The 71,732-nt window shown below is 46.6% G+C and overlaps 1 protein-coding gene across 1 annotated transcript; it reads left to right on the top strand.

The window, feature by feature from the left end:
- The first annotated feature begins 24,170 nt into the window (after positions 1-24,170).
- Positions 24,171-49,731, top strand: NDUFAF4 (NADH:ubiquinone oxidoreductase complex assembly factor 4). Its single transcript, XM_033935725.1, has 3 exons — positions 24,171-24,363; positions 31,026-31,123; positions 48,294-49,731. Exons 1-3 carry the CDS (start codon positions 24,246-24,248, stop codon positions 48,591-48,593), a joined length of 516 nt encoding a protein of 171 aa, XP_033791616.1. The 5' UTR covers positions 24,171-24,245; the 3' UTR covers positions 48,594-49,731.
- The last annotated feature ends 22,001 nt before the right edge of the window (positions 49,732-71,732 follow it).

Below are 71,732 nucleotides of genomic sequence, written 5' to 3'. Positions count from 1 at the left end.
CCAGTGCCATGGACAAAACCAAGTGGGCACATGCACTGAAGTTCAGCGAGGAAGAGCTAGAACTTCTGGTGCAGCATGTCTTTGAAGATTTTGAACAACTTTTTAAAACATTGCACCTTTTTACAGGACAGAGAAACCATCTGTGGTCAAAAATTGCTGCGAATATCAGTGCCCTGGGGTGAAAAGTGTACTGTGCAGCAGTGGAAGAACTGATGTTTGTGGCATGGTGAAGGAGAAGGCCTGCAAGGTGTGGAAACACAGGAATGGTAGGGGGGGGTGCTCGGCACAATAGAAACATAGAAAGATGACGGCAGAAAAGGGCTACAGCCCATCAAGTCTGACCACTCCATTTACCCACCCTATTAAGTCTGAGTGCTAATGACCTAGTTCCTTAACTCGACCGTCGTAGGGATCCCACTGGATGTCCCATTTATTCTTAAAGTCGAGCACACTGGTGGCCTTGATCACCTGCACCGGAAGTTTGTTCCAGTGATCTACCACCCTTTCTGTGAAGAAATACTTCCTGATGTCACCACTAAATTTCCCTCCTCTGAGTTTGAGCTGGTGCCCCCTTGTGACCGAGGGTCCCTTGGGAAAGAATATATCGTTTTCCACCTCTACACGACCTGTGACGTACTTGAATGTCTCAATCATGTCACCCCTTTCCCTGCGCTCCTCTAGGGTATAGAGCTGCAGTTTGCCCAGTCTTTCTTTGTATGAGAGACCCTTGAGTCCGGCAACCATCCTAGTGGCCATCCGCTGGACCGACTCAGCTCGAAGCACATCTTTCCGGTAATGTGGCCTCCAGAATTGCACACAGTATTCCAGATGAGGTCTCACCATAGTTCTGTAGAGTGGCATTATGTCTTCAGGTTTGCGGCTGACGAAGCTTCTATTGATACATCCCATCATTTGCCTTGCCTTGGATGAGGCCTTCTCTACTTGTTTGGCAGCCTTCATGTCTGCGCTGATGATCACTCCCAAGTCTCGTTCTTCTGAAGTCCTAGCTAGTGTTTCTCCATTCAAGGTGTATGTTCTGCATGGATTTCTGCTACCGAGATGCATGACCTTACACTTCTTAGCATTGAAGCCCAGCTGCCACGTCGAGGACCAGTTTTCCAATGTGATCAAATCCTGCGTCATACTATCCTTGAGATTGCTTTCACCTACTATATTACACAGTTTGGCGTCGTCGGCAAACAGTGCTACTTTACCCTGAAGCCCTCGGGTCAAGTCCCTTATGAATATGTTGAAAAGGGATGGTCCCAGCACTGAGCCCTGCGGCACTCCGCTAGTCACTTCCGATGTCTCAGTGAGGGTGCCATTAACCACCACCCTCTGAAGTCTTCCACTCAGCCACTCCTTGACCCATGCGGTTAGTTTCTCACCTAACCCCATTGATTTCATCTTGTTTAATAGTCTACGGTGTGGGACACTGTCAAAAGCTTTACTGAAATCCAAGTACACTATGTCCAGAGACTCTCCCAAGTCCAGCTTTCCTGTCACCCAGTCAAAGAAGCTGATAAGATTGGACTGGCATGACCTGCCCCTAGTGAATCCATGTTGGCAGGGATCCCTCAGGTTCCCCTCATCCATTGTGTCTAGTTTGCCTTTAAGTAGAGTTTCCATGAGTTTACACACTATTGATGTGAGACTCACTGGTCTGTAATTCGCAGCCTCCGCTCTGCAACCCTTCTTGTGCAGAGGAACAACGTTGGCAGTTTTCCAGTCCAGGGTGACTCTCCCCGTTCTCAGGGAGAGATTGAAGAGCACGGTTAACGGTTCCGCCAAAATATCGCATAGCTCTCTGAGCACTCTTGGGTGCAAATTGTCCGGTCCCATGGCTTTGTTCACCTTGAGTCTTGACAGTTCTCTGTAAACATCAGCTGGTGTGAACTCAAAATTCTGAAATGGGTCTTCCATGCTTTGCTTTGCTTCCAGCCGTGGCCCGTGCCCTGGTGCCTCGCAGGTAAAGACTGAACAGAAGTAATCATTCAGTATTTTGGCTTTATCGGAATCTGTTTCCACATAATTCCCGTCTGGGGTTCTAAGGTGTACTATCCCGTTTGCGTTCTTTTTCCTGTTGCTAATGTATCTGAAGAAGGATTTGTCCCCTTTCTTAATGTTCTTCGCTAGAGTTTCTTCCGTTCGAAGTTTGGCCTCCTTGACTGCTGTTTTGACCGCTGCAGACTTTGTCCTGTATTCAATGTTAGCTTCTTTTTCCCTGGTGCGTTTGTATGAGAGAAATGCTTTTTTCTTCTCCTTGACTAGGTACGAGACCTCATCTGTGAACCATTGGGGTTTCTTTTTTCTTTGTTGTTTGGTTACCGATTTTATGTAGCGGATAGTTGCCTCATGAAGGGTCGATTTCAAGGTTGACCACATAGCTTCCACATTATCAGTTACTTCTTGAACCTGCAGCGTCTGATAGACGAAATCTCCCATGCGTGTGAAGTCAGTGCCCCGGAAATTGAGTACCCTTGTTTTTGTTTGTGATCTAGGGAAGCCTTTCTTAAGGTTAAACCATACCATGTTATGGTCACTGGTGGCTAGCATTTCTCCCACCGAGACCTCCAAGACGCTTTCCCCGTTCGTAAGTACCAGGTCCAGGATGGCCTGGGCCCTAGTGGGCTCTAGTACCAGTTGTTTGAGCCATACTCCCTTCATGGACGTTAATATCCTCCTGCTAGCACAAGTTGTCGTTGAGAGTGTGTTCCAGTCTACATCAGGCATGTTGAAGTCTCCTAACAGAACTACGTCTCCCCGTAAGGTGATATTCTCCATGTCTTCAATTAATTCTGTGTCCTTGTCCTCCGATTGTCTTGGAGGTCTGTATACCACACCAAGGTATAGGCATTTTTCTCCGCCTCTGGCCAGGTTTACCCAGATGGATTCCCCAGTATACTTGACATCCGTGATCCTGGTTGTCTTGATGTTCTCTTTGATGTAAAGTGCTACCCCACCTCCTAACTTACCCTCTCTGTCTTGTCGAAGCAGGTTGTATCCTGGTATAGTTATATCCCACCCATGAGAGTCTGTGAACCATGTTTCGGATATTGCTACTACGTCTAGATCTGCATTAACTATTTCTGTTTCTAGTTCTAAAAATGTATTCCCTAGGCTGCGTGCGTTAACATACATAGCTCTCCACTCTTTCTGTGTTTTAAGCTCCTGTAGTGAGCCACCCATTGGAGTTAAAGTGTCTCCTAGCGATTCTTTTGCATTAAGGGTACTTACCTCAGACTTGGAAGCGGAGTTTTGGTTTGCCACATCAGGATTGTTACTTACTGCTCCAGTGTAAAAATGGGTACCCTCCCCCGACTTACCTAGTTTAAAGCCCTTCGAAGTGTCGATCCATCGTGCCCGGAGATGGAGATGTGTGCTGATCTTGGTCCATCTCTAGTCTGTGTCCGAAGACATTCTTACCTCTGTTGGTCAGGTGGAGTCCGTCTGGTCCCTGTAGTCCCTGTAGTCCCTCTCCATGATTCAGGAATCCGAAGTTCATTTCCTGGCACCATCGTTGCAGCCACTCATTCATCTTCCGGATGCGTTCGTCCCTGCCCCTTCCTCTGCCCCTAACAGGAAGAATGGAAGAGAATACTACCTGTGCTCCTGTCTGCTTCAGTCTCATTCCCAGTGCTCCGAAGTCTCTAGTTATGTCCTCCAGGGTGTTCTTGGCAGTGTCATTCGTTCCTACGTGGATGAGCAGCATGGGGAAGTGATCCTGGGGCCTGAGAAGTCTATCGAGACAGGTGGTCACATCTCTTATTCTGGCTCCGGGCAGACAGCAGACCTCCCTCGACTGCATATCCGGTCTGCATATTGGTCCCTCGGTGCCCCTCAACATGGAGTCCCCAATGGCTATCACTCTACGCTTCTTTTGGGGGTGTCGATCCATCATGCCCGGAAATGGAGATGTGTGCTGATCTTGGTCCATCTCTACGTCGGTAGTCTCTTCCTGCAAGACCTGGAATCTGTTCTTCAGGCTCAGATGTGGAGTCAATATGGAGCTGCCCTGGTGAGAGAAAGAGTGAGAAGGTGAAGAGATTGTGAATGGGGGGAGGGGGTCTCCTACGTTTACCTGTGGAGGAGGTCACTAATTGCCAGGAGTCAGTGCCTCCATCCATCTCCTGAACTGCAACAGTTGGTTTCTTTGACGACGGCCCTGGAGTCATCATGGGAGATCCGTCACGGGCTCGTTCTGAGATTTGGGATAGTTCCTGCACTATCCCATCTATATAGGCCTCATCCTCTCTGATGCCTCTCAGATGTTTCACCTCCTCCCTGAGGCTTCTTAGTTCCTGCATGATGTCGTCATCCTGCTGGCCGACCTCCTCTGTCTGTGTAGAGGCCGTAATGTACTGCTGTGGGATGGCCTCAGTCTGCACGGAGACGTCCTTTCCCAGTGCTGTGTTCTCCTCCGTCTGTGCGTAGGCTGAGGTCATCTCCCGGATTACCTCCGTGCAGGGGATGCCGACCTTGCTTGTAGGTTTCATACTCCTTGTCCGCCCTGCCATAACAAAAAGGGAGAGAGTGAATGAGAGAGAGTAAATGAGAGAGAGTAAATGTGAGAGTATGAGAGATAGTATGAGAGTAAGAGAGAGAGTAAATGTGAGAGGTAGTATGAGAGATAGTATGAGAGGTAGTAGGAGTATGAGAGAGAGTAAATGTGAGAGTATGAGAGATAGTATGAGAGGTAGTATAAGAGTATGTGAGGTTAGGGCCTCTGAGGGGTAAAGTTGAAGAGTTAGGTTATTAGAGAGATCTGAGCAGTAGAGTGTCTGGAATAAAGGATTTGCCCTACAGTGTCCTGTTGCCCTGGATTGGGCTCTTCTTAAGGCTCTTCGCAAAGGCGCTCTCGCTAAGGCGCCGTTGGCTCGCCTCCTTTTATGGAGGAGCCCGGTCGCAAGCAAGCTGCTGACGCGATGGGGGTGGGCGGAGCTACTCTCGCCGCTACCCCGATGCCTCCTTCAGCTGTGCTGGCGCTTCTCCGCTCCCCTAGCGCCTCGCACAGCTCTCCCTTGCCTCCTTTTCTGCTCTCCCCTCTCTCCGATGCCTGCCTCTGCCTCGTGAGGCTCAAGCCCCTGGAACATCATGTGTTGGACACCATCCAGTATGAGCAGATCATGGACTTACCCGATGGTATGAACACATCTGCGGTGGTCACCAATGGAGAAAATGGTGAGTTGGGTGTGATTTGAGGGGGGGGGGATTAGATTTCTGTTACAGCTTAAAAAGTTTGATTTCAACTGCTTTGTGTTTTTTCTTGTAGAGGATCCACTTGAGAACTTCTAGCTGGGTATTTCCTCAGATTACTCCTGAGCCTATCACCTCTTAACTTCATCCTATGCCCTCTCATTCCAGAGCTTCCTTTCAAATGAAAGAGGCTCAACTCATGCGCATTTACGCCATGCAGGTATTTAAACGTCTCTATCATATCTTCCCTCCTGCCTTTCCTCCAAAGTATACAGATTGAGATCTTTAAGTCTGTCCCCCATACGCCTTATGACGAAGACCACGCACCATTTTAGTAGCCTTCCTCTGGTCCGACTCCATCCTTTTTATATGTTTTTGAAGGTGCGGCCTCCAGAATTGTACACAATATTCTAAATGAGGTCTCACCAAAGTCTAATACGGGGCATCAGTATAACATCGATGAAATGGTTCATGAGGTGTCAAAGATTTCCAGCAGTGGCGAAGAAGAGGCTGTGCTGAGGGAAGACAGCTAGACTCAGATTATGGAACATTGCAAGATTGTTGCCCCCCCCCTCACCCCACGTATCTCCAAGCTCTACTCAGCATGGTAAGTATCTTCCATGTGTAATATGTTTTGTTGTCCACCCTATAATCCAGTGTATCTCAAACTGCGTGCCAAGGCACACTAGTGAGCCTCCTGAGATTTCAGGTGGGCCACGGTACACTGGGGAGGAGGAGAAGCGCCAGCTGACTGCCTACAGGCAAGAGGCACATCCTGTAGGCAATCAGTGGGTGCCAGCATTTATCCTTCTCTCTGGCCCTTTTCCCTTCTGGCACTCCCCACTGGCATCTCAGGGCCCACCTGGAGGGCCTTCACACACGCGGACAGCGACATGATGATGTCATCACGGCGATATCCACACACTTACAGGTGCCTCGAGCCACGACCACTACCTTTAGTGTGCCACAGCTCGAAAGTTTGCTGGACACTGCTCTAATCCAAGAATTGTATGCAACCACACCTGATCATCTTCCTTGTACTTTTTAAGGTCTACAACATAGTTTATAGCAGGTTGTCAGTTGCCACTCCTTTTTCTCCTATGCTTCATCATCAAATACAGGTATGCAGTTTGACACAGACACCTTCGCAAGTTGACTATCACATACACATAAGGCTTTGGGTGTTCTTAACCTAACCATCTCAAATGTTTGTTTCTTTACTTGTAGTTGTGGCGGAGACTTCAAAGCCAATTCACCCTCCCAGGCTACCCACTGATACAGAAGCTGTACAATGAGGTATGTACCTCTCCCTCTTTTCCCTCAACCTGCACCTTCTATTGCCACCATCACTCAATTATTTTTTTTTCTTTTCCTTGTAACCCTATCCATGGCATAGACAGGAAGATCGACACTGTTAATCATGTTAACTGGTGAACAGAGAGTCGATCAATGCCCTGTTATATTGTTATAAATAGTTGCCTGTTAATTTATTTGTAACAGTTTAAAAGTGAACTAATTTATTTTCCCCCTGTGTTTTGCATTGTATATATATTGTTTATTGATTTTTAAATACAGCTAAACAAACTAATGGGTTTCACTCTTATTTATTTCCCAAAAAAATCATGTGTGTGCTGTGGGTGGCTGGGAGAAATGTTCTGGTGCCCTCAGGTTACAACCAGAAAGCAGGAACCCTGCAAGAGAGGGCCCATGCAATATAGAATTAAATACATCAGAATGCTGCTGCTGCCCTCTGGTCAGATAGGCCCCAGGACTTATGCGCGGCCAGACACTGCTAGTTACAAACCGGGAAGCAAGACACCAGCAGTTTCTTGGAAGTTTGGTGTCCTGTGCTGCAGAGAGTCTGATAGCAGCCATGAGACAGTGTAATCCTCAAAAGAGGGTTGCTCCTGCCCTCTGGTCAAAGTTAGGCTCACAGGCCTCAGGCCTTATGTGTACAAAGATGCAGGGGGTGGGGGAAAAGAGGGGGTGGCACAGTGGGGAGGGAGTCTGGATGGGGCGGCACAGTGGGGAAGGAGTTTGGAGGAAAGATGTGGGGGTGTGGCACAGCAGGAGAGAGTCAGGGGTGGCACAGCTGCTTTAAGCTGTAAGGCGATATGCTTGAGCGCCTGTAACAGCTTTTGGAGGGTCTGGTCCCCCAGTCGTGACAGGTGCTCGAGCATATTGACTCCCATGTGCGCCTCCCTGAGCTCTCTCTCTGTTGCCGGGGCCTCAGACGGGGGGAGAGAGGGAGGTGGAGGTAGAGCAGTGAACAAGAGTGATAACAGGTGAGGGGGTGGTGAAGCAGTGAATATGGGTGGGGGAGGAGGGAAATACCAGATCAACAACGTTTTCTGGAGAGAAAAAGAGCACATGTTATGAACACTATCCAATGAAAGAGAGAGACAGCGACAGAAAGGCACTTACCCAACTGGATGACTAGCCGCTCAAACCTCTGGAGGATGGGGGTCACCCAGGGCGGAAGGACAGGTCAGGAATGGTTGTGAAGGGAGACAAGGTCAGGAGAGAAATTCAGGAGGGAGGGGGGGTTGCGGCAGGGCCCAGGACCAGCCTGGCTGAAAGGAGGGGAAGCTGGGGCCTGGGGCAGTGCACAGGGCAATGCGTGGGTCAGGCATGGGAAAGAAGGGAGCTGGGGTGTGCAAAAGGATTCAGGAAAGAAGGGGGCTGTTTCTGGTGCCAGGACTAGCCTGGGGGGAAAGGAGGGGGTTGGAACTGGGGGTGCTGAGGAGGGGGGGCTGTGGCAGGGAAGAGGACCAGCCTGGTGGCAGGAGGGGGTGAGACAGGATGGGGAGTTGGATAAGGGGATGGGAGACAGGAGCAGCCACCGCCTCCTCCTCCTCTTCCTCTTTAGGATTTACATCTGAAGATAGAAAAGAGAGAAATAGTTACGGAAGAGTAGAAAATACAGGATTGTCCCCCCTCCTCCCCATCATCACATGCCATCATGGAACTGTACCTGGGGTATTGTTCAAGTTGTACCTCACTTGCTCAACCCTGTCCTGGTGCTGGAGCTGCCTCACCTTCTTTTTGAGCTCTTCCACCTGACGATCAAAATTCCAATAGAAAAAGATGCCATTATCACAAACTGACAGTTATAGACTGTTTGCTATAGAAGGATTATCAAAAAGGAGAGAGGCAGACAGGAGGGCTTGCAAAGGAACTTCCAGAAAAGAGAAGTTACAAATGTCCATTTCTCCCTCACAACCCCCAAAAAGAAGGAATATAAAAAAGGAGAGAGGCAGACAGGAGAGCTTGTAAAGAAATAAAAGCGGACCCTGAGCTAAAGAAAAGATAGACATCCAAAGCCCATAGCAAACTTCCCAACCCCAGAGAAGCAGACAGGAGAGTCTGCAAGGACACTTCCAGAATCAAAGGGAGGGGGTATTCCCCGAGTTTCACTGGTAGCTCTAGAAAAATAGAAAAGGCATCACATGCATTTAACACGTGCTTGAAATGCGCATTTAACACGCATATAGCGTTCAGCTACCAAGCCCCTCCAGACCTACCAACCCCAGATAGAGGAAAGGTAGAGAGAAGAGCTAATTGCGGAATCCACCGTACTAGGATTTAAGGGTAAGTTAGATGTGCATCTCCTTATGAGTGGCATAAAGTGACATGGGTAAGGGTAAGCTAGACATACATCTCCTTACGAGAAGCTTAGAGTGATATGAGGACTAAAACTATGCCAGGGTACACCTGGGCGCGGGGCCTCCACGTGTGCGGATCGCCGGACTTGATGGACCTAAGGTCTGTTCCGGAGATGGCCTTTCTTATGTTCTTAAGAGTGACACTCCCTCTCTCTAAAGAAACTTCCAGGATTAAAATGGAAGGGGGGGGCAGAGAACCTGGGCTAGAGAGAGAACAAGTACCATATTTTCTTCAAACCGCTTAGAACCTAACGGATGTAGCGGTATATAAGAAATAAATTACATTACATTACATTACATAGCCCCCACCCCAACACCAGAAATAAGTAGACAGGAGAGACTGCAAAGAAACTTCCAGAAAAGAAACACCCCCTCAGCCTAGGAAAGTTAAATGTTATATATATATGTATCATTCCATAGGGTAAAAAAATATATATTTAGAACTGCCAAATACGGGCATCCCCAAACCTACCACCAAACATTTAACAGAGTCTCATAAGATCAGCATCAAACACATGTTCACAAGGTGCATATTTAACACACACGTATATATTTTTTTAAATGCTGACTTACTGTCCAGGGAAATGAGGCACACTTGTTAAAGTGCCTCTGGAGGGTCCTCCAAGCATTATCCATGTGGAACATGTTATTTATCTTCCTCTCACATGGAAAGAGTAATTTCTAATTAATGTAGAATTGCTCAGTGATTCATAGTATTTCCCACTCATTAAAGTTCAACTTGCACCCTTGGAGACCGCATACCTCCATCTTCTCAGAGAGGATGAGATACACGGGGATGGGCGTGGTTTATATACCCCCCACATGAATGTGGGCGGAACTAGACAGAGCTGAAAAGGGCATGAGCCAGTCCCTTTCAGAGGGAAGGTTATGGCACACTAATATACAGAGGAGGTTTTCCTGATTGATGATGGGATACTAAAATTTCCATGGAGAGTTACATAGATAATACATGTGGGTACCTACTAAAATCTTTTCCTCCTTGAATTTGAATGTTTATATTGTTGTGGGACTTTACATATATTGGATTACACCTAACACCTCCCTAAACACCTGGTCCAGAGCATCTTGCCGTGTGAGCCGGCTCGACTGCTCTGCTCAATTGATCATTGTGATCTGTCTGTACCATCTGTGTGGGAGTTAAGGCTTTCCTCTTCCAGAAACAGTGTCTTTCACTGCACCGGCCCCTGGGAGTGGAACAATCTTAATGGACTAGCCACACTGGCATAAAGGGTGCCAAGTATACATCTCACCATAATCCCCTTTTAATATATAGTGAGCCCTCCAAAATTCCCTCAAAACCTACTAGACCCACCTGTCCACTACTAGCACTTATGGCTGTAGGTGTCACCTATATGACAGTATAGTTTGATTTTGGTGGAATCACATTTTCCACCATAAATGTAGTGGGTAGAGTGGGATATGGGCCTGGTTCCCCCTCTCTATGGTTCACTACACCACCCACCAGGCTACTCCATACACCTGCTTGCTGCTCTGCTAGGATTTCCCATACCATGTGCTGCTGTTATGGAGACAGGTATGCACTGTTTCATTCAGACCTTTTTTTTTAGGGAGAGGATGCTTGTACTCTTTGGGTGGCCCCAGAACAGGATATAGGGTGTTTAGGAACTCGCAAATATACACCAAAAATAAATGTTCTGGTTAGAAAACGCAACACTCACTCCCCTAATCTTCAATTAAACTGATAATAATGCAATAAAAACCTTGTACCCCATTTATAGGTAATGCAGCAACATTTTGGTGCTCTCTTTGAATTCTGCTTCTTCAGCCGGAATGGCCCACTGCCATAGATTCCCCCAATGAACATGGACATGAACATGGGAGACAGGAGCAGCCACCGCAGAGGTGAGGTGAGTCAGGAGGCGTGGGAGAAGTGCTCTGCCCCTCGATGCACCGGCAACGTGGCACCATTTTGGCCTTAGTGGCCCACTGCCATCCAGACCGCACCAGCCATCGATCCCCCGCTGAACGTCAGGGAGTGGAGGAGTCGGAAGGCATGGGAAAGTCACTCTGCCCCCTGATACACCGGCAACGCGGTGCTATTTTGGCGCTCTCTTTGAATTCTGCTTCTTAAGCCGGGCCGCCCCAGCCATCGATCCCTCACTGAATTTCAGGAAGCGAAGGCGAGTTGGGAGATGTGAGAGAGTTGCTCCGCCCCGACACACCAGAAATGTGGTGCCATTTGCCATGACACACCTAGCGGTATGGTGCTGCTCGGCTCGATGCCTAAGGCACACTTCTTAGTGAGCTTCTTTGTGCAGTCTTTGCAGCCCAGGAAATTTCCTCCACACCACCAGGAAAACTATCTACAGACTCCACCAGCAAAGAACCACCAAGAAAGCCATCTACAAACGCCACCAGCAAAGAACTGACCTTCTACATCAGGTAAAGCAGCCCCACTGAAAAGCTACAGCCAGCTACACCCAAAAACTACCCTTACCCTCTACACAGTAGACAACTGCCCCTCTTAAATTCTTGCTATCACACCAGAAGCTATCATCACATGGATCACAAAATTCCTAAATAACATCCTAGATCTGGGTCAAATCCCAGCAGAAATGGAAAAAATAGCACTCACACCAATACTAAAACTACAGAATGCTGACCTCTCCACTCGCTCAAACTACAGACCTATAGCTGGCTTCCCCCATACTCACCAAGCTCCTGGAAAACCATGTAAACAAACAACTTGCAACCTATATTGAACAATACTCCAGCCTATGTCCTTCACAATTTGGATTCCAACTGCAGCATAGCACCGAATAGCAGAATGAGCATTAACATTAGAAAAAAATAGCAGAATGGGCATTAACTTTAGAACAAAAATGTTCAGTGACATGGAGGAATGTATTTTTTTTTTTACTTTATTAAAGTATTTCAAAATACAAAAAACTTTAAAATCTTATTTCAAAACATTCCAATATATTATTATAATAACAATAATTAACACTTTCCTTTCTTCCAAGCTTTTATAATAACCATTAAGAATATCCAAAAAGAAAAACCCAAAAAAATATAACTAATCAAAATCATATTCATTATTAACATGATTATCCAAAGCCCCCCTCCCCCCTCTAAACCCCAAACCCCCCCTCCCTCTGTACCTCCAAAGCGAGGTCTGTAGGACTCTCCGAAATGCTATCCCACCACAGGGGGTCCGGCATATTGAGAGGTTCTCCGTAAGGGATGAAAATTTGCCCGTCCTGTCCCCCTTGTCGGACAAGGCCTAGAGCCAGGAAGCGCCTTAGGTTTATGGTCCTGCACACTTGCCATCAGGTCATCCAAACTCTGGCCAACCAGGATTAAACTTTTAAAAGGGAACCTGCTCAACATAGCCTTTAGCTGAAGCATCCGACCACTGGAGAATCCAAGTCATTCGTCGAGCAGACATTGAAGAAGCTCCCAGCTTAGCTCAAGATGCCATAGCGTACATTAGTCAAAAAAATGCAGACCTGCCCAGGTCACAAGGAAGTGGCCATCGCAGCTCACCCTCCCGCCATAGTGGAAAGAGAAAGACACTTGAGCATAGAATGTACTCCTCTGTCCTGAACATCCTGCAGGACAACTCCTCCATCGGAGGATAAAGAAGTACGCTGTTCTACCTGAGCCACAGTTGAATGCACCATCAATGGGACCATGTGTTGGTGGAAGTCTGATAGCATGGGATACAAGTTTACCATGTCCAAGGATAAGGGAACCCTCCAGGGACATCCAGACCTCTAACAGCACTTCTGCCAAAACCGCATTGACCAGCAAGGAGGCGGATAGCGGAGGCTCAGAACTGTATATTCTACCTGATCCGCATGTTCTGAAATCAGGTTCTGTTTCACAGTGACCCAGAAATAAAGAGGGGCAGGCGGCAAGATTTGAAGAGCCTGCACACTGCCTGGCGATTCGCAAGGTCTCGGAACCCATTATTCTGGGTATCACCCAGATCTCCTAGGTTAGTCACATCTGCTGATTCCGCCGAAGAAACAGGTGACAGCAAAGGCACAGACACCAAAGCAGAAGGGTTCATAGACAATTGCGCGCAAGTTGTCTGGGCGTTTTTGTCCGTGCGCGATTGTCTTGCGCGCTTTTGACCTGTCACCAAGCAGAAGCAAGGGCGGGGACGAGCCACCTGCTTTCTGGTGCCCCAGCAAAAGAACAAATTGACATGCTGGCATCCGAAGGTGGAAACCGTTGTCCTGTTGTCTGAGCGGGAGAAACAGGCAAAGCCCCTTTTACTCTCTTTTTTTTTTTTTTTTTTTTACAACCAGATAGTTTAGAACCACAAAATCTGGGGGGAAAACAGTCACCAGCGGCCGGAACCGCTCTGTGCATCTCAGATCTCACAAGATTAGCAGACTGAGGAGACATTTTCCTGGAACTGCGCTTGAGTTTTGCAAAAATGCCATCTGCGCCCAGTTTAGGCACCCCGGATGCTGCAGTCGTGACTCTGGTGGAATTAAAGGGTGCTAGGGCCTCTCAGGAGGAGGGTAGCGCAGGATCCGCACATGTCTCATCTCCCCTCATGGCCCGCCATGCACGGGATACACGGCCACAAATCCAGCCACCCTCCGCCACATCTAAGGCATGAATCCATGCCATCCTGTCCTGAGGTGGCCATCTGTGAAGTTTAGAGCAAAAACAAAGCTAAGTTGAAAAAATAAACTTTTAAAAACTTTGAAGAAAATCCAAGATGGCCGCCGCAGGTGCCAATTTTGACAGAAAAACGGCCATTACAAACACAGGAAAATGCAAAAAAACTGCAATTTTAGGATTTTACAGGTGGGGGCAGACCAGGGCATGCAGGGAAACCCCCCAAACCCCGATTTGAGCATCCCCAAAATCGGCAAACTCTGTGACTCACAGACACTACACAGAGAGAAGTGCTGCAATGAAAGTCTATGGCAGCCTGTAATACACAGTACAAGCAGGGAGATCAGTACCTCAGGAGCTGATTAAACTGGATTTTCCAGATCTTCTGATCGCTTCACCTTCCCCGTCACCTCAGATCACGACCACCAGGATCCCTCAGGGAAATCAGGGAAGACACGCGGCGGAGTTCTGATCCTGGCGTACCTCCTCGGAACTGCAGCAGCCTGCGCTCTACTCCTTTGCAGACGAACCAGGGGAGAGATGGCTTCCGATCCTGGAGACCCGATCCAATCTGCAGGCTGTCCAGAGGGCTTACTGAAGTTTCAGGCTTACAGAGCACCCTCCAGAAGCAGACAAAATTTTAAAATGTCTGCGATCTCCCGCCGAAGGATCACTTGCACAGAGGTGATCCACAGCACGTGGGCAAATCTGTGAAAAATCAAAAAGACTAGTAATTGAAACAAATCATGAGCAGAATTGATTTCAACCATGCAGTGAAGCTGCAGGAGCAAACAGCAGGACAGGAAGCTTCCGGGCAGGTAGCCCAAAGGGGAGGGATCATCTTTTAGTTGACCTGCAGCTGAAGCTACCAGACATACAAAAACCCTCTAGTTCAGCCTCTAGAGGAATTGTACAAGAATAGGCATTAATATTAGAAAAAAAAATGTTCAGTGGCATGGAGGAATGTAATCCCATGTTGGAGTGCAGTCTAGCGGGATGACACCCCCCCCACACACACACACACACAGTCACCAAGTGATCACTGACACCCCCTCCAAAGATGAAACAGTTCATACTTGCCTATATGATAGCTTTACATGTTATAGCCAGTCCTAATATAGCAGCAAGCAGGCTCCTGGAGTACATTTCTCCCTCCCTAATCGCGGTTTTAGCGATCACGTTTTAGACTAGTCACGATTTTTTGCCTGGGCCCCCCCCCCCCCTAGAGAATCACTCAGAGGCAGCCTGCATCGACCAGAACTAGTCCCCGGACTTTGATTGGGGCGAGGAGGAGGTGATCAGAGGCGAGCAACCGCCCCAGGAACACAGCTCTCAGCAGTGGACGCAGATCCAGTGGCAACTTTGTGCATGGACCTTACCAAGTGATCTAGCAGTGACGCAGGGCAGGAGTGATCTTACTACAGCAGGAGCGATCTTCTTACACTCCTGCCCATGCAGAGCCGTCATCAGAAATGGCTGTTCTGAGTTCCTGTGGTCTCACAAGACTACAACGGGAACTCACAGCAGCCATTTTTGATGATGGCTCTGCACGGGGCAGGAGTGTAGGAAGATCGCTCCTGCCCCGCATCACTGCTAGACCACCAGGTAAGGAATGGGGTTGGATAAGAGTCAGCCTAAAGGTTATTCGCAAATTTTCCTTATTTGCAGGCCGGCTCTGCCCCTAATCCCCGTGAATACGGAGAGAGGAGTGTAGTCTAGTGGGCGGTGTAGTCAGCTATAGAGATGGGCATGCAGGCTTATACACCCCTCTAACTACTACACTTATGGTGGATTATGTGAGCCTTCTAAAACCTACATAAATCCCACTGTACTTACATATAGGGCTATTGATGTGTAGTTGGGTCCAGTAGGTTTTGGATGGGGTTTTGGAGGGCTCGCCATACGCTATAAGAGGGTTATGGTGAATTGTGTACCTGGGCTTTTTTATATGATGTTCACTGCAGTCCCCTGTAGGGTGCCCCACTGCTCTGTTGCAATGTCATTGTGGCCAGTCTGCTAAAAATGCTGGCACCTCCTACATCCCCAATAGCATGTTTCGTGTGGTTTTCTTTTGGACTTGGGGTTGTTGTTTTTCAAAAAGATAGAAGCACTGAAGACAAGCACATCTAACTAGTCCTTTTGCTAAGGTGCGGTAGCCGATTTAGCGTGCTTTAAACGCTAACATGTGGAACGTGTCCATAGGATATAATGGATGCATTACCACGCGCTAAAATGGCTAGCGCACCTTAGTAAAAGGACCTCTAAAAAATGGCCATTTTCAAAACAAAAGATAGATTTTTTTTCTGTTTTGAAAATGGCTGTGTTCACTACTGGATTTTTAAGCCTCTTCCATAAAATATCCAGCCTTGGATTTGGACATCATATCGAAAATGCCCTTCTATGTTAGTCCTTAAAGTATTATTTTCGAGCTCAGTTTTCATAATATTGGTGGTTTAATGTTGCTGCAAGTAAGAAACATATAAAAATGTGGTGATAAAACCACGATACAGTATACGGCATCCACTATTCAGGCAAACTGGGAAAATCCCTTCTCTTCAAAATCACAGGTCTTTGGAACGACCTCACCACCCCGCTGCGGAACCTGAGCTCCCTTCAGTTATTCCGCAAACAACTGAAAACCTGGCTTTTCAGCAAATTGTAGCTCTATCCTTCCCCCCTTTCTCTCCCCCCTTCTACACATAAGTTCATGTAATCCTTTTTCTTCTTCTCTACCCACTATTTTAAGTTCTTGTAAACCGTGTCGAGCTCCATACTCATGGAGATGATGCGGTATATAAGCTTAAGGTTTAGATTAGATTAGATTAGATAATTGTTTATTGTTATATAAAGCTGTTTATTTTCAAACAATGTTTTCATAATGGTACCATTTTTTTCTATATGTCTATTTCTCAGTCTGCACAGTAGCATTCGAGTTCTGCAGCTTTGTTTTTCACGCATTGTTTTCATAATGGTACCAACTGCAAGTAAATGAATTGTTATAAACATAAAATGTGGTAACAAAATTATTGTATTCAGTATTGGTTAATGAGTACATTAATTGCTTACCGTTGTTGTACAATACTGTACAGTATTTATTTTCAAAGCACTGTTCTGTGCAATTTCTTTATTTAAAAATGTTACTATTGTAAGTGGTACTGTAAATAAAAAAAAATTATGCAATGTACTATATGGTTTTGACTAAGTGCTGTCCCATGCAGGAACCTAACATTGTTTTTCCCATAGGACTAATTATTTACTATCCACGGTTTTGAGGAAAAATAGGTATAGCTGGAACCCAACCCCTATTTTCCCATTGGTACATTGTTTTACTATTCACAAAGTCATGGCAAATAGTAAGGCAACACACATAAGATGTTTGACAAAGCTATGCCAGAAATGTATTAATTCAAAGCCTTTTATCACTACACCTAAACCTGTACAGAGGAACAGAGTAGGGAGTATATATGTGTGGTAATTTTGTCTTATCTTTGGCTTTTATTTATTTATTTAGATTAGATTTCTATCCCATCCTCCCGTTAGCTTAAAAAAGAACATTCACAGTAACTTACCTCTGCTAATCTTTCTTGTAAATATCCTCTAGAATCTACACCATAGGGCAGTGGCGTACCTAGCATATGTGACACCCGGGGCCCATCATTTTTTGACACCCCCCCATCTATATGAAAAATATGATTTTTAGTAACAATCCACATATCGCACAACAAGAGTGTACCTAAGAAAAGGCAACATCTTAAACACTGCAGTGAGCACTAGAACAGCAACACATACATTATAAAACTAAACAAGCCAGATCCCACACAGTCAATTGATCCTGCAGTCAATGCCAACTGGAAACTATGTTCTTTTCATACACACAGAACAGAGATACACCCTTGCCCAATATGGAATAATCACAAACTAAAAATAGAAATATGTAGACAAAAAAGTTAAACTGAACTGCCAAGAAACCAGAGTCTGCATACAATGCAACACCACAACACCACAAAAACAGTAACACATGTCCTATAATACTGTGCAAAATATAAAGATAGTAGATGTAAATTTCAAGAAACTGATTCATAACAATCACCACTTTACAAATTAACAAATAAAAATAAAACAAATAATGAGAAATAAGAAAATACCATTTTATTGGACTAATACATTCTTCACTTAGCTTTCAGAGATTAAAACCTCTTTCTTCAGGTCAGTAAACTATACTGCTGTTAGAGTATCCCTGTCGTGACCTGAGGAAAGGAGTTATGATCTCTGAATTAGTAATAAAATGTATTAAAATTAGTTCAATAAACAGGATCACCTTATTTCCATTTTCTATTAATAAACGATTATCAACACAGCTACAATAATACTTTATCCTAAAGCAAAAATAAATAAATAAAACAAATAGAAATTTTTTTCTACCTTGGTTGTCTGGTTTCTGCTTTCCTCATCTTCTTATCATTCTCTTCCTTTCATCCACTGTCTGCCCTCTCTCTCCCTCTTCCATATGGCATCTGCTCTCTTTCTATGCCTCTTCCAGAAACTGTCTGCCTCTCCCTTCCATCTCTCCCAGCAGATTTTAGCATCTCCCTCTCTCTTTCTTTCCTCCCCTCAGATCTTGTATCTGTCTCCTTCCTCCTTTGCTCCTCCCAGGTCTTGTATCGGTCTCCTTCCCTTCCCCCCTGCTCTGTCATCTCCTCTCCTTCCTTTTCCCTTGGTCTGGCATACTTTCCTCCTTCCCTCCACGCACTGGCATACCTTCCTCTTTCCCTCCATGCCCTGGCATCTCTTCCTCCCTCTCCTCCATGTACTGGCTTATCCTTTCATTCCTTCCTCATCTTTTTTTCTCCCTCTCTCTCTCTCCCTCCAGTTGGGTGCAGCAATTCTCTCCCCCTCTGTTCCCTTTCCTTTTTCTGTCACCCCATCCCCGGTCAGCAGTGCAGCACCTAAGCAGGTGTTCCAAGGCCTGGTGTCATGAATTTCTCAGGCAGCAGCAGCATTCACAATTTGCTGCTGTTGCTGGCTTTGGGCCTTCTTCTCCATTGGGTCCTGCCTTCATAGAAACAGGAAGTAGGCAGGACCTGGCACAGAGGAAGGCCTGAAGCCGGCAACAGCAGCAAATTGTAAACACTGTTGCTGCTAGAAGAAGTTAATGACACCAGGCCTTGGAGCACCCGGGGCAGACTGTTTCTCCTCCTCTCTCTCCCATCCCCCCAGAATGCCACTTTCCAAATGTTACTTTTCAGTTGCTCCAAAGTTTTCCTTCTGCTGCAACTTCCCATTTCCATAAGGGCAGATCACTGCAGCTTGCGAGAGATGACTGCCATGTCTGGGCCCCAGTGAAAAGTAACAGACTAGGAAGTGAGGGAGATAGAGAGAAGAGGAAAAGAAGTTCAGACTGCGGGGTCCCCCTGGATCTGTACATAAGAATAGCCATACAGGGTCAAACCAATGGTCTATCTAGCCCACTATCCTGCCTCCAGAGTGGCCAATCCAGGTCACAAGTACCAGTCAGAAACCCAAATAGTAGTTATTTTTCTCAGACTTTCAACTCTACCTCTTTATTTTTTCCTCTTATCTGTTTATACTGTATTCTCTTTATTTTATTTATGTATCTCCCCATTAGAAGTTTGCTCTCCAATTCTTCCTTCCTAGCCTGTTACCTTAATTTCCCTCTCCCCCTTACCTCCACAGCCCAACCCATTTCTCCTCTTCTCTCCATCCACTGGGGAATTGAATTGGTATTGTTTTATACATTAGAACGTAAATATGCACCTGCGTTGATGCCACCTCCCATCAGTAAAAAAACTGGACAGCAGGAGTAGCAGTAATTACAGGAAAGAAAAATTTCTGCTTACCACTGTGAAACTATCCCAACACGTGCTTACACTGATGGCGTGGGCAATAAAACTGGACTGTCTGATACAACTGTACTTAATTCTCCATCTTAATTTTCCCATTACTTTTATTCGTTTTCTTTGCCTCACCTCTCTTGCCTGACACCCCTTACTTTTGCTCTGAAGAACCCGGTGGTAAGGCCAAGCCGTCAGCCTGTTTTGTCCGTTCTGGGGGGAAACAACTGCACCAAGAGAATAAAGCACAACTACCAAAAAACGGAGGGCCCAGGAAAGCTTCCCCTAACGCTGGCCCGGAGGGGAGGGGGGGGGGAGGAAGAGAGTCCTTCTGGCTTTGGCTGTCCGGCATGCACCGCGCTGTGTGTGCACGAGGTGGGAGGGCAAAGAGGAGAGAGGAGGTTCCAGCGCAGCATCAGGTGACCAGCCGGCACGCGCTGACAAGCCAGTTCGTCTGCCCAATGACTGGATCCTCCGGAGCAGCGCAGTGCTGATTTTTCATTTTTGCTCTTCTGCTGCTCCCCCCCACCCCCCACCCCAAAGCTAAAACCCAGACAAATGAGATCTTCAGAGGGCAAATTCAAAATCTGCCCCGACGTCCTGTGTCATCCGGTCCTATGGTAACCCCTATGCATTGGGCACCCTGAACTCCTTTAATCCGGCCCTGGCCAGCTGTGCACCCCCTTGGGGCGTGCACCCGGGGCGGACTGCCCCCCCCCCCCCTTAGTACGCCACTGCCATAGGGTCATTTACCTTTTCCAACCTATAAACTGTAGGGAACTTGAAACCAATTTCTAGCCCCTACCTCTGTGGGCATCTGCTGTTACTTACCCCTGGATATTCAGTCAGTACACAAGCCAGAGATCTACAGCACAAAACAGGAAACAAAAGAAGAGATGGGGTGCGGGGAACTCCCCACTACACATATCAAATCTGTTCATGAACAAGTGCAAACAAATAGAGCCCTAAGGCCAAACTTTGCATAACAACAAACTTGAATAATAAACATGCTGATGGGCTGTGTAAAAGGGGGTCTTAATATATCGAAGCCCATAGGAATTGAATGGGCTTTGGTGCATTTACCACAGGAAGCATTGCTACTGCGGCTTTGTAAAAGGAGCCCATAATTGCTACAAAATAAAATTACAAACCACATTACAGCAAAAACATTACAAACCACAAAATATATAAACAGTATTCACAAAGATCAATTTCATAGCAGCAAATGGTGGGGAAAAAAGATCAGATAAAGCCTGGGTAAACAAATACCCTTCAAGTTGTTTTCTAAACTGCAACTAATATAAAAACAAATAATTTAAAACATCTTATTAATGCGCAATACCCATATCGTTAATTTTATTCCATATATTTATAATTTATTTAAGGCCCTCCTTTACAAAGCCACACTAGCATTTTTAGCACTGGACGTGGCAGTAAGAAATCCTACACTCATAGGAGTTCTTACCATCGCAAAGCGTGGCTTTGTAGAGGGGGTAAAAGACTATAGCTCACTTAAGACCTCAGTCCCCTTTTTAGATCCCCTGTCCCGTTGTCCCCAGGCACAGTTTCGGGATGCCAAAATGTCCCGTTTTCAGGAACAGTGTCCCGAAGCTGTCCGTGGGGACAACGGGACAGGCGATCGCTTCCCCTCCCTCTAGCGTCGAAGCCTGCTTCCCTCCCCTGGACCGGCCCTTGCTGCTGATGCCTACTGCCGCTTCAAATCCCTCCCCCCCTGGTTTTGAAGGTGACGTTGGGCCAGCACGCTTAACTGCCCTGTTCTCACTTCCTCTAACGCCGGCCCTGCAGCTCTGGACTTCCCCACACCTGCTCCCCCCCCTCCCCCCGGATCACTATTATTTTAAATGTTATGGCAGCCGCAGCACTGTATCCATCAGAGGAGACTTCTAACCTCGGTCTGCCCCGGAACTCTTCCTGCAGCAGCCGCCCGCCTAGGCGGGAACAGATAGTCACTATTGCAGGATGAGTTCCGGGGCAGGCCGTTAGAAGTCTCCTCTGATGGATACAGTGCCACAGCTGCCATAACATTTAAAATAATAGTGATCTGGGGGAGGGGGGGAAGCAGGTGTGGGGAAGTCTGGAGCTGCAGGGCCGACGTGAGAGGGAGTGAGAGCTGATGGTGCCGCAGGGTCCTGCTGAAGGGAGGGAGGAAGGAAGAAGAGGAACCGAAGCATCAGCAATTTTGGGGGAGCAGGTGTGGGGAAGTCCAGAGCTGCAGGGGAGTGCGTTGCTGTACCCAACTGGAGGGAGAAGGAAGATGAGGGAGGGAATGAAAGGAGATGCCAGGGCATGGAGGGAAGGAGGAAGGTATGGCAGACCAAGGGAAAAGGAAGGGGGAAAGGAAGGAGATGTCAGAGCATGGAGGGGGAGGGAAAGATGGAAGGAAAGGAGAGAGATGCCAGGGAATCAGGGAAAGGATGATGTCAGACTATGGGGTGAGAAGGAAAGAAAGGAGAAGAGAGAGATGCCAGAGCATAGGGGACGGGGTGGTGACAGAGAGAAAAATGGAGAGGTGGCAGGGTTGAAATCAATCATGTACAAAGGAGAGAAGGGGCACAGGATAGTTTATGGAAGGAGCAAAGAAAGAGGGAAGATGCCATATGGAAGAGAGAGAGGGCGGATACTGGATGGAAAGGGCAGAGGGGGCAGTGAATGGAAGGGGCGAGACAGAGGGTGAACAGTAGATGGAAGGGGTAGAGAGAGGGAGACAGACACTGAATGGAAGTGTGAGGGAAAGGAGGGACAGCCGCTGAATGGAAGTGTGAGGGAGAGGGGAAGCAGACACTGGAAGGAAGTGGGGAGGAGAAAGAAAAAAGCTAAAGAGCCGCAGTTTGCCGGCCTAGGGAGAACACTGGAGGGTGGCCAGCTGTGCACCCCTTTGGGACATAAACCCGGGGCGGGGCAGGGTGGACACCCTCTCCCACCTTGGTATGCCACTATCTGTACCTCACTCCCTCCCTATGACCAAAAATTCTCCTTTCTTCTATTACCTGTGTACACTACCATCTCTTTCCCTCCCTTCCTCTCTCCCAAGTCGATGCCTTCTGTGCCAAAAACCCATTCCCTCCCCCACCTCAGCATCTCTTTCCCTCCCTTCCTCTCTCCCAAGTCCATGCCTTCTGTGTCCAAAAACCCATTCCCTCCCCCACCTCAGCATCTCTTTCCCTCCCTCTCTCCCAAGTCCATGTCTTCTGTGTCCAAAAACACATTCCCTCCCCCACCTCAGCATCTCTTTCCCTCCCTTCCTCTCTCCCAAGTCCATGCCTTCTGTGTCCAAAAACACATTCCCTCCCCCACCTCAGCATCTCTTTCCCTCCCTTCCTCTCTCCCAAGTTCATGCCTTGTGTGCAAAACGCACTCCCTCCCCCCTTTTGTGTTCCGCGTTTGCCTTCCAGTCCATCTTTGCAATTTTCTCAGCAAAACGGAGCTCGAGCCGCGAGGCTCGTCTTCTGTCCTTACCTGCCCTACCGCGCACAAATAGACGACCGGAAGTATTCTCCGACTTTAGCGCTGACATCGGGGAACACTTCCGATCGGCTATATGTGAGCGGCAGGGCAGGTAAGGACAGAAGACGAGCCTCGCGGCTCGATATATATTGAACTCCGCGGGCTCACCGTCCAGCTCTCTCCTGTGCACCTGGGGCGGCCCGCCCCCTCCCTAGACTGTGGCCTAGGACCCTGGGGGAGCCCGGGCCCCTGAATGCAGGACTGGTAGTACTGCCCTGATGGCGCCCCTGGGGGCAGGACTGAATATTAATAGATGTCCCGTTTTGATGAAAAAAAAAATCAAAATAATGGTCACGTTACATTTGTATGACTTGCTAGTAGGTAAGTAGTTCTTTACTCCCTCCTCTCTTTCCCTCCAATGAGATCGATTGACACTTATCACGTGCACCACAATAAGGCAACTATGTTTCCAATAACCAGGGACAATGTAACAATAAGAGTCAGAAAAATAGCTGGATTGCAATTGAAGAGACTGACTCAAGTCAATAAAACTCCAATTTGTGAGTTACTCCAATTAAGTGCTGATACAGTTTACAATTTATATCTACTCTCATTAGTTGGACTCGTTTTTACAAACCACTATGCTATGATTGGATATACAACTCTTTTTCTAAGAGAGGGTTACCTCCCTCTCTTCAGAGTTACATGCCTCTGAGCTAAGTTTAAGTACTTACGAGTCCTTCTTTTTGGAGGTTTAATTGACTTGAGTCAGTCTCCACAATAAGGCAAGCCTATGAATCACATTCATGCATATGCACATTTATGTCGCCTGTGAACTATTCAGCCTATGCGTCTGTCGCTTTCTCAAATGACTGATTGGATGGGATTTCCGCAGACCTCAACAAACATTATTTGCATGCCAGGTTCTTTGAGCATCACTTAATGTTTTGGAAATCGGAACTTTACTGGCACGACAGCGACCTAGGGGATTTTAACGCGGACTTTAGAGTATCGAGGTCTAAGTAAAGCCCCCTCCTCCTCTCAACAAACTATAGGAAAGAGGATAAGGACTCCAGCAGAATAATTCCCTTCAATAATAGCGAGTCCTCATCAACATTTCTGCTGCTAAATGAACCCCGACCAGGTTAACTATATATTCCAGTTCCATTACAATAGAGACAAACGAAAAACTGCTGCTCAGCGTCTACAATTTTCCTTCACACCAACACGACTTCCGCGTTCCATACACAAAACAATAACCCGCCAGCATGTCGCTAGCCTATTAGAATGCAGCGTTCGCCATTCCCCGGAAAGACAACCAATGAAACGCCGGCCTCAGCCCCCCCCCCCGCCCCCGTTTTTTGCCGCGAGCTCTGCGCATGTCTTGTGCTGTTTCGTGGTGGCATATGGTATCTTCCTTTCCGTGCTCGCGCCGGGCGTGCGTGCGATGGGTGCTAGAGTTAGCCGCGCGCTAAGAAACTTTAACCTGGAGAGCCGGGCGCATCGAGAAATCGGGCGGGAGAAGCCAGCGTCGGCCCCGCGTCATCCCTCCAGCGTCCCCGGGAGTGAGTACACGTCCGACTTTGGGCTCTTGATTTTCTCTAGCAGCGCCGAGAGGTCACGGCGGGTAGTTGTCCTTGATGAGCCTCGGCTCCTACAGCTTCTAGAAGTCTGTTACCGAAAGGTTGGGCCTAGCGCCTCGGTCCCTCTTCTCGCTGCCTTCTGCCTCACGTGATGCTGATTTTAAAAAGGGAAGGCGCGGGGGCTGAAGACTCTAGGATGCCCTTGGCCAGAGATAAGGTTTGCGGTTTTCCAATAGAAGCTGGACCCCTTTCTGATATCGTGCAATGGCACCAATGTATAGTGGTGAATCCCTTATCTGAAAGTCCAAGATGGATACCTGAGACGGTGGGAAATAAAGTGGCTCGGTCAAGGTCACAGGGAGAGTCAGGAGAAAATTGGGATTGGAAGTAGAGAATGACACGGTGACAAAATTCATCACCGTCCCCGCGGATAACCGCGGGAAATAATCACGTCATTTTCTAACCTCAATCCTTCTATACCAGCATTCTTCAAAGCAAAGCTTGTGGATCAGTGGTTGTGGCCATTCATACTCTGATTCTTCTCTCTTTCCTTAAAGAATGACATGAAGATGGTTTCCTTAGGTTATCTGCGGGGACGGTGATGAATTTTGTCACTGTGTTATTCTCTAATTGGAAGCCTGACCTATTGCACTAACCTAAGTTACTTCTTATCTCTGCTGGCTTATATTACGGCTTATATTAAGCTGCGGTAAGAGCTTACCTAGTAAAAGGACCCCCCCTAGAAAAGAAAACCAAAACACTGTGAGATTTTTTTCTTTTCTAGGGGGTCCTTTTACTAAAGAGCGGTAAGCATTAATGTGTGCTTACCACGGCTTAAAAAGGGTTGTGCAGGACTCACTGAGGCAGCCCATGTTAAATTTATCAATTTGTGCACTCACAATGAGTGCTAAAATATATATATATATATTCTTTTATTTCCTGAGAAGGGGGCATGTTTGGGGATGGAGAGTGAGCATGACAGCGCCAATCAGTGTGTTAAGGCTTTGTCTCATGCTAACTGATTAGTATGGAGTAATGAGTCCATACTGCCTACAAAATGGGTGGTGGTGGTAAGGATTCGCTTGGTAATATTTTTAATGGCTACAGCAAAAGTGGCCTTGGATATGAAACTCAGGACCAATCAGAGCCTTAGTTCTCTCACCAGTGCATCCCAGGTGCACCAGGAAGACCTGCCATTTTGAGGAGGGGGGCCTACTGGCTGGAGGGAGTAGATATCCCTCTTGCCGGCCTTCGTCTTAAAGGGAGAAGGGGGGCAGGGGACCCTGGCGGCAGAAAGGAGTTGGCATCCCTACTGCCCTCCTTCATTTTAAAGGTGTAAAGTTTCTTCAGTCTGCACAATAATAATCTTTTCTGCTTTGATACTTTTTCACCATTAATCCTTACGGAAGGAAGCATAAGCCTTTTTGCCTTGGCATATCCTAGAAATGTTATTATCTTCATAAAATCTAGGATTGAGCAAGCATTTTCCTGTGTTTTGGTGTTGGAACATCAAGGATATTGTCGTCTTGTTTCAGCTTCCTAGCTCTCTTTACCATTCAGGTTGAGACACTTAAATTATTCTGCGGTTTTCTCAAGGCTCCAACTATTTTGGGCCAGGGTCAGAATCTGTATTTTTTTCCTTGTGGTTGGAAAGTTCCAATGTTTGCTTCAGTTTCCTTCAGCAAAAGGTCATTTTTGACATTTATCACCTGCTGGTTCTTGTTCAACATCAGCAGGAGTTAAGCCACTAACCATTGCAATTTGATTAGCAACGGCCCCTTGGGCTTTACTGAATTTGGTCTTGGCATAACTCAAAATAATTTTGCCTACTTACCCGCTGAGTTTTTAAAGGGGAAATGTGAAGAGATGTAAAGATGCATTGATGTTTTCAGCTGCTTAATGGGGTCATAACTCTCAGAATCAGATTGAAAACCTTCCACTTCATCCAACTTTGCATTAATGTCTTGCCTACAACGTCAACAAAGTTTTTGGCCAGATTTAAAGCCTTGTTTTTGTAAAAGCTTTCAGATAATCAGCTGCAGCAAGGTAAATTGATCAGACATTTGATATATCTGTAATTCTGCTTCCTGAAGGAATTACTTAAAAAGATACACAATAGATGCAAAACAGTCTGAGAATTCAAAGAGTGTAAAATGCTAACCAGTCACCCATAACAAGGTAAGTAATTGTAATAGGAATAAATAAATTTAGAATAAGGAGCAATCTCAGTGTGAAGGTTCAGCAACCGGAGAAAAACTCCAGCGCTTACACTCAAGAGACAAAGGTGATTCACCTCTGCCTGCACACCATCACCATTGCTCCTTATTCTAAATTTATTTATTCCTATTACAATTACTTACCTTGTTATGGGTGACTGGTTAGCATTTTACACTCTGAATCCTCAGACTGTTTTGCCTCTATTGTGTATCTTTTTAAGTATCTTTTGGCAACTTTTTGAGGAGTTATTTTGTCCTGAAGGAATTACCGTACAGCAGGATTTCTGTAAAAATTCAAATCTGGTCAGGATCAGATCTTCATGGTAAGAACAAATACTAGATTCCACATATAAACTCAAACTAAGTTTCTTTTTATTCATTCTTGATCTTCTGAAGAGAAATCATCGACTTTAAGCTACTTTTGACCAAAATAAAAATCTGAAGGTTTGTGGCATTCAGAACGTCATAAATCCCAATACAAAGGGACCTAATATGTTGTTAACCTCCATAAGATAAAATAAATGGTCACCTAAAGGTGATAATAAATGTGAGACAAAACAAGGAAAACTTATAATACAACTAGAAACAGAAGTGACGTCTGTTAAACAGAAACCCCCCAGCTATTTTGTTGAAGGAACAAATGGAAATAGGATGCCTAAGTCATAGTTTCATCAAGATGGACCAGGAAATGACACAATGGTATCGCAGGCCAGGTCATGTTTGCAGAATCTCTGCCTCAACACACTGCTAGCATGATTTTTCAGTTTCTTTCAAAGTTAATACAGTAGAATCTCAGTTATCCAGCACCCATGGGGATTGGTGGATGCTGGATAACTAGCTTCTGGTTGCTTAAAAATTACTGTAAAAATAAGTTTGGCCTCCCCACCTCACTCTATCATCCCCACACCCCCACTTGTAAGGTCAGCATCTATTTTACCCTTCTTTCTCTCCCACTTCCCCCCCCACTCCCTCCATTCCCGAAACAGTAGAGCTGGTCCCGACAACCCTCTCTCCCTCCATTCCTGAATCAGTAGAGCCGGTCCTGACAACCCTCTCTCCATTCCTGAAGCAGCAGAGTGTCCTGACAAACCCCTCTCCCTCATTCGCCGAAGCTGTAGCAGCAGCCGGCAAGCAGAGGAAACACCGGTAAACAGGCAGTTTCTGGCCAACCCAGGCAGGGCCTTTCTTCTGCCACATTGAAAGTGATGCGGTAGAGGAAAGGCCCTGCCAGGGCTGGCTGGAAGCACCCTGTTTACCGACGCATCCTGTGCTCGTCAGCTGCCTTTACAGCTTCGGGCGATTGAGGGAGGGAGAGGGGTTTGTCAGGATGCTCTGCTATTTTGGGAATGGAGGGAGGGGATTATCAGGACTTGCTCTACTTCAGGAATGGAGAGAGGGGAGGGGGGTGTCGGGATCAGCTCTGCTACTTTGGGGAGGGAGATTTGTGGCTGCCGTGATGCTTCGGAGGCTGGAGGGAGATTTGTGGCGGCTGCTGCTAATGCCTCTGGTACTGGAGGGAGAGGTTTGTTGGATCAGGAGCATCACTTTGGATGTTGTCTGAGGAGAATGGGAGAATTTTGTTGTTGACAGGTTTTTTTTTGTTTGTTTGTTTGGTTTTTTTGCCAGTTGGTTCATAGTGCCAGTTAATTGAATTCTACTGTACTTTTGCATGTCTAGAGGTAGGTCTTGTCAGACAAATCTGATCAATTTCTTTGACTGGGTGACCAGAAAATTGGATAGAATATGTACGCTAGATGTGGTGTATTTAGATTTTAGAAAAGCCTTTGACAGTGTTCCACACAGACGTCTGATAAATAAACTGAGTGCCCTTGGAATGGGTCCTAAAGTGACGGGCTGGATCAGGAACTGGTTGAGTGGAAGACGACAGAGGGTAGTGATCAATGGAGATCGCTCTGAGGAAAGGGATGTCACCAGTGGTGCGCCTCAAGCTTCTGTTCGTGGGCCTGTTCTTTTTAACATTTTTATAAATGATATTGCTGAAGGGTTGTTGGGTAAGATTTGCCTTTTGCGGATGATACCAAAGTCTGCAATAGAGTAGACATGCCGGATGGTGTGAATAACATGAAGAAAGACCCGAAGCTTGAAGAATGGTCTGAAATTTGGCAGCTAAAATTTAATGTTAAGAAATGCACGGCCATGCATTTGGGCTGCAAAAACCAGAAGGAACGGTACAGTTTAGGGGGTGAAGAACCTATGTGCATGATGGAAGAGCAGGATTTGGGTATGATTGTATGTGATGATCTTAAGGTGGTCAAACAGGTTGAAAAGGTGACGGCGAAAGCTAGAAGGATGCTAGGTTTCATAGGGAGAGGTATTGCCAGTAGGAAAAAGGAGGTATTGAGGCCTCTGTATAAGACTCTTGTGAGATCTCATTTAGAATATTGTGTACAATTATGGGGGCTGCACCTTCAAAAAGATATAAAAAGGATGGAGTCGGTCCAGAGGAAGGCTACTAAAATGGTATGTGGTCTTCATCATAAGGCGTATAGGGACAGACTTAAAGATCTCAATCTGTATACTTTGGAGGAAAGACGGGAGAAGAGAGATATAGAGATGTTTAAATACCTACGTAATATAAATGTGCATGAGTCAAGTCTTTCATTTGAAAGGAAACTCTGTAATGAGAAGGCATAGAATGAAGTTAAGAGGTGATAGGCTCCAGAGTAATCTGAGAAAATACTTTTTTATGGAAATGGTGGTAGATGCATGGGACAGTCTCATGGAAGAGGTGGTGGAAACAGAGACTGTGTCTGAATTCAAGAGGGCCTAGGATAGGCATGTGTGATCTCTCAGAGAGAGAAAGATAATGGTTACTGTGGATGAGCAGACTAGATGGGCCATTTGACCTTTCTTTATCTGCCGTTATGTTTCTATGCAGTAAATAAGGCTTGCATGCAATAAATAACAAGGCACAACTTAACATCCATTTTGAGAGGTCATTTATAAAAGTACATGACAAAGCAAGATGTGTCTTAAGCTAAAAGCATGGTAAGCACGACAAACTTGGCTACATTATAAAATGTCATATCTCTACCTCATTTGCATGTTACACAATATGGGGTTAAAGATGGCTCTGTATAACAGTGTATCTGCACATGCAAATGGTGCATGTCTTTGGGATCGGATCCAAGATGAAACAGTGACTTGTAGCAAAAATGAAGCTCTTTTAAATGACATTAAAAAAAAAAAGGAAAAAATTAAAAACTACCCAATAGAGATATTTGCACCCAGAAAATGGTGAAAATTTGCATAAAAAGTGACATCATGTCTTTGTCATTACAGTAAAATCTTGGTTTGCGAACATAATTCGTTCCAGAAGCATTCTTGTAATTCAAAGCAGTTGTATATCAAAGTGAATTTCCCCATAGGAAATAATGGAAACTCAGACGATTTGGTCCACAACCCAAAAACTTTAATACAAAATACTATAGACATATACAAAATACGCAAGACTTCTGCTCATTTAGAATAGTCAGTACACTCCTGCATCATCATAGAGAGAGCTATCGGCTCAGTTGTGATAATGTGACGTGTGTATACTGTATGTACTCATGCTGCAAGACTTTGCTTGTTTAGAACAGTCACTACTACGCTCTTGCAGTGTCTGAGAGAGAAGAACCATCAGCTCAGTTGTGATGTGTGTATACTGTATGTACTTGTATTGCAAGACCTTGCTTGTATATCAAGCTAAAAATTACAGTAATAAAATGTTTTGCTTGTCTTGCAAAATACTTGCAAACCAAGTTACTTGCTAATCCAAGGTTTTACTATCTTTGCTTCCAGTTGGCTGCAAAGATGCCTAGTGGAAATCCTAGATGGGCATCATGAGCCATGACTAGTGGTCCAGTTAAGGCCTGAATAAAAGGTCAGGAGCAATGAGGAGTCAAAATGGGCCTTACATTTCTTATTATAGCATTTTTTTCACAAAGTTTACTGGCCAATAAAAAGTAATGTAAGCTCATGTTAGGTTCTAAACTTTGTACAAGAACTTATAGTACCAAGAGTTGTACAAATTAAAAAAAATTCAGTCCATTGTTCAGCAGCATTGCCTGGACAAAGTGGCTGTTTTGTGTTATGCAGAGTGTGGTACTCTTAAGGTGACCTCCATTCAACTGCCTATAAATCTCGAACCAATAGAGATCCAACCCAAAAATTTTTCATGGTTTTGAAAGACCCTAGCATAACATTTTATTGAATTTGGAGGTTATCGAGCGTGGACCTGTGGTCCACTTGATAAGAATGAGAAATAAGGCCTTGTCTAATCTCTCTTCAGTGTATATGGTGTGGGTTGATCCCTTTTTCCTAGTTTGTATGTTACAAGTCATATTCTCTGCCTTGGGAGAATCTCTTCTCAAAGGAAGTTAAAAACTTATTAAATATCTTACAAATATGTTCTTTTATTTCCAGAACCAAATGAGATACAAGAGGAAATTGCTCAAAAAAATAACCACCTTCTCTTGTTGTTGAAAGATGTTTATGTTGCTTCAGCAGACCCACCTATGGAGGTGAGCACACCCGGTCTTAACACTATGGCCCTGATTCTGCAAAGTGCTCCCGATTGTAGACAGCTGTAGGCGTCCTACAGCTGTCTAATCAGCCAATCAGGAGGCACTTTTTCTAAAAAAAAAAAATAATGCTCCCCAGGCAGGCCGCCTATATTGAAGGCGCCTCCAGGGAGCATAGAGAGGTCCATAAGTCCGCCTAAGGCTAGGCGGTAGCCTTAAGCGAACCTAGGCGGCCCTATACATCTCCCTAGCAGAACGGGAGATGCTTACAATGAAGGCTAGCAAAATGCTGGCCTACATGGTAAGTAGACGCGGCCGCTGTACCTAATCGCGGCAAGGATCTCCCTGCCATGATTAGTATAGCAGCCGTAGCTACGGCCGCAAATCTCCCCTCCCCCCAATGGTTGCCAGCAAGAAGGTGCACAGAACTCGCCCCCCCACCCCTGACGATCACGGCAGGAGGGTACCCAACCCCGCCTGCCGACCCCCCCCCCCCCCCAACGGCCCTCCCGAAGATTGTGGCAGAAGAGTACTCAACCCCTCCTGCCGGGTCCCCCCTAAGACCGCCGGCAGAAGGGTGCCCAAACCCCCCCCACCCTGCAACTCCCCCCTTGGTCTTACCTTCAAGTTGAACTGGACAGCTCCTCACACATCTGGCCAGCAGGCCCGCCTCCGCTATAGGAGGGGCCTTAGGCGCTTGGGCCAATCGGGCCCTAGGATCCTGTGGGTTGGGCAGGGGAGGGGCAAGCCCGCCTCATTTGGACAGAGGCGGGCCTGCTGGCTGGACGTGCGAGGAGCCGTTCGATCCAACTTGAATATAAGTCCGGGGGGGGGGTTTGTTGGGGTGGTCCGGCAGGAGGGGTTGGGCACTCTCTTGCCGGCAATCTTAGGAGGGGTTGGGCATCCTGCCAGTGATCTTAGGGGGGGCCAGCAGGAGGGGTTGGGTACCCTCCTGCCGCGATCATTGGGGAGAGCGGGTTCTGTCAGCAGGAAGGGCTGAGCACCTTCCTGCCGGCGATCTTAGGGGGTTTGGGGGGGGTCTGGCAGGAGGATTTGGGCACCCTCCTACCGGTGATCTTCGGGGGGGCCATTGGGCGGGGTTCGGGGAGGGGGGTTGGGCAAGTTAAATCCGATTCTGTAACCAGCGTCTGCAACATGGACGTCAGTTACAGAATCGGGTTAATTTTGGACGGGTATAGGCTCGATTCTGTGCAGGTACACCAATAATTCTGGTTCTTTAGCACTCTCCAGACCAGTAGAGGTTAACTTTACGAATGGGTATATATCTAATCATGACCAGCAGGTGGAGACTGAAAACAAAACTTTGGGACAGTATATCCTAGCCCCTCCTCTCTATTTCCCTCAGTCTGTCTTCTTTCAGTCTCCAGCAGGTGTTGAGTGATCTGTACCCATCTCCCTTGGTAGGGCTGTTGGAATTTGTTTAAGGTGTTTTTTGTCCCTGTTTTTAGCCGGACGGAGCTTGGACGGACTCTGTTTGGGGGTTCGTCCGACCTCGGGGGTGTCAAACCCGGCGGGTCACGAGCGGGGTCCCTCCCCCCACTTCCTCCACCTCCCCACATTTTTTTAGAGGAGCCTCAGCAATAAGCCTTGCCCCCTAAATCAAGCAAGACTATTGCTTTGAGAGCCTGTGGAGTCTGTTCTGTAAAAAAAAAAAAAAAAAAAATCCTGAGGTAGTGCTGGTCTGGAGGGTTGTATCCCTTTAAGAAAACTGTATTTTACTGTATTTTTTCAACTAACCGGCACTTTTTTACAGCTAGGTCGCGTATGGAGCAATGAGCACTTCTAAAGGGAAAAAGTGCTCATTGTGCTCCAGACGCGAGGCACTCGCGGCCGGCCTGTGCAAGCGGTGTTCAGGCCGGGGCGGTGGAGGAGCTCCGTCGGCAGCGGCTGCAGGCGCCCAGAGCTCCCCGCCGATGGTGCCTCGCGAGTCGGCAGGGAACGGTGGCGAAGCCCGGTCTTCTCCGTCCGCCCACGGAGGGAACCCCCAGACCGCCGACGGTCGGGTTGTAGAGGATTCCCTCTCAGCTGATTTTTTGACAGCTGATGCCGGCTTGCCTGCTTTAGCGGCTGAGACTATTCAGGTTTCTCAGCCGCTTCAGGCTATGGAGGGAGCTTTTTTGGCGGGAAAACCGCCATCTTCTCTGTCTGGCCCCTCCATTTTGTCTTCCACCTCAGGTGACCTTCCCCCTGTTTTGACTATGCAGGGGCAAGGTTCTGCTGGGTCCCCTGCTGTGGCAGGGAGTCCCTTGGGACCCTCGGGGGGGTTTTCTCCTGATTTTTTCTTTTCTTTATGCAGAGCCTATTTTCAGGCGGCTGGGGGTCCCGGTTGCGCCCAGGGGGTCTCGGGGGGTGGTTTTTCCTCCGCGCTTCCTGCGGCTTTGCCTCTTTCGTCTGGCGTGACGTCCCCTCCGCCGCCTACCTTGTCCAAGCGTCCGCGGGTGTCGTGGGACGAGAATTTGTGGTCGGAGGATCGGGTCGGTTTGGAGGAGGACCTGGACCCTTCTGAGGAATTCCAGGACTCTCTGGAGGGGACGGAAGCTGGCGGCGGGTTGTCGGATTTCCCGTTCTCCAGTGTCGAGGCGTCTGTGGTGCGTCTTTTTCAGAAAGATGAGCTGCCTGACCTTATTCAGCAGGTTTCTTCGGTCTTGCGTTTTGAGGACGCGCCGCCGGAGACTCCGCGTGTGGGGGACCCCCTGTTGCGGGGGATCCGTTCCGTTTCCCGCTCTTTTCCTATGCATCAGGATATTCGGGATATTATTCTGGAGCAGTGGAAAACGCCGGAGACGCCGTTTCGGCTGGCGCGCAGCATGGCTCGCCTGTATCCCATTCCTGAAGGGGATCGGGCTACGTTAGCTTCGCCGGTCGTGGATGCGGTGGTCTCGGCGATTTCCAAGCGGCATACCGTGCCTGTTGAGGGCGGTTCTGCCTTGCGAGACCCTGAGGAGCGCAAATTGGAGGGCCTCCTTAAGCAAAATTTTCAGGTCTCGGCCCTTGGGGTCCAGGCGGCTATTTGTGGGGGACTGGTCGCTCGCGCCGTGTTTCGGTGGGCGGAGTGGGTCTTGGATCGAGAGTCTGACGACTGGTCTCTGGTGGATCAGGAGGTTGCGAAGATTGAGATGGCGGCCTCATTCCTCTCAGATGCTCTCTATGACTTGGTGCGGAGCTCGGCTAAGTCTATGGCTTTTGGCGTGGCCGCAAGGCGTGTGTTGTGGCTGCGCGCTTGGGCGGCGGATGCTGCGTCCAAAGCTAAGCTTACTAAATTTCCCTTTCGGGGGTCGTTTTTGTTTGGAGAGGACTTGGATAAGTTGATTCAGACTCTGTCGGACTCGAAAGTTCCCCGTCTGCCGGAGGACCGTGCCCGCCCGGCGTCTCGGGGGGGTGCGGCCCGGGGGCGTTTGCGGGATTTTCGCAAGTATCGCCCGGGGCGTGGGGCTGCTTCTTTCCAGTCTCCGGGTTTTTCCCGGGGTCGGTTCTTCCAGCGCACGCAGCCCTTTCGGGGGGCCCGTCGGGGGGCAGGGAATCCCTCCGCCGGTTCCCCCGCTTCCCGTCCTGCACAATGACGCCTTGCCGGCGCCCCCTTTGGTTCCGGTGGGGGCCCGGCTGCGAGATTTTTTCCCCAAATGGGCCGAGATCACGTCCGATCAGTGGGTCCTGGAGGTGGTGCGGGACGGTTATGCCCTGGAGTTCGCCCGCTCTCTGCCGGATTTTTTCCTCGCTTCTCCATGTCAGACTCCGGTGAAGACGCAGGCTTTTCGCCAGACCCTTCAGCGCTTGATAGATCTCAGGGCAGTTGTTCCGGTGCCCCCTCCAGAGTGGGGCACGGGCAGGTACTCCATTTACGTTGTGGTGCCCAAGAAGGAGGGGACTTTTCGGCCCATCCTCGATTTGAAAGGGGTCAACAGGGCTCTCAAGATTCCCTCTTTCCGTATGGAAACTCTGCGGTCGGTCATTCTGGCGGTTCAGCCGGGGGAGTTTCTCACTTCTCTCGATCTGACGGAGGCCTACTTGCATGTTCCCATTCGGGCCTCTCATCAGCGTTTCCTGCGCTTTGCGATCTTGGGTCGGCACTTTCAGTTCTGTGCGCTTCCCTTTGGGCTGGCCACGGCTCCGCGGACGTTCACCAAGGTGATGGTGGTCGTCGCGGCAGCCTTGCGGTCGGAGGGCATCCTGGTACACCCCTACCTGGACGACTGGTTAATTCGGGCAAAGTCGTTGCAGGAAAGTTCCCGGGTTACTGCTCGGGTGGTGGAGTTTCTCCGGTCGCTGGGCTGGGTGGTCAACCTTGCCAAGAGTCGGTTGGTCCCGGCTCAGCGTCTGGAGTACCTAGGGGTGCTGTTCGACACCTCCTTGGGGAAGGTCTTCCTCCCAGAGGGCCGGGTGAGCAAATTGCAATCTCAGATTCGCCTGCTTTTGGCGTCCCGGTGTCCTCGGGCGCGAGATTTCCTCCAGGTCTTGGGGTCGATGGCGGCGTCCCTGGACGTGGTGAGGTGGGCGCGGGCCCACATGCGTCCTCTCCAGTATGCTCTGCTCCGGAGGTGGTCTCCCCAGAGGCACGGGATGGATGTTCCGGTTCCCCTACGAGGCTTGGCGCGCTGCAGTCTGCGTTGGTGGCTCCAGACCCCTCACCTAGTTCAGGGGGTGGGTCTGGATCTCCCGCAGTGGACGGTGCTCCTGACGGATGCGAGTCTCCTGGGTTGGGGGGCTCAGTGTTTGGGTCACTCAGCTCAGGGCACCTGGTCCGCGGAGGAGGCCGCCTGGTCGATCAACGTGTTGGAGACCAGAGCGGTCCGTCTGGCGCTGTTGGCTTTCCACTCCCTGTTGCGGGGCAAGTCAGTCAGAGTGCTGTCGGACAATGCCACGGCGGTGGCTTATGTCAATCGTCAGGGGGGCACCAAGAGCACTCGGGTGGCGCAGGAGGCGGCTCTGCTCATGGTTTGGGCGGAATCCCATCTGCTGGACCTCTCGGCCTCTCATATAGCCGGAGTAGACAACGTTCAGGCAGACTTCCTCAGTCGTCACTTCCTAGATCCAGGAGAGTGGTGTCTCGGCGCCGAGGCGTTTCAGTTGATAGTGCAGGCTTGGGGGCAGCCCCTGATGGACCTGATGGCCACGGGTGGCAACGCCAAGGTGCCCCGCTTCTTCAGTCGTCGCAGGGACGGTCTGGCCGAGGGTCTGGATGCTCTGGTCCAGCCGTGGCCAACGGAGGGGCTGTTGTATGTGTTCCCTCCTTGGCCGCTGGTGGGCAGAGTGCTTCTTCGCATTGTTTACCATCCGGGTTTGGTGGTGCTGGTGGCGCCGGATTGGCCTCGCCGTCCGTGGTATGCGGATCTGGTGAGGCACCTGGTAGCGGATCCTCTTCCTCTGCCTCTCTCGGACGACCTTCTGAGGCAGGGTCCCATTCCCATGTTCGACCCGTCTCCCTTCTGTCTTACGGCATGGCTCTTGAAAGGGGTCGCCTTAGCAAGAAGGGATATTCAGACAAGGTGATTTCTACACTGTTGGGGTCCCGGAGGCTTTCTACCTCTCGGGCTTATGTGCGGGTTTGGCGTCTCTTTGAGGAATGGTGTCGGGCGCGGGGAGTGACCTCTTTTCGCGCTTCTCTGCCTTCCATTCTGGAGTTTTTGCAGGATGGCCTGGATAGAGGCCTGGCTTGGTCTTCTCTCCGGGTTCAGCTTGCGGCCCTGTCGGCTTTTCGAGGGTTGGTGTCAGGTCAGCGTTTATCGGCGCTTCCTGATGTGATTCGGTTTTTGCGGGCGGCCAAGTTGCTTAGGCCTCCCCTTCGGCCCTCGGTTCCCTCTTGGGATCTTAATCTGGTTCTCTCTGTTTTGGTGCGTCCGCCTTTCGAGCCCTTGGACGACTGTTCTTTGAAGGACCTTACTTTGAAGGCGGTCTTTTTGGTGGCCATTACTTCTGCTAGGCGTGTTTCTGAGCTGCAGGCTTTCTCTTGTAGGACTCCCTTCTTGGAGTTTTCTAGGGAACGGGTCGTCTTGCGGCCTGTTCCTTCCTTTCTGCCTAAGGTTGTTTCTCCTTTTCATGTCAATCAATCGGTGGTTCTCCCGGTCTTGGGTAGTCGGGAGGGCTCTTCTGAGCAACGGCAGCTGCGCAAGTTGGATGTCGGTCGGGTCCTTCGCTCTTATGTGCAGCGGACCCAGGAATTCCGGAAGTCCGATCATCTCTTTGTCCTCCTGGCGGGTTCTCGTCGGGGAGCTGGCGCTTCTAAGGCTACTATTGCGCGCTGGATCAAGGAGACGATTGCTTCCGCTTATCTTCTGAAACAGCAGCCGGTTCCGGAGTTTCTCAAGGCTCATTCCACACGGGGTCAGGCGGCTTCTTGGGCTGAGTCGTCGCTCGTGCCCCCTGTGGATATTTGTAAGGCTGCGGTTTGGTCCTCCTTGCATTCCTTTGTCCGTCATTATCGGGTTGATGTGCAGGCGCGTCGGGACGCGGTGTTCGGTGAGCGTGTACTGGTATCGGCCCTTCGGGGGTCCCGCCCGTGAGAGGGACTGCTTTGGTACGTCCCATTCGTAAAGTTAACCTCTACTGGTCTGGAGAGTGCTAAAGAAGGAGAAATTAGGTTCTTACCTGCTAATTTACTTTCTTTTAGCTTCTCCAGACCAGTAGAGGTCCCCACCCTGTCTGTTGTTGTTGTTGTTGGGGCTGTTGCGCGGGCAGTTTTTGGTTTTTGCTGCGGGTTCTAGTATTTTTCTAGGGCCGGGGAGAATTGAAGAACAGCGGCTGTGGCTCGGCTGGCTTAGCTGGCGAGCTGTGGGGACATTCTTCCTTCGGGAATTTCTCTTCTGCATTTTCCAACAGCATTTTGGGTTTGTTACTTGTTACTCCTTTCGGAGTATTGTTTTTTCTCTCTGTTGTTTTCCAGTTCTTGGTTCTGCTTGGCTATTCGGCAGACTGAGGGAAATAGAGAGGAGGGGCTAGGATATACTGTCCCAAAGTTTTGTTTTCAGTCTCCACCTGCTGGTCATGATTAGATATATACCCATTCGTAAAGTTAACCTCTACTGGTCTGGAGAAGCTAAAAGAAAGTAAATTAGCAGGTAAGAACCTAATTTCTCCTTATCTCAGCTTCAAAGTTTGCTGTGGCCATATTACAGTTCAGTGATTGGTGCCTTCAATAATAAGTAACTTAATTTTGTATAAAGCTGCTTATTTTTTAATAATTTCTTTATATAATGATTATGGATTGCAGTGTCACTGTTAACCATATTTGCATAGCCAAATACATTGCATGGATCTAACTGACCTTAAAATAAAAAAATACAGTAAAATGCATCTCAGCCTCAGACAGTCTTCTTGAAGCAAGGTTCTAGGTGGCAGCACAGCTCCAAGATGCTAGGGGTAGAGGGATTTGAGGTCCAAGCTTAAATTCATATATATATTTTTTACAGACAGGTCTAAAACAGCTCTCTTCTCCCCCCCCCTTCCAGTTTTTAGGAAAAGAGCCCCAGAGCCCCACCTCTCACCAATGCCCCTTCTTTTGCCTCCCTAGGTTGCAACAAGATTTACATAATCTACTATTATCCCAGGACAAGCAGGCAGGTATTCTCACATATGGGTGACATCATTGCCCGGAGCCCAGATGCAGACGCCTCACAAGCAGACTTGTTTGCTCTCCATTCGGGTCTATTCTCTCCAGAAGTGGGCCATATCTCCTTAACTCCACTACTGAAAAAACCTGATCTAGACCCCTCTACACCATCTAGCTACCATCCAATAGCAAACATTTCTCTCCTTACCAAGATGCTAGAACCCATCATATCCACTCAACTATCTTCCTACCTTGAAAAATTCACCATTCTGCTACCCTACCAATATGGCTTCCATCCCAACTTCAGCACCGAATCCCTTCTGACCTCCTTAATCTCAAAAGTTCAACATCTCCATTCTCGCAACAAGTTCGCCGTCCTTCTTCAGTTCGACCTCTGCAGCTTTTAATGTCGTACATCATGATATCCTACTTTACCAACTCACCAAGATAGGCATTAAATCCACAGTCCTTGACTGGTTCTCGAAGTTCTTACACTCCCGCTCCTACACAGTCAACATGAAGGGCACTTCTTCCTCCCCCTGGAACCCGATCTGTGGCGTCCCACATGGCTCACCTCTCTCCCCTATCCTTTTCAACATTTATATGTCCTCCCTTAAACTCCTCCACCTCTCCCCGCTTGAAACACTTTACACTTACGCAGATGACATCTTTGTCCTGCCTGGCCAGCCTGCCCTAACACTTTGGTAGCTCGGGGACGGTTCCCCTGAGAGCACGGCTCGATCCTGGCTTTTCAGCACAGGCTGTGTGGCACTGTGTCGATCCTGAGGGCTTTATTGGGTACCAGCTGCATTTCCTCCCCCCCCCCCAACACTGAAGATGTGTGGTGAGGCGTAGTAGGGGTCTGGGATATCAGGATTGTTCGGAGTCTGGCTGGCAGCTCGAAGAAACAAGCATTGGGAGTGGAGTTTCATGTTCGTCTGAGGCAGCTTTCTTCTTTATTGTCCAGCAGCAGGTGAGCTGAAGCAGTTATAGCACCAGCACTACAGTGAGACCAAGCTATTGTAGCTTATGGGAGACATCGGAGTATTCTACAAATTTAAGTTTTAGAGGTTTCTGGAGCTGGTATTTGAGTCCCTCACCTCAAAAACAAAAAACCCTTTGTTGAATTTTCTGTGCTTTTATTTAGCTGTCCTGGGCTGTTTTTGTGGTGCTAAAATGATGCTGTGGCAGCCATCTTGGATTTCCCAATTTAATTTTTAAAACCTCAAAACACCTCAATTTTGCTTAAAATTAAGAACATAAGCATTGCTATGCTGGGACAGACTGAAAGTCTGTCAAGCCCAGTATCCTGTTTCCAACAGTGGCCAACCCATGTCCCAAGTGCTAGCTAGTTCCCAAGTAGCAAAACAGATTCTATGCTGTTTATCCTAGAAATAAACAGTGGATTTCTCCAAGCCATCTCTATAATGGCCTATGGACTTCTCTTTTAGGAAATTATCCAAACCTTTTTTAAACCCTGCTAAGCTAACTGATTTCACCACATTTTCCGGCAACGAATTCCAGAGTTTAATTACACAATGTGTGAAGAAATATTTTCTCTGGTTTATTTTAAATCCACTACTTTTTTTTAATTTTAATTATTATTTATTTATAAATTTTCAAATATAATAATCAAGTATAAACTTGTACAGAAAGCATGATTAAAGAAAAATAAGAAATACATTCAAACATATATGCAAAAAATCAAGAAATAAATTCCATCTTAAATCTCGCTCAAGTCCTCATATAAGATCCAAGATTAAATTTAAACGGAATTTAAGCTTTCAATTAATGAAGAAAATATAGGTAAAACTGTGGTGGGCCGTCATCTATCCATCATAAGCTATCTCCAGCCTTGACAGTGATAGGAATGTTGTCAGTTGTGAGGGTTCAAAGAAAACAAATTTATGCGACTTATAATGGACTATACATTTGCAAGGATACCTAAGAAAAAAGGTAGCACCCAGGGCAGTAATTGCTGGTCTTAATAACAAAAATTATTTTCTCCGCCTCTGTGTGTCCCTGGCCAAATCAGGAAACATTTGAACTTTCAGTCCCAAAAATTCTTTATGTTTATTTTTAAAGTGTAATTTCAATAACCATGTTTTATCCATTGTGAGAGCAACTGAAAGAAGCAAAGTTGACGGAATGGCTACTTCCCTATCTGAGGAATCTAATAAGGCAGTCACATCCAAAAGTTCTTGAGGTTCTTGAGTTACTTCTTGTAAATTCTTTTGATCTTTAGTTTCTTTGAAAGGAAGATAATAAATCCGAGTAAAAGGTGGGATAGATGATTCAGGAATTTCCAAAATTTCTTTTAAATAACGATTAACCATTTCTCTAGGAGTTATTGTTGTAATCTTAGGAAAATTGATTAATCTAAGATTATCACTTCTTGAAAAATTTTCAAGTGATTCAAGTTTTCTTCTTAGATTTGTGTTATCTTTAATTAATGCCTCCTGTACTACTTTAGAAGAGTTTATATTCTGTTGTTGGTTTTCCATCTGTAATTTTATATCGGTGGTAATTTTCTGTAATCCTGAAATATCCTTATCATACTCTTTTAAACCGTTCTTCAACTTGGTTAAATTGAGAAGTTATGGTCTTGGGAATAGTAGCAACCAAGTCCTACAGGGCATCCAACGTTACTTCCTGGGATTTATTTAACTGAGGAAATTGTAAATGTATAGTCTTATGCTCACCCACTGGCAAGTCTTCTACAAATTGTTCAGGCTGGGCCAATCTATCTCCCGCAGCTGTTGAAGCCTGCAACTCCATATTCAGGCTCCCCGAAGAAAACTGGGAACCCAAATCTCCGTCCCTCGAACTGATCTCTACTGCCTCCGGGAGGGGAAGCACTCCAACTCCCGGAAGCTCCCCCTCCCTCGGGGAACTGGCCGTTCGAGGATGCGGGGGTGGTGCTCGCAAATCAGGGCTAAAGGTAGTTTCAAGCCCCAAGGAGAACTGCTGCGTGCCGTTTCCCTGCAGCGTCTCCAGCGGGGGTAGCCCTGCTCCTGTTGACGTGTCCTGCATGCGCCGGATAAGCTCTTCAATATTGCCAGTTGCGGGAGTCCCGGAGTGCCGCGAGGCCCCAGCGACACTTCTCCCTCTCCGTTTAGGCATATTCAAGATAGGAAATAGTGCTAGAATTCGGAAAAAGTAACCACTTCAAGAAGGCTATCGGGAGCAATCACACAGCCTGCCTATACGATCGCCATCTTGGATCTAAATCCATTACTTAAGCTGTTTTAATGTGGATCCATGCCAGATTTGCATTGGATAGCTGGCTTTGGAGTGTTCATGTTCCACATGCTGCAGAGCACGTGGGGGTGGGGGGCAGAGAGCACTGAGCTTAGCCTCCCTCTGGTCCTTCTAGGACATCCCACTCACAGGTGGCTTGGTATGGGGTTCAAAAATTTCCCCTACAGCCCTCAGGTAGCGACTTGGTGAGTTCAATGCAGACACCTCAGGGCCCGTGAGGAGACAAGGTGAGTCCAAGTTTATTTTAGATTTGTTATTCTACTTATCGAGGTTCTAAGTGGAGCACCTAGGTTAAAATTCAATGACATGGACAGATGAATATTAACAAAAAAGGGTAAGGGGTGAACTCCATTGGTGGATAGAGAGTCCTTGGGGCTTGCTGTTCTGGGGTTTACTCCAGATTTTGTGAGTTTAATGTCTGCAGCCTATTTAAATTATCGGGTGCTGCAAGCTCTGTCTGGGGTCATACTTGTGATTGTCAGCATGGTTCTCTCACTTAAGAGTCGTTCACAGGAGGTCCAGTCAATGAAAGACTGGGAGGAATGGGAATTAGAGTCAATGCCCCAGTGTAAATCCTCAATCTTGGAGAATGCAAGATCTCTGGCTACCAACCAGGAGTCTGGGGAAGACCCAACGGCCAATGCCAACGGCATTGTTAGAGATAATTTCAGAATCCTTGCAGGAATTAAAGCTTGAGCTTCTGCAAACTTCTGAGGCTCAGCTTTCAGTTATGAGAAGTATAAGGCTCCAAGCACATTTTTTCCTTCACTTTAGATATTACCAAGATGCTGAAAGAGCATTGAGAGACTCCCTAAAGGCTCCTTGCGGGACTATGATAAAGTTGAATTCAATGGTTCTGGATTTTCAGCAACTGTTTGTCCCGATTAAAGTGGATTTGCTGGTAATGCAGGTGGTCAAATATACTTCACTGGTTAGTGATAGTGGAGTAACTTTAAAAGACACACAAGACAACAGAGTAGATTTAGTTCTCAAAAGGAAATTTGAGGCCCTGGCTTTAGGTCTAAAGGCTTTTTTTCTTGCACACATCTGGCATATCAAATTGTGTCAAGCCCCATTGGCAGAAGACAACACAGACACCCAATTCCTAGTATCGGGAATGGATTATGTAGCAGATTCTCTATATGATAATTTCAGAGTTATTAGCATGGTTTCTGCTTATTCAATCTCCGCACGTAGAATGTTCTGGCTTGGACAATGGGCGGGAAATTCAGAATCCAAGGCCACTTTGAGCAGGCTTCTGTTCAAAGGCCAAATGCTCTTTGGAAAAGGACTGGACATTCTTATGGCCAGTGGGGCAGATCATTGCCCGAAGTCCTTGCCGGATGGCAGACCATGAGCTTCTGGAGGGTCAGGTCATAATTCCTTTCGTGGTTCCTGAAGAGATCCCATCAGTTCTCAGCAGGATCCCTCTGCCCATAGATCATTTCAAGGATCATGGCAAAATTTTGGGAGACGCCAGGAGAGCCCAGACTTCTAGTACGTGCCCTGCAGCAGGCTCCAAGAAGTCCCAAAGATGCCAGATTGATAACCCGGATCCCCAACAATCGATTCTGTAGCATCGACAATCCACAAAAAAATTTATCTTATTTTTTCAGCTGAAGATCGAGCTTGGAAGCATTGGTTTAGATAGTCTTAATACAACAGTGGCCAGAGGAAAGGCAGTTTGTATGTTTGTTTGTTTTTCTCTGTGGCCCATGATGGGCTGGGTAATTCAAAGAATAGTGACCCATCTGGGGTTGCCCTGGATTGGCTGTATCTGCCATGGTACCTGATTCTGGTCCATTTACAGAGGAACAAGTGTCTCGTAGTGCCACTACATCAGATACTGGTCTCACAGGGCCCAGTTGCCCTGTAGGATCTGGAATGCTTTGGGCTTATGGCATGGCTCTTGAATGCGCAGCCATAGTGTGAAAGGGCTACTTAGAAGTGATTATAGCCGGCCATCCCTCCTCAGATCTAAGAAACCAGTGACTGTCGTGGTCTGTGCTGAGGCTTGGAAGATGTTTCAGTGCTGGTAAGCTAAGGAGAATGTGGAGTCAGTGAAGGCTCCGATGTTTGTGGTCCTAGTGTTTCTCTAGGAAGGTCTTGAGACTGGTTTGGCCGCTGGCTCCATCAAAGTAGAAGTAGCAGGACTTTCATGTTTTAGAGCTCAAATAGAAGTTTTTTTTTATCTTTAAAAAATCTGGTGACATCTGGTTGAGAGGAGTATTGCGGCTGCATCCTCCTCAGTGACAGCCATTCCCAACTGGAATCCTAACTTGATTTTGCAGGCTCTCAGTAAGGCTCCATATGAGCCCTTGCAAGAGGAGTCTGATGGATCTTGATGTTAAGATGTTTTTTCTAGTAGCGATTACTTCAGTAGAAGAGTTCAGAGCTACTGGCTGCAAGAGCCTTTCCTCAGGTTTACAGAGGCAGGGGCTTCCCTCTACATGATCCCTTCCTTTATACCAAAAGTGGTCTCAACCTTCCATGTAGATCAGGAAGTCTGACTACCCGCATTTCATCCCACAGGTTGGAAAAAGAAAACCAACAATTTCGACATTGCTGAATGTTAGGAGAGTTCTTCTCCATTACCTTGAGGTGCCAAATAGATTTCGTCTTTCATATCATCTTTTTGTACTCACTAGCCCTAGTTGCCTGGATAAGTCAGCCCCTAAGGCTTCTCCAGGTGAATTTGCGCAGCTCTTGCTTCAAATGTATATTGGGTGTGGTACGCAACAATTGATCACTTTGAGAGCTCATACTAAGAGGGGTGTGGCTTCTTCAGGGTCAGAGTTCCAAGCAGTGTTGCCCAAGGAAATTGGTAGGACAGCTACATGGGCCACCCTTCATACTTTAATGATATTTTAGAGTGGACTTGGAAGCATGAAAAGACACCACTTTTGAGTCCACAGTGCTCACAGTAGGCTCATCTGCCCCGCCCTAGACTCAGGAGACTGCTTTGGTATATCGCACTGGTTCAAGACTCGTATGCCTTTTGCACTAGAAGGGAAGATTAGGTTCTTAACTCAATTGTCTTGAAGGCCTGCGCTGTCATTTCAATTAGCTTGCTTGCTATCAGACATGTATGTATTTCCAGATGTTGTCTACAATGATATGTAGATCCTTTTCTTAGGTGCTGACCCCTAATGTGGATCCTGGCATTTGATAACTATGATTTGGATTATTCTTCCCATTGTACATCACTTTGCATCACACCTGGAACCCTTTTTAAAAATCAGCATTACATTGGCCACTCTCCAATCTTCAGATAAAAGAGCTAAGTTGATAAATAAAATTAAATGTCTCATTAGAGATGGGTTTTAAAACATTGTTTTCATGTCCCCTTGTAACCTTTTCCTGAGTGAACATTTTAGGTATAGTGAAACCATAGTCAGTAAGAGGATAATTGAGAACAGAGATGGGTGTATGAAAAGGGGCATAATATGAAATGCAAAATGTCCATCATACTTTATAGTTATGCAATTTTGTAGCTGCTGTATTAAGATGAAAGGGGTTGTAACCAATGTTCTCTCTAAGGACTGAACTGACTTAAGCAAAGATTTTTTTTCATTGCAAGCAAAGGCCTGAGTTGACATAGCAAAATTTTCCATGACATTACCTTGTGAGCACTTCTTACAGATACATACACATACTATTTTTTACCCCTCCCCACATACCTTTTCCCTGGTGATCCAACAGTGTATCCTGCATTGAGCCCCTCCTGCTGATGTCAGTAGTCAGAAGCCAGCAGCGCACCTGGGCTGGCACACACAGGGGCAAGCTTTTGGAACTCCTGCCCCTCCCTGCGCTGCTCACTGAAACACTGCCACCCGTTCTCACGGGACTTGCGGTTCTCGTGGCAGTGTTTCAGTGCCACGAGAACCACAAGTCCTGTGAGAACTGGCTGCAGTATTTCAGTGAGCGGCGCAGGGCGGGAGTTCCAAAAGCTCGCTCCTGCACATGCCGGCCCGGGTGCTCTGTTGACTTCTGTCCGCTGACATCGGCAGGAGGGGCTCAATTCAGGATACACCGCTGGACCACCAGGGAAAAGGTACGCGGGAAGAGGTAAAAAATAGTATGGGCTGGGATGGGAGATGGGGGAAACGCGTCGTAAAGTCGAACCATCGTAAGTTGCATAGGTCGTAAGTCAACGAGGACCTGTATATGCATAAACAGAGAGGATAAAATGAGCCATGCTTTGCATGCTTTCCCTACTTTTTTGCCTATACTTTATAACTACTATGATTTTTGCTGAGATGTTTAGCACAGCTTAAAAAGGAATACACTTCTCCCTCCATATTCGTGGTGTCAGCAATTGCGGTTTCGATTACTCATGGTTTTTAGCTCCATAATAGCTCCTCCCCCCAAATTACGTCAGCTTGCATAGAGAAATCGCTGGTTCTAAGCATTTACAGAGAAAATTGCTGATTCCCAGCACCTTTTTCACCATGTTTTGCCTCTCCTTCAGGAACAGGCCAGGTCTCCCTTCATATTATTCGCAATTTCACCATTTTCACAATGGTTTTTGATAGAAAACCGTGAATAATATATGAAAAAGTTATTTGCGGTTTTTCAGTATTTGCGGGTCTGTTAATCCCCTATCACAGCGAATACGAAGGGAGAAGTGTACTACTGCTTCCCCTGTATGAGCATCATTCTTTACAAAAAAAATGGCGGGTGGGGTAGAAGAGGACAGTAGAGGCACTTTGAACGGAGCAGGAAGAATCCCTTCATAGTATATCAGCTGCTTCTCCCAGTACCTCTCTTACTGATGGTATTATATACACTATATGCACTCCAGAGAATTATGTACCAAAAGTCAAAATAATGCACAGCCTTGAGCTACTGTGAATGGATTTACACCAAACCTAAGTCCAGTACCAGGCATAATGTAAAGTAAATATAAAATACTACATATGTCACTCAGGTCCTACAGAACAATTGCAACATACCATAATAGCAGTAACTTCCACAAGTCACACAAGGGACCTATTTAGGAAAATGGCAATACAGTAGGCACTAGAACATCAATACACTGATTGGAAAACTAAATAAGCCAGAATAGTACAAATTAATCCTGCAGCCAGTGCTAACAGAAAGCTATCTCTTTCACACATGCAGAATATAAGATCCTCATTCAGCATAGATTAAGGTAATATAAAGAGATAAAACAAAGCATAAAGCAGATAAGGCAATAATTTTTTATTGGCCTAACAATGTATTTTTTGATTAGCTTTTGAAAGTAGCCCTTCTTCAGATCAGAAATAAGCAAATGTTGACAAATATCAGTATATATAAATGAAACATGAAAACATTCCAGTTAGTAAAACACACCAAAGTTCATAAGGATGCTCAAAATCCAAATATACAACTCCCTTATATCAAAATAACACAATCCGTAGACGATAGGATTAGCTAGGGCACTAATGTCATATATTACTCACTCATGTAACAAATCTTTGTTCTGGTCTCTGTCAGTTCAAATGTTTAAAGATGTATTAATCATCCAGGAAGAAGGAAAATGCCTCAGAACCCCTCCCACACCAACCTTTGTTGAAAAAAGTTTGAGAATTCCAAACCGGGGTAAGTCACCTCAGCGGCATAAAAAAACTTCCTCAATTGGACATCAAAAAAAGCCTTGTGCAAGGCAGAGAATAGTGATCAAAAACTGAACAAATATATCATTTGTGTATTCATCCAGTAAGACTAAATAAATGGATTACTTATCCCAAATGCAGAGTTCTGCTACCATACACTTCTTCCATCCAGTGTCCTGCTCTCTAATCTCCCTATCACTACTGCTGCTGCTTTCTTGAACCTCAAGCAAGAACAAACTGAAATCCAGCCAATGCAGGACCTTTCTATACCTACTTATAGCTGCCAGCTCTGCCCTGGAACAAGGAAGTGACATCGGAGGGGTAGACCAGCAGCTACTACGTCTAGTCATTTCTGTAGTGCTACTGGGCACATGCAGTGCTATACATTAACACACGAGAGAGTCCCTACTCGAGGGAGCTTATAATCTAATTGTGACAGGCAAACAAGACAAAAAGGGTGTGGATAGGTACCGGAAGGTCTCATATTGGCTGGGTTTCAGTTAGCTGTTGTTGGTTCTAAAAAGCAGCAGCAATAGCAGAGTAGTGCATTGGGGGTTGCACAGCTGTGCGACCTCCTTCCAAAGATGCAAAGCTTAGAGGGAACAATGGCTACACCTAAAAAATAAAATAGTTTAGTGTTGACCTGTCATTGGTATGATTTCCTGGGCATAGATGATAAAAAATGTGTTTATTCATTGAGTGAAAAGTTTTGTGTATTTTTTGGTTTTTTTTCTTCTCTTCCTAGGTAAAGAGTCAAAGCAACTCAGATAAACAAATAGAGAGTAGGGTTCCAAAAATGACCTTCAAGTATGATGCCTGGGGCATTATGGATCCTACAAGCATCCCCAAGGGCAAGCTTTCTGTTGTTGAAGCACTGAGCGCACTGAGCAATCATAAAAATTCTCCAGAAACATGGACTGCAGAGAAGATAGCAGAGGAATACATCCTGGAGGTGAAGGATGTCAAGGCTCTGTTGGAATTCTTCATCCCATTTGATTTGAAACTTATTCCCCCAAAAGATGCAAAACAAATGACTTCCACGTGAGGAAAGGCAAGCCCACTGCCTGCCTGACATTTTACTAGCAGTTTGGTTTTCATTTGTGTATTGTGTGAATTCAATTACCGTATTTTTCGTTCCATTAGATGCACCTGACCATAAGACACACCCTAGATTTAGAGGAGGAAAACAAGAAAAAAAACATTCTAAACCAAATTCTTAGGGGGTATCCTTTAATCTCCAGGGGTCCTAAGAAAACTGACTACCTTTTGCTGTTTCACAGGATGGATGGTGGGGGGAGGGAAATTAGGATATTTTCTTTATGTAACCCCCCTAATCTAAAAAGCAGATAAAGGTACCTGACAAAACCCAAGACTTAGCCAAAGCAAAACCCCACTAATGAACTCTGCTACAACCACCCTGCTTAAACCCACCAACACTCACAGACCGCCAATAAACCACAATGAAGCAGGTGGGAGGAAATCACCTTTCAAGCTCCCTTTACTCACACAAACGTCCCACTCCCTAGCCACCTCCCAAATGCCTTTCAGCCTGCCAAATCTATTCACTCCAGTCAATCACCAACCTCTCATCCTTGCCCAATCACATCACTCTTCTCACCCATTCCTTCCTTATTCCCTAGCTACAACTCCTACCAATCTGTACTCCTCAGTTTTTCCTCATCTCCTAGCTCTCTCCTTCCTCCTCCCCCCACCCATCTACTTGCCTATTCTTGTGGTGCCAGGGGTTCAGCCAGTGTTATGCATCCACCAGTCTAGACTGGTGGGCCTTTCTAACAAAAGGCATATTTCAGTTGGCTTTGCCATTGCCAGAATGGATCCCTTGCTTTCTCCTGTAGTACTTAAAAAGGTAGAATGAGAATCATAGGGCATTATATAGGCTCAGACTAATTCTGCAAAAATTCACAAAGTGAAAAATAGTTGGCTAGATTTTATGAAACTAACCCTTGTACATTTGAGCTATATCAGGTGAAGCTACACTTGCAGTCTCACCTTGGTGGATCCCTCATTGCCTTTTTTTTTTTTTTCCCATTCAGGAGACAATCTTCAGGAAGATAACACTGTCCTTTTCAGCTTTAGCTCACTAGTTAGGGGTCCCAGGCCGGGCATACAGTAGTTCAGCTGGGAGACTTCCTAGATCAACTCTCCTTACCCCTCACACATACCTTCACAATCAAGAATCCAGACCAGGGCATCTCTCCCTCCCTCGCTAGATGGCTCTTGTACTCAGCTGTTGAACCTTTTCAATCCCCCACCCCCCCTGCCTCTCAGCACCACCACTGCACTTTGTCTAAATAACCCCACCTCTCAGCACCGCCGCCACTGCATCTTTTCTAACCCCCCCGCCTCAACACTGCTGCCGACACACTTTTTTTTAAACACACCCTCGCTGCTCAGCACTGCCGCCACACCTTTTTAAAACAAACACCCACTTGCCCGTCGCCGTCGGTATCTTTATTAAACAGCCTAGTGGTCCAGCGGTATTCCTCCCTCCCTAGATGGCTGTCTTATTCAGGTCAGCAGCGCAGAGGTCAGGCGCAAGCTTTCCGTGTTCCCTGCCTGGCCCTGCGCCACTTTCTGAATGGCTGGCATCAGTTCTCATGAGTCCCGCGAGAACTGACGCCAGCCATTCAGAAAGTGGCAAGGGACCAGGCAGGGAACACGGAAAGCTCGCACCTGACCTCCGCGCTGCTGACCTGAATAAGAGAGCCATCTAGGGAGGGAGGAATGCTGCTGGACCACCAGGCTGTTAATAAAGGTGGCGACGAGCGGGTGGGTGTTTGTTTTAAACAGGTGTGGCAGCAATGCTGAGAGGCAGGGGGGTGTTTAGAAAAAGTGCGTCGGCAGCAGTCCTGAGATGGGCAGGTTGAAAAGGTTCAGCAGCTGAATACAAGAGCCATCTATCGAGGGAGGGAGAGATGCCCTGGTCTGGATTCTTGATTGTGAAGGTATGTGTGAGGGGTAAGGAGAGTTGATCTTGGAAGTCTCCCAGCTGAACTACTGTATGCCCATTAAAATAGATCCAATTGTCCTGTTATGTTTGTTTGTTTTTTAATTTAATTCTTAACTAAATGTAAATTGCATTGGATTTGGATTTTGTGATCAAATCAAATATTTTAATAAACTTGAAAAGGTTCAGCGGTGGGAGAGTGTTTTACAACGTTATGGGGGGGAACAATTTTTGATCTTTGCTTCATAAGACGCACCGAGATTTCCACTCGCTTTTGGGTGGGAAAAAGTGCATCTTATGGAGCGAAAAATACGGTATATTTATAGCACAGACCTCTTTCTGAGGAGCTACAAACTCTTATTTGTTTTATGTAATACTGTAATTGCCAGGAGAATGTACATTGGTATGTTACAGTTGCCCAAGACATACATGGCACAATCTGATTGAAAGCAAAGAATATTTAATTATAATTTTTGTATCTTTTAAAAGTCCCAGTATGTATTTCAAACAGTTTTGTTAAGTGGGAGAAGAAATGTATGCTTCTTACTACTTCGTTTATAAAGCAGTTATTATGGTTTCACCACTAGAGGTCATATATTGCATTTTATTGAATTTGAAAGCAAGCGAGTGAGTAAAATCAGCTGTCTTTTTTTGTGTGTATTTAATTTTGGGATGCTTTATATGCCATATTCTTTCAGTTATATTAAAAATTCTTTGCAACAAGTAAAGCCATTGATTTCCATGCTGCTTAGATATTTTGAATGTTCACAGAATTGGGTCGGGTGCTATAAAAAGATGATATAAACTCCAGTATGGCTTAGTAGGGGGAAAAGTGAGAGAGAGACTCCCTAGGTATCTTGCTTTCTCCTTTCACTGCCGTCTCCTTGCATTGAAGATGAATTTCAGAAGCAGCACCCTGTAATGATACAGTAGATGGATAGGCGCTGGGTGGCAGCAAGTAAAAAAAAAAAAGATTAGGGGCCAGGGGAGGAGGACTCTTTCCTGAGTAGTAGATGAAAGTTGGTCTTTTAAGGTCACGGAATAAAGCAGTATATGCCTTCTACTGTACTGTCTTCAGAAGATTGCATGTTCTCACTATTGGCAGATGGCTGAGAGACAGGAATCAAATTGTATTTTTCTTATCAGCCCTGGAAACTTTCATGTCAAACAAGCAGATGAATGCTTTTTTTAAAAAAAATCCTGCCTATCTTAAGCTCAAGAATGTTTTCATGCCATATGATGATGGCAGGATCACCTGTCATGGATATGTTTGGATAAACAAACCAAAGAAAAAGGGCAAGTGTGATGACCAATTAGGCAAGATATCTTTCCCTTTGTTTGGTTATGGATCTTTTTGGGACATTAGCTGACTTTTTTTATGGACTTCTGCTTTTGAAAAATAGTACTACTTTTTTTTTTTTTTTTTTAAGCATAGTGGGTGATTGTACCCTTCACAATGCAGTCCTTGGAGACCAGCAGGTTTCAGGATCTTCACAATGAATATGTATGAAATTACTACTTGAATGGTAAGCAAATATACCTGAAATAAATGATTTTCTGTTCTTGCCAGAAGGAGAGCTAACAGTTCCACTGACCATTGTGATGAAGGTAGATTAGCTGCTAAGGTCACTAGGGGCAATTATTAACTTTCGAAGGATATGTTTGATTGCAAGGGGACTGCTTCAAAAATATATACAAGTAGCATAGACAAGTCTCGGGTAACTCCCTTTCTGTTACATCGCTTCCAGATTCCATACTTTAGGTGTTCAATCCCTTCCCGCAATCCAGTTGCAGAAATCCAAACACTTTTATGAGCATGTTCAAGTTCAATTTATTTAATATACTGCAAATATAAAACCAAGGTAAATCTAAGCGGTTTAGAATAAAATGTAAAATGAATAAAATGGAAACAAAAAGTGCTCCTCCTACCTTAGAGAGTTAAAGCCTCCCACCCCCCCACCTCCTACAGTTTTCAATGACACCAATGGTCAGGCAGGGCTCTCTCCAGTTTTACCGGGAGTGGACATAAAAAACTTGAAGCAGTCCAAAGGAAGGCGACCAAAATGGTAGGAGGTTTGTGCCAGAAAACGTATGAGGAAAGACTGGAAGCCCTGTAGCGGCCTTTCTCTACAGGCAGGGCATCCAGGTCCATCCTTGGACAGTGGGTTGATCTGGGCTCCATCTCGGCAGGAGTGTGAGCAAGCGGTGGAGACAGTGGTGTTTCTTCTACAATGCATGGGTTGAATTGTCAACCCCAATAAAGATCCAGTTAATGCCGTCACAGACCTCGGGAGTATCTAGGCCTTCTCTTCGATACGCTGCAGGGCCGTGTGTTCCAGAGCTACACAGACAGGATATTCTGGCTCCCTCAGTCTGGCATTATTTGCAGGTGCTGGGGACTATGGAGGCGTTTTCCTGGGCCAGAGCACACATGTGCCCTCTACAGGAGTCTCTCCTCATTCTCTGGTCTCTGCAGCATCATCCCCTTCAAAGGTCACTTCCCTGAATGGAACCAACTTGCAGCTGTTTGCTCTGGTGACTTCAGGGGGAGGCTCTCCATTAGGACAAATCTCTTCAGATCATGGAGTGGTTCACTCTTATGATGGATGCCAGCCTGGCAGGTTGGGGTGCTCACCTCTGGGATCGCTCCATTCAGGGGCAGTGGACTCCACGTCTGAAGCATTGGTCAGTTGCTCAGCAGGAGCTTTGGGCTATTTGGCTGGTGTTTCTTGCTCTCCTGCCCACTCTGGCAGGGAAAGAGGTCTCCATCAATGCCATGACGGTGGCTTGTGTGAATTGTCAAATGGGTCCTAGTAGTACTCCTTTGGGAGAGGGAGGTTGCATACTGTTTTACTGGGCAGAGTTACATCGTCTGTCTCTGCAATGCACAGGGCTGGCATCAAAACCACACAGCCAGTTCCTTCTTATTGTGCAGTGTTGGGGCCCACCACATATGGATTTGATGTTCAGCCAGAACCTCAAAGGTCAAGAGCTTCAGTTGAAGTTTAGTCTTGACATCTTGGTTCTGTCCGGGCCAGCTCCTGATAGTGTCGCATCCCGGCCTACTTATCCTAGTGGCTCCAGACAAATGCAAAGTGATGCACATTGGGAAGAATAATCCAAACCACAGTTACCGGATGCTAGGGTCCACCTTGGGGGTTAGTGCCCAAGAAAGGGATCTGGGTTTCATTGTAGACAATATGAAACTTTCTGCCCAGTGTGGGGTGGCAGAAGTTAGTCTGGACGCCTTGGTTCTGTCTGGGCCAGCTCCTGAACTCTTTTTTGTGTTCCCTCTGTGGCCTCTCGTTGGTCAGGTCCTCCACCAGATAGTGTTGCATCCCGGCCTAGTGATCCTAGTGGCTCCAGACAAATGCAAAATGATGTACATTGGGAAGAATAATCCAAATCACAGTTACCGGATGCTAGGGTCCACCTTGGGGGTTAGTGGCCAAGAAAGGGATTTGAGTGTCATTGTAGAAAATATGAAACCTTCCGCCCAATGTGCGGTGGCGGCCAAAAAAAGCAAAAAAGATGCTGGGAATTATTTAAAAAAGGGATGGTTAACCAGACTAAAGCTATTATAATACCTCTGTATTGCTGCATGGTGTGACCGCACCTGGAGTGTTGCGTTCAATTCTGGTCTCCTTATCTCTAGAAAGATATGGCAGCACTAGAAAAGGTTCAAAGAAGAGCAACCAAGATGATAAAGGGAATGGAACTCATTTCATATGAGGAAAGACTAAAAAGGTTAGAGCTCTTCAGCTTGGAAAAGAGATGGCTGAAAGGAGATATGATTGAAGTCTACAAAATCATGAGTGGAGTAGAACAGGAACAAGTGGATGGATTTTTTTTTTTCATTTTGTCAAAAATTACAAAGACTAAGGGGATACTCGATGAAATTGCAGGGAAATACTTTTAAAATCAATAGGAAGAAATATTTTTTCACTCACAATAGTTAAGTTCTGGAACGTGTTGCCAGAGGTTGTGGTAAAAGCGGATAGCATAGCTAGTTTTAAGAAAGGTTTGGACAAATTCCTGGAGAAAAAGTCCATAGTCTGTTAAGACATGGGGGAAGGCTCTGGAATGTTGCTACTCCTTGGGTTTTTGCCAGGTACTAATGACATGGATTGGCCACTATGAGGAAGGGCTACTAGGCTAGATGAACCATTGGTCTGACTTAGTAAGGCTGCTATTATGTTCGTAGCTGATCATAACAGAAATCGTTTATGTTGCTGGGAAAGATTCCTTGTGCCCCCCTTGTTTGTCATGGGTTGGTTCTGGTAGAGTTGCTTGACTCGGCCTGAACTGTAGGGGGCTCTAACTCTCTCTTTAAAGATAGGAAGAGCACATGCTCAGAAAAGTGTTTGGATTTTAAAACTCCCAGATTGCGGGAAGGGATTGAATACCTAGAGTATGGAATCTTACAGGGATTAACAGAAAGAAAGAAGATTATTGAAGGCAAAAACCTAGTTTTCCATTCTGAGAAGTTCTGAGCAAAAACAACCTTTGTGCTAGTGAAAATTTTTCCTCTGTGTTTTGGTGATCAGGATTGAGGATAAAAGGGAGAATGTAGGTTTATCCCAGGACAAGCAGGCAGCCTATTCTCACATATGGGTGACGTCACTGATGGAGCCTCGATGCGGAAGCCTTGCAAGCAGACTTGCTTGAAGAAACTAGAAGTTTCGAGTCAGCTGCACCACGCATGCACGAGTGCCTTCCCGCCCAACACAGGGCGCGTCTCCTCAGTTCTCAGTTTTTCGCGGAGCCGAGAAGTCCGTTTTTGACTCTCTTCGTTTAACTTACTTCGTGCCTTCTATCACCGTGGTTTGTGTTATTTTTCTTCACGAATCGCTGTACTTTATTTTATTTCTAGTTTAAAAAAATATATATATTTATTCCTTTCGGCTGGCGAGGCAGGCGGCTCAGCCGCAGCCCAGGGGCTTCGACCTTGCAGCGGCTGTTTTTCCTTCTATGTCCCGGCCAGCTACAGGCTTCAAGAAGTATAGCCAGTGCCAGCATGCGATTTCTCTCACAGACCCACATAACAGGTGCCTCAAGTACCTTGGGCCACAATATCACCCGAAGTCGTGCGAGTGCTGTGCTACTCTTCAACCTCGAGCCCTTAAACGTCGTCTACTTTCAGTGGAGAAGCTCTTCCAGATGGATTCGACCACTTCCTCGACTCCGAAGCCGACCTTGGTCTCGCCTTCGACCGAGGGCCCTCCTGTCTCCAGTACTTCGACCTCGAGCCTCATCAGACCTTCATCGTTTGCAATTGCTCTTTCTTTGACGACATCTGCTGTATCTTCCCCTGTATCCTCAAGTCAGATAGCTCAGCAGACAGTTCCACCGGTGGTGCTTAAGGTGCCTAAGACTTCTAAGCTGAAGCACATTTCCACTGCCTCGGTGGAATCTCCAGCCAAGGCAGGTGGTCCGGTTTCAGACACGGATCCATCCTTGCCGGCTTATTTCCAGGCCATGTTAAGAGTAGCAATTTGTTCAGTTCTTCACCAAAATGGGACCGAAGCTAGCTACTCTAATCCAGTCTGGGCATTCTGCAGACTCCCGCGAGGTCGAGCCTCTTCCTATGCCTCAGTCTGAGTCTACACACACTATGCAGGGAGCAGAGTCGCTGCGAGTGTCTGGTCTGACATCTAAGCACATTAAGCAAGGAGCAGATTCTTTGCAAGTGCCTCGGCAGGAATCCTCACACTCCATACAAGGAGCAGAGTCTTTGGGAGTGCATCGAGGTTCCTCCATCAAGCCTCTGGAGCGTCGATCCATAGCCTCCAGTCCTATCCATTTTTTGGTGGCATCTGCTGCTTCTCTCTCTGGGGCGAAGTCTCCTCGATCTTCGAGATCTGCTTCCAAGCACCGTTCTCACCGACGATCGAGACCTTCATCGAGGCATCCTTCCAGGCATATTTCTTCTTCTAAAGAGCATCCTTCAACTAAGCTTCGATCTACACCTACTTCTACTAGACCACCAACTCCTCGATCGAGGTCTCCACTTCCAAACCTCAAGGACTCGGCAGTTTTGATTGCTTTGTCCAAGTCTCCCTATTCTTTTGATGCCTTTCCATCAGCCTATTTAAGGGAAACCCCTCTGCTCATCCGGTGGTTTCCAGATTCATGAAAGGACTTTTCAATGTCAAACCTCCTCTCAAACCGCCTCCTGTGGTTTGGGACCTCAATGTTCTTGCTCAATTGATAAAGCCTCCATTTGAACCAATGTCTATGGCTCATCTGAAGTATCTCACTTGGAAAGTGGTATTTCTCATTGCCCTCACTTCTGCTCGAAGAGTCAGTGAGCTGCAAGCTTTAGTTGCTGATCCACCTTTCACTATCTTCCATCATGACAAGGTGGTCCTCCCTACTTATCCTAAATTCCTCCCTAAGGTGGTATTGGAATTTCATCTCAACCAATCCATTACTCTTCCAGTGTTTTTTCCAAAGCCTCATTCTCATCCTGAAGAATCTGCTCTTCATACTCTGGACTGTAAATATGCTTTAGCCTTTTACTTGGAATGCACCAAACCACACAGAACTCCTCAACTTTTTTGTTTCCTTCGATTCAAACAAGTTGGGACATCTTATCTTTAAGTGTACCATCTCCAACTGGATGGCTGCTTGTATTTCCTTCTGCTGTGCCCAGGCTGGATTACAACTACAGGGTAGAGTCACAGCCCATAAAGTCAGAGCAATGGCAGCTTTAGTAGCTTTCCTCAGATCTACATCTATTGAGGAAATTTGCAAGGCTGCTACTTGGTCCTCGGTTCATGCTTTCACTTCTCACTATTGTTTGGATGTTTTCTCCAGACGGGATGGCCATTTTGGCCAGAGAGTATTACAAAACTTATTCTCTTAAATTGCCAACACTCCCACCATCCCATTCTGTTTAGTTTGGAGGTCACCCATATGTGAGAATAGGCTGCCTGCTTATCCTAGGATAAAGCACAGTTACTTACTGTAACAGGTGTTATCCAGGGACAGCAGGCAGCTATTCTCACAACCCACCCACCTCCCCTGGTTGGCTTCTCTGCTAGCTATCTGAACTGAGGAGACGTGCCCTGTGCTGGGCGGAAAGGCACTCGCGCATGCGCGGTGCGGCTGACTCGAAACTTCTAGTTTCTTCAAGCAAGTCTGCTTGCGAGGCTTCTGCATCGAGGCTCCATCAGTGACGCCACCCATATGTGAGAATAGCTGCCTGCTGTCCTTGGATAACACCTGTTACGGTAATTAACTGTGCTTTCCAGTGCAAAAACCACATGACTGCTGAATCTATGGGTAGTACATTTTCACCTTTGAGGAATGCAGAAGGCATCATCTACATTTTCAAATCTGCTTCCCTGTATAATTGGGCTCTGCTCTCTCTCAGGTTTTCCTTCTGAAGCGAGTTGAGAAGGTGTCTCTTAATCTGCTGTTCCTATTTCTTATTTTCAGGTTTTAGCCAATGTTTATTCGAGGCTTCAGGCACTGTAGAAGTTCCTGGTAGTCCTGGGACTGCTCTGCCTGGGAGAAGCTGCAGACAGTTCTAAGATTGAGCTGGGCGGGGGCTCCCCCCCCCCTCTTGCACAGGGTACCTGTCTGGCCAGCCTGCTCTAACCCTCGGATTGGCTCAGAGTTCAGCCCTTGGGAGTTTGCTTACCTGGATTTCCTTTGAAATCTGTGAGCACAGGCTGTATTTGGGCCTGTGCTGGTTGAGAGACCTTGCAGGTGCCGGCTGAATCCTCCCTCCCCACCCCCCAAATTACGTGGAGACTAGTGTGGTAGAGAGTTTTAGGTATGGTTGTTTTGGGGTGTTGTTTTTTTTTTTTTGGGGGGGGGGGGGTTAAACCTGTGTTTAAGGCAGCCTGAAACTACAAGCCGCTGGACATCCTGCTTGTTGTCTCAGGCAGTAAAGCTTTTCCTTTTTTCAGCTACAGTGAGAGCTGATGCAGGCACAGCACATGGCAGCACTATGAGTTTAGCCCATTACTGTCTATGGAAGATACTGGGGTAGAGTAAATTGGAAGAGATTAAGAGTTTCTGGGGCTTCCTTGAGGACTTCCCACCCCTAAAATCCTTTTTTTAAATTTTATTTTCTGATCCCGACTGTAGCTCCCCCAGTATGTTTTTGGCACCAAAATTGTTGCTGTGGTGGCCCAATTATGCAGGGAGGCAGATTTGCTTAGATATCCTGATTTTTATTTTAAAAGCTTCTCCCTGCCTCAAAACTTCTCATTTGGGGTCTAAAACCAGTCAGGATGGACTCCACAGATGTGTTAACTATTCTATCATGCAAATTTTGAGCTGGATGTGCACACCAGGGGTGGGGGGTCTCGGGATGGTTATGCCAGCCAGGAGGCTGTATTACCCCTGGATCAGGAAGATCTAACTTTTGTGCAGGCTTTTCAAGTCAACCAATTTGAATGAAGTCATTGTGGGGGTCTCTGCTGGAACTGGATTTAGAAGTTCTGCAGACTGTTGCTTCACAGCGCTTGCTGTTGAACAGCTCCCAAGACTGAGTCCACATATTTTCCTTCACAGCCTGAGATCACCATGATGCTAATAGAGCATTGGGAAATGCCAGGAGGGCACTTGCAAGGGGCTAGGGCAATGACAACTGTATTCCATGGCTCCTGATTTCCAGCAACTGTTTATGCCACTTAACATGGTTACAAAGCATACTTATCTCTCCAGTGAAGGTGGAATCATTCTGAAGGACGCTTAGGACCACAGGCTGGATCTGATTCTCAAAAGGCAATTTGAGGCCTTGGCTTTGAGTCTTAAGGCAGTGGCAGCAGCTTTTTTGTAGTACGCACCTGCCATAAAATGCTACACCAGACACCAACTTCAGAGGTGAGATGTACCCCCTGATGGTTCTGTTGGGGGTGGATTGTCGCAGATGCCCTGTATGACATCTTTAGAGTCATGAGCAAAGTGTCTGCTTACATTGGTTCTGCCTGGAGGATGCTTTTGGATCAGACAATGGGCAGGAGATCCAGTTTCCAAAGCCATGTTGAGCAGATACTCTTTGGCAAAGGACTGGACAACCTTATGACCAGTGTGTAATGGACAGGCATACTAAGTCTCCCGGATAGCAAGTCATGCATGCCTAGAGGGTCAAGTCGTGGCTCCTTTTTGAAGAAACAGGGGTCCTTAACAGTTTTTGGTAAATTCTATGCAGTGGTCAGTTCAAGGGTCTAGGTAAAGGTTTGGGGCCTCTGGACAAAACACCACATCAGGTGCCCATTTGGCAACTAATTGCAAAAGGTCCCAAAGACACCAAATTTCTATGCAATCTTCTCCATATAGGCAGGAGACTTGTGGAGTATCGGGAGAGCTGGGAATGGATTTGCACAGATCAGTAGGTGCCGGACATCATTTGAGAGGGATAACAAGCACAAATCTTTTCAGCCGCCTTGAGTTTTTCATACATTCCTCTGACGGAGGGTCAGAGAAAGCAGAGAATACGAACAATGGTTCAGCAGCTGTTGCAGATTCAGGTGGTAGTAGAAGTCCCGGATTCCGAATCAAGCTTGGGCAGACACTCTATAAACTTCATCCTGCCAAAGAAAGATTCAGATGACTGGAGGCCAATTTTGGATCTCAAGTCAGTCAGTGCAGCCTTAAAAGTCCCCAAGTTCCATAAGGAGTCAGTGCGATCAGTTACTGCATCGGTTGCTCTGGGGGAATATCTAGCCTCTCTGGATGTGACAGAGGTTTACTTGCATATTCCTTCGCTCCACTAGTGCACTGCGATACTCAGGAAAACAGAAGGGAGGTGGGACTGGAACCAATGAAGGTAACTCAAGAGAACAAGCGCACCCTAAGTACAAATAAAAAAGCCAAAAACAGAAAACTATCACTGTTGGGGGATTCCATCATCAGAGGCATTAACCTTGGAACACAGGGCGAGGAGACCAAAATAGTGAAATGTCTTCCAGGATCCTCAGCTACCAGGAGTTCAAGGCAAATACTGACTATAATTAAGGAAGAAACTAAGGATTTTAACACTGATGTTGTTATCCATCTGGGAACAAATGACCTGGCCAACAACTCCACACTTGCAGCACAGAAAGCTTTTCGGGAGCTTGGTGAGGGCGTGAAACCTTTTGTAAAGACTTTAGCTTTTTCTGAAATACTGCCTGCATATGGAAAGGGAGAGCAAAGAATGAAAAACACAGAGGACTTCAATAGATGGCTCAGAGCCTGGTGTCATCAAGAAGGCTTCAGGTACATAGGAGGATGGGGGAAATACATGGAAGGACAAGAAGCTATATTGTACTGATGGGCTACATATTACTACAGCAGGAAAAAGAAACCTTGCAGAGAAATTTAGACAATATTTTTCTAGGCATTTAAACTAGAAGGTGGGGGTGGTGTTTGTACGAAGGACAATTATAGAGACCACCCCCGGCAAAAGAAAAGATGTGATAGTAGTAAAGGCTGCAACATAAGCAATATCAGCAACTCATTTCTTAGTATTGCAACGGAAAGTGAAATGACACAAAAATCCATACGAAAAAGGAGATTATCGCTGAAAATTAGCTGGAAAGCGATGACCACAAATGCTCGCAGTCTAAGCAACAAAGTTCATGATCTGCAAGCCCTGATATTAGAGGCAGATCTAGATATTGTTGCTATCACAGAGACATGGTTCAGTGAATCACATGGATGGGATGCAAACATACCGGGATATAATCTTTTTAGGAAGGACAGAGATGGTCATAAAGGTGGAGGAGTAGCTCTCTATGTAAAGATCAATATCCAAGCGACCGAAATGCACGGGACCTGGGGAGAGGAAGAAGCGATATGGATTGCTCTGAAAAGAGAAGATGGAACTTCTATCTACGTGGGTGTAGTCTACAGACCTCCGACTCAATCGCAGCAAATTGATAAGGATCTGATTGTGGATATCCAAAAGTTTGGAAGGAAAGAGGAGGTTCTGCTGTTGGGAGATTTCAACCTGCCGGATGCGGACTGGAATGTTCCGTCTGCGGAATCGGAAAGAAGTAGGGAGATTGTGGATGCCTTTCAAGAGGCTCTGCTCAGACAAATGGTGACGGAACCCACAAGAGAAAAAGCGATATTGGATCTGGTCCTCACAAATGGAGAGAGTATCTCTAATGTTCGAGTGGGTGCTCACCTGGGAAGTAGCGATCATCAAACGGTTTGGTTTGATATAACGGCTAAAGTGGAGAGCGGCCGCACGATACTTAAAGTCCTAGATTTCAAACGTACGGACTTTAATGCAATGGGGAAGTACCTGAAGAAAGAGCTGTTAGGATGGGAGGACATAAGAGAAGTGGAAAGACAGTGGTCTAAGCTGAAAGGAGCGATAAAAATGGCTACGGACCTTTATGTGAAGAAAATCAATAAAAACAAGAGAAAAAAGAAGCCGATATGGTTCTCCAACCTAGTGGCTGAGAAAATAAAGGCGAAAGAGTTGGCGTTCATGAAATATAAAGAAACCCAAGAAGAGGAGAGCAGAAAGGACTACAGGGTGAAACTGAAAGAAGCCAAGAGAGAGATACGTTTGGCGAAGGCACAGGCGGAAGAACAAATGGCTAAAAATGTAAAAAAAGGGAGATAAAAATTTTTTCAGATATATTAGTGAAAGAAGGAAGATAAAAAATGGAATTGCTAGGCTAAAAGATGCTGGGAACAAATATGTGGAGAGTGATGAGGAGAAAGCAAATGTGCTAAACAAATACTTCTGTTCTGTGTTCACAGAAGAAAATCCTGGAGAAGGACCGAGATTGTCTGGCAAAGTTACACGAGAAAATGGAGTAGATTCTGCGCCGTTCACGGAGGAGGGTGTTTATGAGCAACTTGAAAAACTGAAGGTGGACAAAGCGATGGGACCAGACGGGATCCATCCCAGGATACTAAGGGAGCTCAGAGAGGTACTGGCGAGTCCTATTAAAGACTTGTTCAACAAATCTCTGGAGACGGGAGTGATTCCTGGGGATTGGAGGAGAGCGGATGTGGTCCCTATTCATAAAAGTGGTCACAGGGATGAAGCAGGAAACTACAGGCCGGTGAGCCTCACTTCAGTTGTTGGAAAAATAATGGAAGTGTTGCTAAAAGAAAGGATAGTGTACTTCCTTGAATCCTAATGGGTTACAGGATCCGAGGCAACATGGCTTTACAAAAGGTAAATCGTGCCAAACGAACCTGATTGAATTTTTTGATTGGGTGACCAGAGAGCTGGATCAAGGACATATGCTAGATGTAATTTACTTGGATTTCAGCAAAGCCTTTGATACAGTTCCTCATAGGAGCTGTTGAACAAACTTGAAGGGCTGAAGTTAGGATCCAAAGTGGTGAACTGGGTCAGAAACTGGCTGTCGGACAGACGCCAGAGGGTGGTGGTTAATGAAAGTCGCTTGAAGGAAGGAAAGGTGACTAGTGGAGTCCCTCAGGGTTCGGTGCTGGGGCCAATCCTGTTCAATATGTATGTGAGTGACATTGCTGAAGGGTTAGAAGGAAAAGTGTGCCTTTTTGCAGATGATACCAAGATTTGTAACAGAGTAGACACCGAAGAGGGAGTGGAAAACATGAAAAAGGATCTGCAAAAGTTAGAGGAATGGTCTAATGCCTGGCAACTAAAATTCAATGCAAAGAAATGCAGAGTAATGTATTTGGGGATTAATAATAGGAAGGAACCGTATATGCTGGGAGGAGAGAAGCTGATATGCATGGACGGGGAGAGGGACCTTGGGGTTATAGTGTCCGAAGATCTAAAGGCGAAAAAACTGTGTGACAAGGCAGTGGCTGCTGCCAGAAGGATGCTGGGCTGTATAAAGAGAGGCGTAGTCAGTAGAAGGAAGAAGGTGTTGATGCCCCTGTACAGGTCATTGGTGAGGCCCCACTTGGAGTATTGTGTTCAGTTTTGGAGACCGTAACTGGCGAAAGACGTAAGAAGACTTGAGGCGGTCCAGAGGAGGGCGACGAAAATGATAGGAGGCTTGCGCCAGAAGACGTATGAGGAGAGACTGGAATCCCTGAATATGTATACCCTAGAGGAAAGGAGAGACAGGGGAGATATGATTCAGACGTTCAAATACTTGAAGGGTATTAACGTAGAACAAAATCTTTTCCAGAGAAAGGAAAATGGTAAAACCAGAGGACATAATTTGAGGTTGAGGGGTGGTAGATTCAGGGGCAATGTTAGGAAATTCTACTTTACGGAGAGGGTAGTGGATGCCTGGAATGCGCTCCCGAGAGAGGTGGTGGAGTGTAAAACTGTGACTGAGTTCAAAGAAGCGTGGGATGAACACAGAAGATTTAGAATCAGAAAATAATATTAAATATTGAACTAGGCCAGTTACTGGGCAGACTTGCACGGTCTGTGTCTGTGTATGGCCGTTTGGTGGAGGATGGGCAGGGGAGGGCTTCAATGGCTGGGAGGGTGTAGATGGGCTGGAGTAAGTCTTAACAGAGATTTTGGCAGTTGGAACCCAAGCACAGTACCGGGTAAAGCTTTGGATTCTTGCCCAGAAATAGCTAAGAAGAAAAAAAAAAAAAAATTTAAATTGAATCAGGTTGGGCAGACTGGATGGACCATTCGGGTCTTTATCTGCCGTTATCTACTATGTTACTATGTATCCCCATTTTTCTGGCTCAAAGGTTTCACAGATTCCATGTACTGGAGAGACATTTTCAGTGCTGAGTGCTCCCATTTGGATTAGCAACGGTATCACGTACGTTTATCAAGGTAATAGTAGTGGCAGCAGCACATTTGCACAGAGCTGGGATTCATGTTCATGCTTACTTGGACAACTGTCTCATCAGCCCTGTTTCCTTTTGCATTCGAGGCAGAGGGACACAAGGCAATGTTGCAAGTAGTCCAACTCTTGCAGGACCTGGGGTATATCAACAATTTCCAAAAGAGTCATCTGGATTCCTTGCAGTCCCCAGAGTATTGGGTGATTTTATTAAACATGGTAGAAGGCCATGTCTTTCTTCCAGAGGCTTGCAAACAAAAGTAGAAATGACAGATACTAGAGATTCTGGTGGTGTGGCACTATCTCCAGTTATTGGGGGTCTATGGTAGCAACAGTAGATGTGATACTGTGAAATCTTATCTGTATGATAAATTTATTTAAGACATCTCAGCCATACAAATAATATAATTCGGAATGTATTTGTTTTGATAAATCTGTTTAAGAAACTTCAGCCATGCAATTAATGTAATCTGATATGTAATTCACCTGCATCTGACAGAATCTCTTGCTGTAAACCTGTCAAGGTGTATAGTGGGTTATAATAAATTTGAGTTTGAATTTACTGTGGGCAAAAGCTCATCTCTGACCTTCAGAACACACTTTTGTCCTGCTTGTCACCGCAGACCAGTGGCGTACCTAGGGTATGTGGCACCCGGGGCCCATCATTTTTTGACACCCCCCCCCCCCTCATGTAAAATTTTTTTTTTTTTTTTTTTTGCAATAACCATGAAATGGAATAAATGGTCAGAATAGAAACAGGCAGTGAAAATTTTCTTTTTTTTTTCCAAAGTATTTTTATTGAGAATGGCAAAAGGTCCAGACAAGCAACCATGGTCTGTACAGAAACTTATACATTATCAAAAAGAACACAGAATGAGAGTAACAGCAACAACAAGCATGAACAAGCCTCTCCCAAGAGAAAATTGCCAATGAGAGGCATAGCAATACACAACAAAAGGCCAAAACTTGGGGCAAGCAAACAAATCCCACCCCAGAACCCACAAGAATAATAAGCCGGACTAGACCCTCAGCCATATTTTATAATGAAAAAAACCCCCACAAGCAACAACACCCAGACCGCTCACCAGACACACCAATCCGCACAACAAGCACCCAAGAAACACCCAGCCACCACCCAGACAAAACTACCAGACACACCTACCCCACCAAGCCCAGACCCAACCCCCCCTCCCCAGAGAGTGCAAGCGCAAAGTGGACCGTGAAAAGGGCAGCTGCAGAAGTGGAAAGCCCCAGATAAGTAGGTTAGCTAAAGAAAGCCCACAGATAGAAGAAATCAGGATAACAGAAGTTCCAACAAATGCTCCCACAGAAAATTTTCTTTTATTGAACCTCATTTATGTAACCATTATTCCAAACATAACATAACATAAATTATGTCTGAATTGTCATGACATCAGAAGTACATATGGAGTAGTTGCAGGTGATGCTTGGGACAGTTCTGATTATGTTAGTTTGGTTTTATGTGTTTTTTTAATAGAAGGGTTTTTATTTCTTTTTTTAAGGTTTTGTAGTTTGTGGTCGAGGTCAATAGGTTGTAGAGTTGGGGGTCAAGTGTTGCAGCTCGAATGGCTAGGAGGTTGTCGAACAGTTTTTTTCTTTTGACGTTTTTGGTTGGAGGGTGTGTGAATGGTGCGTGAGTTCTCCTATGTCTGTTTGAAGTGGATTGAATTATTTAGCTGAAGAAATTAATTACCCCCCCCCCCATTCCACACACATTAATTCTCTTCCATTTTTGTTCCCATTATAAAAAAACACTGATAAGTTCCCAGGAAAAAAATACATTAAAATAAGAAGTGAAAACAAAGGCCCCTACAGATGAGAACATAACATAAGAATAGCCTAACTGGGTCACACCAATGGTCCATCATGCCCAGTAGCCCATTCTCATGGTAGCCAATAGTGCTGCCCGATTCAGAGAAAAATATTTCATTCGATCCGATTCACCCTGTTGAATCGATTTTTCGATTAGATTCACTGTTAATGACACCGCTTTTTAAGTTTAAACAAAGTATAACAATAAATTTCACAACAACAATAAATTTCACAAAGTACTTAAAAAAAAAAAAATCACATTTTTCCATTAAAGCAGTTCTGGAGACATTTGCTTGAACAGTCTTTTTTCCCAGTCCATAAGCAAGCAATATGAAAAAGATTTCCTTAATTATCTACTCAAACATTTTTGCTATTTACTTTCATTGTACCTATACTATTATTCAGTAGAAAAAATGGACTTAACTGTGCAGGAAATGAATCTCCTCATACACCCACCATATAGTGCAAAAATGTGCAAAGGTCTGTTTTTTTCTTTCGATCACTACATAGCCTAATGCCACACAAGCAGCGCTGTTACAAACATATTCTGAAGGTCAATGCTAAGGTTGACAAAGTTTCCTTCCTTGGACCAGAAGGAGATACTGACAAACCACTGGAAGAGATTCTAAAACAACTACCCAGAAATAACACCCAAAGACCCACTCAGTGTGTGAACCAGTTGAGTGGAGTGGACTAACTGGGGGTGGAAATGGGCCCAGAGTTTGCTCAGCAGAATTTCCCAGACTACCTCTTCCTCTCAACACACTGACATGCTACCACCACCACCAACACTAGGAACACCTCACCGAGTATGCCAGCAATGCTTATAAACTTTATAAAACACATTATTATATTTTCTTATAAAGCATATATTTTAACTGAACTCAGCCTTGCCATTCACAAAAATAGAAAAGTTCCCATTTCAAGCTGTCTCATGTACACTTTTCAAATCTAACATATTGTAATCACAAAACAGAAAATAAAATTATTTTTTCTACCTTTTGTTCTCTGATCAATATTCAAATCTTGTTGGTCCCAGGCTCTTGTTGTCTTGCTTGCCAGGGTCTCCTTTCTCCGTGCTAACCATCCGTCTGCCATCTCTGTTCTCCCCTTCCGTTTCCCTTCCCTCTCCCGGAGATCTGGCATCTTTCCTTTTTTTTGTCTCCATCCACAGATTCACCTTTTCTCAACTCCCCACCACCCCAGGATCCACCATCTCTCCCTTTCTGTTCCCAACTATCCTCCTATCCAGTATCTCTATCCCCCCTCCACACCATCCCCTGTTTCCAAGTTCTCTCCCTTTCTGTTCCTTCCCTCCCTAAATCCCATTATGCACCATCTCTCTCCCACTCCTCTGTTTTTAGACCCATTATTTCTAACCCCCAAAGTCTGGCATATGCATGTATCTTTGAACCCCCCCTTCCCCCTCTCCCTCTGTGTACTTTTACACCAGGACCCCCCTCCCCCGAAGGTCTGTCCCCCCTCCGAAGGGCTACACCCCACCCCTGAAGACCTGCACCCCCCGAAGGACTTTACCTCCCACCCGAAGGTCTGTCCCCCTCTGAAGGCCTAAACCCCACCCCTGAAGGACTGCACCCCCCCCCCCCCGAAGGCCTGCACTCCCTTGAAGGTCTGCACCCCCCCGAAGGCCTGTCCCCCCCTTGAAGGCCTGTCCCACCCCCTTGTAGGCCTGTCCCCCCTTTAAGGCCTGCCTGCCTGCCTTTCCCCCCCTTGAAGGCCTGTCTCCCCCTTGAAGGCCTGCACCCCCCTTGAAGGCCTGCACCCCCCCTTGAAGGCCTGCACCCCCCCTTGAAGGCCTGTCCCCCCCCTTGAAGGCCTGTCCCCCCCCTTGTAGGCCTGTCCCCCCCCCCTTGTAGGCCTGTCCCCCCCTTGAAGGCCTGCCTGCCTTTCCCCCCTTGAAGGCCTGCACCCCCCTTGAAGGCCTGCACCCCCCCTTGAAGGCCTGCACCCCCCCTTGAAGGCCTGCCTGCCTTTCCCCCCTTGAAGGCCTGCACCCCCTTGAAGGTCTGCACCCCCCCAAAGGCCTACACCCCCCCCCCGAAGGTCTGCACCCCCCTGAAGGCCTGCCTGCCCCCCTTGAAGGCCTGCACCCCTTGAATGTCTGCACCCCCCCCCCGAAGGCCTGTCCCCCCTTGAAGGCCTGCCTGCCTGCCTGTCACCCCCCTCCCCCTTGAAAGCCTGCTTGCCTGCCCGCCCGCCCCACCCTGAAGGCCTGATGCCCCGACCCACCCCGAAGGACCGCTCGCCCCCCTGGCCTCCCCGCACCACCTATGAACAGCCGCAGCAGGATCGCGAAGTCAGCGTCGGGTACCAGCCCTAAGGGGGTGTTCCCGGCCTTGCCGTTCAGTCCCCCGCCACCCCCGAAGGACCGCTCGCCCCCCCTGGCCTCCCCGCACCACCTATGAACAGCCGCAGCAGGATCGCGAAGTCAGCGTCAGCGATCCCTGCTGCTTCCTGCGCCACGGTCCCGCCCCTCCTCTGACGTCAGAGGAGGGGCGGGATCGCGTCGTAGGAAGCAGCGCAGGGATGCTGACGCTGACTTCGCGATCCTGCTGCGGCTGTTCATAGGTGGTGCGGGGAGGCCAGGGGGGCGAGCGGTCCTTCGGGGGTGGCGGGGGACTGAACGGCAAGGCCGGGAACACCCCCTTAGGGCTGGTACCCGGGGCGGCCGGCCCCCCCCTAGGTACGCCACTGCCGCAGACAGACTCCCTTCAGTCGCCTTTGGAATGGGTAGTGGAAGGCCTTCAGTTTACGATGATGGTTAATGCCGGAGACATTGTCCAAAGGATTGCCCCTACTCATAGCAGCAACATAGATGATCCTGACTATAGCTGCCAGCCTTTATGTCTGGGGAAGTCATTACATAGGTCATCTGGCCTAGGATTGCTAAGAGCCTTCACAGAGAACATGGTCCATCAACAGATTATTCATGGGCAAAGTCCAGGATGGCCCTGCCCAACGAGTTTTGTAGGGCAGCTACATGGTCCACTCTACATATTTTTACAAAGTTCTGGAGCGTGGATGTGGCAACACAAAAGGACTTTTCTTTTGTGTCTGCTGTGCTTACAGAAGGCTCTTCTATCCCACCCTAGACTTGAGGAACTGCCTTGATACATCCTACAGGTTTGGAACTTGTGCTTTTTGCACTGGAACGGAAGATTAGGTTCTTACCTAGATAATCTTTCCAGTAGAAAAGCACATAAGTTCTGAAGCCCCGCCCTGTCAGTTTTCAGTGTAACCTGCTTTTAGCCTCAGGTATGTTTCTGCAGAGGCATGTCAAATGGTACTCAAGCAACATGAAGCAACATGAAGCTTTGGCTTCAGAGATACAGGAGTGTCTATAAAGGATTGCTCTTGACAAGGTCAGAGTCAAACAAGTGTTAGTGCTGGTTGCACTTGGGTGGTTATTTTCATTCTGCCTTGTTGATGCTATGCTACATTTGTTAATGAATTGTGTTTTCTTGCAGAGCCAATCAAAAGTGTAATCGGGGATTTCTCTGTGTCCCTCCTGGTTGTTTCTCTTTTAGGGGTTATCTCTGCTTTGGTACACCCTGAGGAGAAAGGGCAATGCCTGATGATGAAAGGAGGTAGAGTTGAAAACGTAGATGATCCTTCCTTCTGCATTCTTTGTGGGTGAAGATGCACTATTCACAGGTTTAGGACTCATGTTTTTCTACTGGAAAAAATTATTGAGGTAAGAACCTAATCTTCTGTTATTGATTAAAGACAGTTTGAATTTTAAAAAGCAAACTTATTTAACTAGTTTCCATTTTTCTCATATTTTTAAACATGAACTTTGTCAGAACTAGAACCTTTACTGTCTTAGTCTACATCATTAACAGATGGCCCTGCTGTGCCACCTCTAGCACTTATCTTCATTTATAGCTAATTATTATAATTAGGATAACAAGAGGAGATTTTCATTACAGAGTTTTAATTAGATTTCTTTAATTGCTGAGCAGCAAACACTAAATATATGGTGTATTATGTGATTTCATCTGTAGGCTTTTTATATTAGTCTAATATCCCTAGTACCTTAACAAGTGTTCTACTGCAACAGACACTTTATTCCTGAACCTTACTCAACCCCTTCTCATGAAAATTCTTGTAGAGAGCAAAGCAGTCTGCCCCTTGGAAGCAGACCCTCAACCTCCAAATTTAATTTAAAAATAAACACGAGCAAAAAAAATCAGGCTCCTACCATCTCTCTTGTAGAGAGACAACTGAGGAATTGGGAGGTTGGGAGGACGGCCGAGAGGAATGGGAGGCAGAGCAAAAGAATGTTAATGAGGCTCTCTGCAAGAATTCTCGCAAGAAGGGGTTGACTACTCACACAAGTTTAGAAAAGATACTAGTAAGAAGATTACTTTCCCTAATTAAACACTTCAGTAATATTAAGATGTAGACCAATGTATTGCAAACTGTGTGCCATTTGAGATTTCAGGTGTGCCACAACACACAGGAGGAGGAGAGGCACGTCCTGTAGGCAATCAGCCAGCACCTTTTTAGCTCTCTTCCCTTCTGGCACCCCCCACTGGCAGCTCAGGGCCCATCTGGAGGGCCTTTGCATATGCGTGGATGTCAACATGGTGACGTCCGCACACTTCCAGATGCTTCGAGCCGCGACCACTATAGTGTGCCACGGATCAACAAAGTTTGTGGGACACTATGTAGACAGCAGTCCTGCAGCAAAAGGTCTTTTAAGTGTCACATGTATGATTATCTCCCAGTTGGTAAGAGGTTACATGTGTGTGCTCGATGCAAAGAAATTCTAGCTCTTGGGGAACAAGTCCATTCTCTTGAGGCTAGAGTTGCAAACATGGAGGAACTGAAGAGACCTAGAGGGACATTGTAGAGAAGTCCGACCTCCAGTCTGGCAGCCCCAGTGCCACCTTAGAGGAGGGAGGTGTCCTTAAAAGGAGAGTATCAACCTGGGGAAGTAATCCTGTAGCTAAGACCTGCCCAACAGGTGATGCAATATCCTCTCACACTTAAGATGTCTCCAACTTGTTCTGCCCCAAAGGGAAAAGTTAGGATAGATGTTGTTGGTGATTCAATCATTGGGCATGTTATTTCTCTTCTTTTAGGGGTTATCTCTGCTTTGGTACACACAGGATAAAGGGCAGTCCTGGCCTGATGATGAAAGGAGACAGAGTTGAAAATGTAGATGATCCTTCCTACTGCATTCTTAGTGGATGAAGATGTACTGGTTGGCCAGTGAATGGCAGGATTGCCTGGTCCACTGTTGTGGACTTCAGGTGTCACATACAGCAGTGTTTCTCAACACGTAGTATGCATACCCTTGGGGGTATGCAGGCCGCTTGGGGGTATGTGGCATGGCCACCATGGAGAATATTCCCTGCCTGCCCGTCCGTCAAAACCGCACTGCTGCTGCTGTTGGGGATCCTTCACTGCCCGTCCCCACCCACTAAAGCTTCCGCCAGGGATCCCTACCGCCCCTCCTCCCTCCCGAAGCCAACCCAAAGGGCTTCCCTCCGATGTCAGAGCTGACAGAGGGTCGCGGGGGGGGGGGGGGTTTCTGGTTACTTCCTTGCTGCACTCTCTCCTGCCTTCAACGGCTTGTTGGGAGGCCACGCAGCTGGCAGTGGTTCACAGGTTGCACATAGCTGACCCGGAATCCTCTCCG

The sequence above is a fragment of the Geotrypetes seraphini genome, chromosome 3 (assembly GCF_902459505.1).
Source record: "Geotrypetes seraphini chromosome 3, aGeoSer1.1, whole genome shotgun sequence".
NCBI lineage: Eukaryota > Metazoa > Chordata > Amphibia > Gymnophiona > Dermophiidae > Geotrypetes > Geotrypetes seraphini.
This window is presented reverse-complemented; position numbering and strand designations above follow the sequence as displayed.

What these genes read in the sequence shown, in the direction of transcription:
- NDUFAF4 (XM_033935725.1), top strand. Translation starts at nt 24,246, where the DNA reads ATGGGTGCTAGAGTTAGCCGCGCGCTAAGAAACTTTAACCTGGAGAGC. An exon ending in TCCCTCCAGCGTCCCCGGGA is followed by an intron (nt 24,364 to 31,025) that starts GTGAGTACACGT and finishes TTTTATTTCCAG; the next exon opens with AACCAAATGAGATACAAGAG. An exon ending in CAGCAGACCCACCTATGGAG is followed by an intron (nt 31,124 to 48,293) that starts GTGAGCACACCC and finishes TTCTCTTCCTAG; the next exon opens with GTAAAGAGTCAAAGCAACTC.